Raw genomic sequence first — 67,928 nt, forward strand, 5'->3', positions numbered from 1 at the left:
CTACTTTCCTTCATGCCGATGGCAATGAAGATTTGGTCCATTAGAATCAGCTTCAGGCAGCACTTTGCAGGGGGAATCCAAAGTTTGTCTACCAGAGTCTAAGTACTGTGTTCACTCAGTTGCATGGTATAAAATTAGACTTTAGTTTGATTTGCACTGCTGAATTTATGCTGGAATGGAAATTGAGTAACACAGTGATGTTGCAGGCTAGTATTACAATGATGCAGAGATGAGAGTGTGGTTCTGCAGGCTCTGCAAAGCCCTGGAGATTGTTGAGACTCAATATTTGCCATCAGTGACTTTGTAAATAAACATCGGACCCCAGATGTGTTTTCTTTCTTCCCCTCACCAGTCAAATGCAATAGGATCAGATCTTTCTGCTGCTTTAAACTTATCAGGGCTGTAACAATTTACAATGATTCAAAACAATCCTCACCAGGCTAGGATTCGGAGATGGATATTATTCTGGAATTTGTTTAACAAAAGTTTGACCTGTAAGAGTGAGCTTTGCATGATATCTCAAGGGGCAGCCAGCAGGTTAGGTTTTTAGCTCCTACTGACATTGGCATTAAGCATCTTACTTGCTGAGATGCTTTAAAAAATTGTATTTGCAATGCAACCTAGGAAAAACTGTACTGACCTAATATTTTAATGTGTCACCATACATGGCTGCTTTATTGGTGTATGGATTTTCTAAAGGTATTTTTATTGCTTAGTTCAAATGCTTCATCATTTTTTATTGTCAAATATATTTTGTAAAAAATCCTATGATAAGCAATTGTGTGTATATCATCAATATTTAAAAACTCATTTACCTAAAAAAGGGGTGAAAGTGAGAGCATGGGAAATAGACCTCAGTGTTTCAATCCACTCTGTGGCAGGCCCACCCTATTGGCCCGCCACAGACTCCATGTAGCATAATCTTCATACTGGGTCCCAGGTTGTGTCATTTATTCATCACTTTTCTTGGTGGTTGAGAAGCAAGTATCTAAATAGATCTCTGTAATAAGAAGTAGTGACCTCTCCAAGCTGTGGCTATGTCACTGGAAAAGGAAGTGAGACAATGAAGTTATCTGGACTAGAGGAAATAAATGTCTTTTTCCACTCTGACCAGTTACCTTTAAAGAACATGTAAGGTGTTTGGTGGGTTTCTTGTTTTTTAATATATAAAAGAAACCCTTTTCTTATTTAAAAAAAATAAATGGGTTTGGCATTTCCAAAGGAACGGTGGTCTTTTTTTCAAAAAACATTCATTTCTCCTTGAAATTGTTCCATACATGTCAGCTTATCTCTGCATACACACACACCACCCTCTATTGTCTGCCTATCTCTATATGCTCCCAACAATCTGTCTCATAATACATTGTGATTTCTGTCTCGTTTTGCATCTCACTGTGGGTGGGTGTGTTTATGTATAAGCTAATGTTAGGACACTTTGTGGGTAAGTAGGTTTTGGAAACTTATGAGAAAAATCATAGTATTATAGGAAGTTAGGGTTGGAAGGAACCTCAGGAGCATGGGCAACTGGTACATCCTGAATCTGGGGGTGCACCTGCCAAAGCTGGCAGCATTGGGGATGGAGCTTGTGAGCACCCACAGACACCAACAGTGGTGGCAGGGATGGAGCCCATGTGCACCCACAGACACTGGTGGCAGCATTGGGAATGGCCCTGTCAGGAGGGACATATGCCCCCCCATTCCTCCCTTATGCATTGCCTATGCTCAGGAGGTCATCCATGCCTGCTCAACCATGACCATCCCCAACTAGATCATCCCAGCCAAGGCTTTGTCTAGGTGGGTCTTAAAAACCTTCAAGGATGGAGATTCCACCACCTTTCTGGACAGTTTGTTCCAGTTTCTGACTACCTTCCTCATGAGAGTTTTTTTTCTAATATTTTACCTAAATTTCCCTTGATGCAACTTGAGAATGAACCCAATAAAATATTGGTGTGGCAAGTGTGTGATTGTTAGTAGACGGCCTATAGTTGTGAGAGAAAATAAGCACACACCTACACCCATGCACACACAGTTATTAATCCAGTCGGCTTCCCTGATCTCTCCGTGGTAATTTAGAGATGAGATAAAATGTCTGTCTCTGTCCAAGTGAATTCTGTTCTACCTGCACTGCCACTGCTTTCCTCATAAACCCTTCCTGGAAACAACCTTGTCTTAGTGGTGATGTTGTAAGATTAATCCCTTTTGGCTTCTAAGACTGTAGATTTTTTTGATTTTTTTGATTTTTTTTACTGGAGAAGATACTCCCCATGCATCCTCATTCTCATTTGCCTCTGACTGAGATGGGCTACTCAAAAAGCTACTGGTGTGTGGGAAGTTTGGAGCTGTGGAAGGAAGTTAAACTGATGCGATAAGTTTCTGATAAATGGGATCAAAATGGAATCAAATAAATGCTTTCTACGATGCTTTTCCTGTATATTGTCCGTGCATTCAGTTTCCAGGCTTCTTTGCTACATGGGAGGAAATGTTTCTGTCTCTAGCTGGCCAGTTATGACCAGGAATCCCAGTTTTCCATTTCCTATGTAAAATGGAGTAAACTGCGGATTGTACCTTTACCCAAGGCAAAAGTGGATTTCTCATTTTACTATGGAAACCCATAGATTTTGTAGTTTTACAGTGAGCTCCCTGCAGATGGGCACAGTTCCAGCCTGCAGGGAGCTGGGAGGGAGCAGGAGGAGGGTGGTCAGGCAGTGGGCATCATGTGCATGTACATGCACGTGGCCCCAGTCAGCCTAGAGAGCGGCTCCCACACATAATTGTGGTGGGGAGTTGAGGCCCCCATAGGGAGGGAGGGACGGATGGAGTTGGGCATGGCTGGGGCTGCTGCCCAGCTGGGCAGTGCTTGGGGCTTGGAGCTGCAATGCTCAGCCACAGGGTCACGGGGGGGGAGTGGGATGGGGCCACGGCTGGCTTGTTTAGGCGGTGGGGGGCAAGGCTGGCTTCCTGCCGCTGCACACATTCCCAGGGGGCAGGAAGGACCTGTGCCCCCAAGACCTGTGCATGGGGCAGGGGCTGTCCACTGCTTGCTTGAGGCTCATTCTCCCCTACCTGCTGCCCTCCCCTGGGGCCTCTGCAGCCCAGTGTGTGTGTGACCCGGCACTTCAGGGAACAGTGAACCTACGCAGCAAGCTTTGTGCCATTGCGAGCTCCTCATTTCCCACATCCCCTATGGGCAACCCCACACTGCTGTAGCCGCGGAGGCAGGGGACCCTTCACCAGGGCAGCTGGAGCTCACAGTGGCAAGCAGCTTGCTGCGTGGCTCCACTGTTCTTTGTAGCTGTGGTCGCAAACACCAAGCTGTGGAGGTGCCAGGAAGGACAGCAGGGTGGGAACCTGCAGTGGGCAATGCACAGCCCTGCCTCACACACAGATGTCCCCTGTGCCCCCAGGAGTTCACACCAGGGCGGGGAGCAGCCCCTTCTCCCTGCCTAGGCCTGCAGTAGGCAGGCAGCAGTGGGGAGCCGGGCTCTGCCCCGCTCCAGCAGCTGCCACCTCCTGCCAGGGTCAGGGGGTTGCAGACCCGGGACCCTGGCCCCATAGCCCTAGCAACTGGGAACCCCCTCCAACTGTGCTGTGGGAGCAAGAGCCATGGGTGGGGGGGTGGAGGGGCACCAGCAGGGCCAGGGGGCTGTGGGTGGGGAGTGAGGGACACTAGCAGGGCCAGGGGAGTCGGGGGGGGGGGTGGGCTTTCATTTTAATCACAGATTTTGTGGCTTTTATAAGAGAATTTGCAATTTTTTTATCAGGGAAAACATGCCTATCTGGCATGTGTGCAGTTCTGTAGGATTTGTTATGCGGGAAGTTAGTTTAAATACTTTCTGATAGCCATGTGCATCTTCAAAATAGCAAAGGGAAATTTTGAACTGGTAAAAATTCTCCCAGTTTCATTGATCTGAAAGTGTCCATGTCAGATTAGATCAACTGGTGCTCTCCCTGTCTTTATTAATGTGTTGAATTTCTTATATAGTTGATTGACAAAATCAGTTTTTTATAAAGTTTTCCTAAGAAGATGATGGTCCTCATTTAGACTATCAGTTCATTAAAGAAAAGTTGCATTGATTATCGCACAGAATAAACTTGCTAATTTGCTCTTTAATTCTTTTGAAAGCAGTTTCATTTCTTTGGAAAATCTCTTGGAGCTGTACAATTTGATATCAAGTGAGTATTCTTTCATGACAATTAGATTTAGGTGGACCATTTATGATAACTGTATCTATTCCTTCATTAGTCCAATTATTCCTAGGCGTGATATTATGGAACAGATGACCTAGCCACATAGTTTTATGGAGACATCGGTTATGAAATCAGAAGGCACAATTGTGGCCACATACATAATTGGATGTCTTATATTACATGGATAATAGATTTTCCTTGAGTAACTGCTTTTTGAATTTAAACAGACCTATTGTGGGGTAAAAAAGGGGGAGCAACCTATTCTTGAGCTGTGCAATGATGCTCACTGCTTTCAGTTGTTCAGAAAAAGTAGCACGTGGTTGAGAATCCTATATGTTTGTCTATGTTTAACAGCATAGCCAATTAGGATTCTGCTATATCCTTGTGATTTCATTTTGTTGGTTTGGTAGGGCAAAGAGCAAAAAAGTATAATAAACTTTTGAAGGGGAAGGGATGGGTGGGGCGGGGAATCCTAATCTTTCCTTTTCTGTTATCAGCAGAGATAATTTAACATGGTCTCTTTTTAAACCACCAATAAATTCCCATTGGACATTTGCCTCAAAGTCATTAAAAGTTATAATGCCAACACTGGTCATTCCCAGAAGGAAAAGGAAAAAAAAAAAGAAAGTGATGTAAGGATGATAACAGAATTATTCAACAACTTAGTTGTCTGTAGGGCTGAGAAGAGTGGTCTGTTAAAATCAAATACAACTGGAAGACAAAAGAAGACACTTTTGAAAGATCTGAGGAAAAGAGAAACAGGACAGAGAGAGACAACCTATTTGGAAACCTCCCCTCTTTTTCAAAATTGCCTAACTGTTTTGTGATATTTAGCAGGTTAGAGGGCTCATCTGTGACTGCTGCTTGTTTGATGTGAATACCACAATTTACATTCAACGAAGGATTAGGATATTTTAGAGACAAAGTTCTCAACTTATTTTCATTTTCACAGTTTTATAAGGGGGAGAGAGGATTTTGATATTCCAGATTCTTATGAACAGAGAAACATGTAGCACATATACCCATTTAAAAATCCTCTTCTCCATACAGTTAGTTATTCTAGAATATAGAAAATAGCATTTAAGTTATCTTAGTTTTTGGATGCCACTGGTGGATGCACAGACTTTAATGCATTTGTGATCTTTGGTCCATTTTCAGAAGAAATAAAATATTTTGGAAATAATAAGTATCCAGTGACCTGTAGGTTACTGGGAACTTTTAATTGGATACTTTTGCAGAGGTCCTCCAATCCTCACACATTGAACTGATGCAAAGAGTAATTAAGCTATCAAATCATAGACAGTTTTAGGATCTTAGGTTATTCAATAGTTTAGTTTATGGAAGTGGAGCAAAAAGAATACATTTTGTTTAAATGAAGAAATACCTACAGGAACACAGGATTGGAAGGGGCAATTCACTACTGCAGGCAGTTGTTAGGTAACCCAGGTCGTATGAATTTTACTACTCTTGAAGACTCTAGAGAGCTGTGGCAATTCGCTTCTGTAAGTATTTGTGAATTGCTCTGTTTGGTGCTATGTATATCAGTTGTCTTTCTCCATTGCCTGTAGGAAATAGCTAAGGGTGAAAGTGTGATCTCACAAAAACTGGTAGTAGCATTCTGGAAATGAACAGTTGGTAGTTAACCATACTTTTCTTGCTTCTCTTTTTTTGAGATCTCTAAACATAGCATTGATCTGTTCTTGTATTTCCTAGAAGAGAATACCTGAACAAATGCAAGATGCTGGCGCTAGATTAGCATCCCAGACTGCAGGAAGGGAGTGAGGTTGGTTTATTTTGAGAAGGGAGGCAGGCAGACAGTCAGTACACCTGAGTGCTATTCTCTGCCCTGCTCCTGCCTCACTTTTTGGATGGATTTGTCCTTTACAGCTAAGACTTTCTAGTTCTGTGATGTCTTAAAGTGCCGTGTGTGCCCAAAGTGGGTATTGCTTATTTTGTGATGTAACAGAAAAGCCAGAGGGCTTTTCTCCTGGAAACTTCCCATAATGGTGGTACATATGGAAAACCACTTCCAAAGGCATAGAAATTAGTGTGGCACCTTCTGAAAGTCAACTGCAGTGCCTAGCTCTCCTATTTGCCTTTGCAAAAACTCCAAGAGGCCCATTTAAAACAACTAAAGTATACATTTGTATATACCCAGAGAGGCCTGCCTATCAACATTGAATGGGAACAGATAGATGGATGGCTGTGAATGAGAATGGAGGAATGGGTGGATGAATGGAGAAACCTGAATCTATTCAATGTGCAATGTAAGTGGGAGAAATACGGTGAGGTTACAGTGGTTTCCTCATTTCAAATAACATTTTATTTCTATTATTAGCATAGGGAATTTCTTTCTGCATAAAGAGAGTGTAAGGGACTGGTATACTGTATGGGTTAACAGCTAAAGGCATAGGCAGTCAGCTATCCAGAGACTTGGTAGATGCTGCTAAAAGAATGGTGCATATATGCAGAGTGATACATTAATAGTGGGATTGGCCTCTGCTGTTGTGTTTATTGAGCCTTAAGTAATTGAGAATTCATTTATCCTTTCTGCAGGAAAAACATGAAGGGAAAAAGGAAAATGAAACTGCTGTGGATGAATTCATCCTCCTGGGGTTCACTGGGGTCTGGGAACTCCAGGTATTTCTCTTTGCTATCCTTCTGCTGACCTACATAATGACCCTGGCTGGGAACCTCACCATCATCAGCATTATATGGACTGACCACCGCTTCCAGACCCCCATGTACTTCTTCCTCAGCAACCTGTCCTTCTTGGACATCCTGTTCACCTCAGTCATCTCCCCTAAGATGCTTATAAACTTCATGATGCATAGCAAGACTATCTCATATGGTGGCTGCATCGCTCAGTGTTATCTCTATTTCCTGCTGGGGACGGTAGAGTTCATGCTGCTGGCGGTCATGTCTGTGGACAGGTATGTAGCCATCTGCTACCCTCTGCGCTACACTACTATCATGAACAACAAGGTCTGCTTGCTCATGATGCTGGGGTGCTGGGTTGGAGCTTTCTTTTCTGTTCTCACCCCAGTCATTGAACTCTCTCGGCTGCCATTCTGCAATGTGAATGTCCTGGACCACTTCTTTTGTGACATTGCTCCCCTGATCCAAGCCTCATGTGCCAACACACACGTCTTTGAGATGCTGGCCTTCATCTCCTCCTCCATTGTAGTGCTCAGCTCCCTAATCCTCACATCAGTCTCCTACAGCTACATAATCTCCACCATTGTCAGCATCCCCTCTGCCACTGGGAGAAAGAAGGCCTTTTCCACCTGTGTGTCCCACATCATTGTGGTCACCATTGCCTATGGCAGCTCCATCTTCATGTATGTTCGTCCTGAGCAGAGCTACTCCCTGGACTTTGACAAGGTGGCAGCTGTGCTGACCACAGTGGTGACCCCTCTGCTCAACCCCTTCATATACAGCCTGAGAAATGAGAAGGTAAAAGACGTCCTGAGGGAATCCTGGGCCAATTTCAAATCTTACTTCAAATAACAATCTTTTTATCCTATCCTGCTCCAGTTTACTGTACTCTAAGCTACTCTACTTCTTTAAACTAGTCATGTCAGGAGGCCCTCATCCTAAGGAGTGTAAGCAAAGCAAAATGACAGTGTGATTTGTAGTGCCTGCTAAATAATTCTAGCTAGAACAGATAACAGGAGTATTGAAACCCAGACACTAGCAACCAGGTTATGCACTTTGGCCTGTAAAGATTTACAGTACACATTAAAACTTGCCACACCACCTGTCCAATGCTGTATTTGTCCAGAGTGTTGCTAGTTTAAATTAAGATGTGTTATGGTAGCATGCTTATTTGCTGTGTAGAAACACCCAGTTGTTCTATGGATGCTGTACTAATACAGGACTAAAAGATGTCCTGTGCCTTCACCAAAAGTATACAAATGAAGCAATTGCAGTGTTCTATTCTGGAAAGCCAGACAAGTTTATTTTTAAGTATTAAAGACTATCCAAGTCTACTTTTTGTTTCCAAGCCTAGTTCAGTCCAATTTATACTAAGGGAAGTTTAAGTTAGCAATTAGAAAAATCTGTCTCACTAGGAGGGTAGTAAAGCACTGGAACAGGTTGCCCAGAGAGGTGGTGAAAGATCCATCCTTGGAGGTTTTTTATGACTTGGCTAGACAAAGCCTTGGCTGGGTGATATAGCTGCATGTGGTCCTTGCTTTGAGCTGGGATTGGACTAGATGACCTCCTTAAGTCCCTTCCAACCCTAATTTTCTATGATTCTATGTTAATATCCAAGTTTAGGAAAGTATTTTTTAGCATGGGCTACTTCAATCTAATCTAATCTAATCATATCCCATTTGCTGTAGAATAGAGAATCCAAATTCTTCCCAGGAGAGCATCCTCAGGCCTAACACAAACTAGTCATGCCTCTCCACATCTTTATAATACGCCTATCACAAGAAATTATGACCACGTCTCAGTTTCGTTCTGAGCCTAAATCTTCTATATATGATCCCCGCTCTCTCACATATATATGGAGGAAATTCTTATGTGACTTTTTTGTGTTCATGTTGGAAAATGTCTTGGTTTTAGTCTGCTTTTATTTTACTGCTATTGCTAATATAATTCTTTTGCCTTCAGTAGGAATTAAACAAACTATACCAGAGAGTTTAACTGCATGGGTTTCAGACCCTACTCTTTTGATATGTAGCACAGTCCTCACTCAATTTATTGTGATCATTATTTTAAATAAAGACACGTGCATGTCTAAATGCTCTGCTTCTGGTTTCCAGGAGTTGGTGAATATTTGATACTGTCTAAGAGAACAAGAGATCAAGTGCTCAAATGCAGACACAATGGTGGAAGGGGCGATTTTTCAGGAAGTGTTGAGCACCTGTTACCTTAAATTAAGCTCCTGTATGAATTTCACTATCCCAAAATTCAGACATGGTGTGGATAATTTTATCCTTAAATTGCACATCTGTGTTGTTGTTAGTCTAATAAAGAACCTTTGTTCTATATAGTCTATATAGACTATATAGACTTTGTCTATATCTTTTGGGCGTTGCACCTTGGATGAGAGGTTGGGAAGAGATGAGAGGCCCTTGTCCCATTCATTACCCATTCTAAATCCCTGGGCCTGCAGTTCCCCAAAATGTTGGCCCCATGAACATTTTTCAACCACTTACCTTCATCATCAGACTTCATAACTGAAATTAGTATCTGTGGACCACTTGCTATGACCTCATAGGCCACCAGTGGCCCATCTCCCACACTCCAGGAACTAAGTCCCTAAGGAAGTCTAAACATCTCAGCATTAACTCACTGATCCTTCATTCCCTGCTGCAGAAAATAATGAGCCTTTATTTGTCCTAATTCATTTTAGATGCCCAGCTCTGGAACCAACTTCCAAGGGAAGTGGTGCTGGCTCCTACCCTGGGGGTCTTTCATAGAATCATAGAATCATAGAAGTAGGGGCAGAAGGGACCTTGTAGATCTTCAAGTCTGACCCCCTGCCTGGGCAAGAGAAAAAACTGGGCTCAAATGATCCCAGCTGGGTAGGTATCAAGCCTCCTCTTAAATAACCGGGAATTTTCAGGCAGGGGGTCGGATCTACCCCTACTTCTATGATTCTATGAAAGACCCCCAGGGTAGGAGCCAGCACCACTTCCCTTGGATGTTGGTTCCAGATCCTAGCCACCCTGACCGTGAAGTAGTTCTTACGGATGTCTAATCTAAACCTAGTCTCCAACAACTTATGGCCTTTATTCCTTGTTATGCCAGGGGGCGCTAGGGGAAACAAGGTCTCCCCCAAACCCTTCTGGTCCCCCCTAGTGAGTTTATAGACTGTCACTAGGTCCCCCCTCAGCCTTTTCTTGTGAAGGCTGAACAGGTTCAGGTCATAGATTCATAGATTCATAGATGCTAGGGTCGGAAGGGACCTCAATAGATCATCGAGTCCGACCCCCTGCATAAGCAGGAAAGAGTGCTGGGCCTACATTACCCCAGCTAGATACACATCCAACCTTCTCTTGAATACCCCCAGGGTAGGGGAGAGCACCACCTCCCTTGGGAGCCCGTTCCAGACCTTGGCCACTCGAACTGTGAAGAAGTTCCTCCTAATATCTAATCTAAATCTGCTCTCCTCCAGCTTGTGGCCATTATTTCTTGTAACCCCCGGGGGCGCCTTGGTGAATAAATACTCACCAATTCCCTTCTGTGCCCCCCTGACGAACTTATAGGCAGCCACCAGGTCGCCTCTCAACCTTCTCTTGCGGAGGCTGAAAAGGTCCAGTTTCTCTAATCTCTCCTCATAGGGCTTGGCCTGCAGGCCCTTAACCATACGAGTGGCCCTTCTCTGGACCCCCTCCAGGTTATCCGCATCTTTCTTGAAGTGCGGCGCCCAGAATTGCACGCAGTACTCCAGCTGCGGTCTGACCAGTGTCCGATAAAGGGGAAGTATCACCTCCTTGGACCTATTTGTCATGCATCTGCTGATGCACGATAAAGTGCCATTGGCTTTTCTGATGGTTTCGTCACACTGCCGACTCATGTTCATCTTGGAGTCCACTAGGACTCCAAGATCCCTTTCCACTTCCGTGCCACCCAGCAGGTCATTTCCTAGGCTGTAGGTGTGCTGGACATTTTTCCTCCCTAGATGCAGCACTTTGCATTTCTCCTTGTTGAACTGCATTCTGTTGTTTTCTGCCCACTTGTCTAACCTGTCCAGGTCTGCTTGCAGCTGCTCCCTGCCCTCCGGCGTGTCCACTTCGCCCCATAGCTTAGTGTCATCTGCAAACTTGGACAGAGTACATTTCACCCCCTCGTCCAAGTCGCTGATGAAGACATTAAAGAGTATCGGCCCAAGCACCGAGCCCTGCGGGACCCCACTGCCCACACTCTTCCAGGTCGAAACCGACCCATCCACCACAACTCTCTGGGTGCGACCCTCCAGCCAATTCTCCACCCACCGGACTGTGCAGTCATCCAAGTCACAGCCCCTTAACTTGTTCACCAGTATGGGGTGGGATACCGTGTCAAAGGCCTTCCTGAAGTCCAAGTATACGACATCCACCCCTCCTCCTGCGTCGAGGCGTTTTGTGACCTGGTCATAAAAAGAGACTAGATTGGTCAGGCACGATCTACCTGCCACGAACCCGTGCTGGTTTCCCCTCAGCATAATTTGTCCTGCCGGGCTCTCACAAATGTGAGCCTTGATGATTTTCTCAAAGATTTTGCCAAGGATGGAGGTGAGACTGACTGGCCTATAGTTACCCGGGTCCTCCTTCCTCCCCTTCTTGAAAATGGGAACCACATTGGCCCTTTTCCAGTCCTCCGGGACTTGACCCACAGTCTCTCATTGTAGGGTCTGCCCTGTTGTCCCCGGATCATACGGGTGGCCCTCCTCTGGACCCTCTCAATGTTGTCCACATCCCTTCTGAAGTGGGGCGCACAGAACTGGATGCAGTACTCCAGCTGTGGCCTGACCAGTGTTGCACAGAGGGGGAGGATCACCTCCGTGTCCCTGCTAGAGATGCACCTGTGGATGCACGACAAGGTGTGGTTAGCCCTTCCAACCGTGACCTCGCATTGTCGGCCCATGTTCATCTTGGAGTCAATAATGATTCCAAGATCCCTTTCTGCCTCCATGCTCTCAAGAAGGGTGTTTCCCATCTTATAAGTGTGCCGCTGGTTACTACTGCCCACGTGCAGCACCCTGCACTTGTCAATATTAAAGCGTATCCTGTTTTTGCTAGCCCACCCCTGTAACCTATCCAAGTCCTGCTGCAGTCTTTCCCTCCCTACTAGCGTGCTCACCTCACCTCAGATTTTGGTATCATCAGCGAATTTAAACAGGGTGCTTTTCACCCTGTTGTCCAAATCGCTGATAAAGAGATTGAACAGCACAGGCCCAAAGACCTAGCCCTGGGGGACTCCGCTGCCCACTTCTCCCCAGGTTGAATATGACCCATCCACCACCATCCTCTGAGTGCGACCCTTCAGCCAATCTGCAATCCATCTAACTGTGTAGGCATCAATGCCACAGTCACCCAATTTTTTAATGAGGATGGGATGGGAGATGGTGTCAAAGGCCTTGCCGAAGTCCAGAAAGACTACATCTACGGCAACACCTGCATCCAAGGCTTTTGTGACCTGATCATAAAAGGCAATCAGGTTGGTCTGACATGACTTGCCTCTAATGAAACTGTGCTGGTTGCCCTTGAGCATCATCTCTGAGGCCAGCCCATCGCAGATGTGCTCCATGATGATCTTCTCAAAGAGTTTCCCTAGGACTGAGGTAAGACTGACGGGCCTATCGCTGCCCGGGTCCTCCCTCCTCCTTTTTTTAAAGATGGGGACCACGTTGGCTATCTTCCAATCATCCAGCACCTGGCCCGAGCACCACGAGCGCTCGTAAAGCCATGCCAAGGGCCCTGCAATAACTCCTGCTAGCTCCCTCAACGCCCTGGAGTGAAGAGCATCTGGACCCACTGATTTGAACACATCCAGCCCCTCCAGAAGTTCTCTAACGCGGTCCTCCCCAACCTGAGGTCTGGAGGCGTTCCCCTCAAGTCCGTCTTGCATCACGGTGGGGAAGTCCCGGCCCCTGCCCAAGAAAACAGAGGTGAAGAATTGGTTAAAGAAGTCTGCTTTCTCCTCTGGCACAACCACCAGATTGCCCAGAGGATCTTGCAGGGGCCCCACATTTCCCGGTGCTTTCTTCATCCTCCCCATATATTTGAAAAAGGACTTTTTGTTATCTTTGATTTTGGATGCAAGTCCTAGCTCTATGTCCACCTTAGCTTTCCTGACAGCCCCCCTACAGGCCCGAGCAGAGGAGGTATACTCCTCTTTGGAGATAGCACCCACCTTCCACTGGGTGTACGCTGCCTTTTAAACAATCAGGCATTTCCATACACCTTTGGTGAGCCAGGGGGGCTTTTGGGCACTCCTGGCCCCCTTGCTTTTTGTTGGGATGGTCACCCCTTGGGCTCTGAGTATTGTCTCCTTAAGGAACGACCACTCATCTTGGGCACTGAGTTTCCTGCTCTCAAGAACCCCAGCGCCTCTCCAACTAATGTCCTCAACTTGTTGAAGTTGGCCCTCTTGAAGTCTAGGGCTACCACCTTGCTGCTGGCCCTTGAGACCCTGTGCTGGATGGTGAATTCCAGCAAGTGATGATCGCTATCACCCAGGTGGTCAAGGACCTGGAGGCCCCTTACCAGGTCGTCGCCTGTGGCCAGGACCAGTTCCAACAGGGTGTTTCCTTTGGTGGGACTGCTCACCTCCTGAATTAAGTGGAGGTCTTGTATCTCAACCAGAAACCTCCTGGAACGGTCCAACCTGGCTAACTGTTCCTCCCAGCAGATGTCCGTGTAATTTAAATCACCCATGACAACTACATCCCTTGCCTTAAGTGCCTCTGCAAGCTGGCCTGAAAATTCCCGGTTCTTTAAGAGGAGGCTTGATACCTACCCAGCTGGGATCATTTGAGCCCAGTTTTTTCTCCTGCCCAGGCAGGGGGTCAGACTTGAAGATCTACAAGGTCCCTTCTGTCCTGACTTCTATGCTTCTATGAAAAAACCCAGGACTGTCTCCTTCTAACAGCAAACACAATACCTGGCTTAATAAAGCCCTGGATTCCTCAATGAAAGTGGTAGCAAAGATGGCATAAGAAGTACCTCTTTCTTGTCCAAGATCTTGGAGTGTCCTGCCAAGCAAATGCCACTCCCTGGTCCTTGCCCTTCTTCAGATGGATCATTCAGGGGTTGGGCTGCTTCACCTCACATGTGTGAAGAGTAGGAGAGAAAAGACCAGAATTAATTGTCCAAGATAACAGAACAAATCCAAAGCAGAGCTGGGAACAGAAAATGGATCGCTTGATCCCTAGTCCATTGGACCATGCTATCATACTATATTTATGGAAATAGAAGAAGTGTCCATTTTTCTCCAGTGATCTACCTTGGATTTGTGTGTGTGTGTAAGAGGTGGAATTGAGAATATATTTATATCTCCATATACTTATCTTTATATTTATATATCTCTCAGTACACTGGTTTATGTATGTATATGCCTAAATTCAGAGAAATATGGTGTAGTGGCAAGAGATTACAATTGTATAGCTGAGAAAGAAAGTGGCTTGGGTTTCTGATTCCAAGAATCAGAGTGGAGTCAAAACATCCCAAAGATTTTGATACCACTTATGCAAAACTTGATACTATTGAAATTAAAGGGAGAAGGGAGGTCCCAATGTTCTGATTTTATCCAGAGAAGCAGGTGATGTGTAGGTCAGAACTGAGAAGCACTGGCATGGATTTTTATTTGGGACAAGACTGGCACAGAATACACGGGTCAGAACTGAAGGACACATGCTGACATATGCATGTGCATGCTTGTGCAAGCATACATGCCCTGGATTTAATAGTAGACAGTGGGATGCCAAGGGAGAGAGCAGCCAGGGTGAGCATTGTGGTTCAAGGATGGAATAATTAGGAATCTATAGGTCAGGAGAGAGGGTCTCCAACAGATCTCTGTGAGCCTGGGAATATGGATCATGATGGAAGGACTTCGGCATGCCTGGAAGTGGTAGGAATTTCTTAGCTGATATGAACAGAATAAGTGAAAGGATGGCATCTCATGACTGAGGGGCATTGACTGAGCTCTATGTGGGGAGGAAATCCTTATGCCATGTCAAAGGGATACACAGGGAAAATTCAGACCAGGAGAAACACAAACATGTAGAAACACAAGGTGAAGAGAAGGTTTTTTTGTTGTTGTTGTTTTTATTAAGTCAGCCTTGGATATTGCCAACTTTAAAGTTCCTGTAAGTTAATCCCAGGTGAAATGTTTAAGCCACTTACAGTCTGACTCCATAGGGAAAGGAATTAACAGAACCAACCAGTGAAGCAATTATACTTTGCAAAGATAGACAGGAGTGACAGAGAAATTAAAGCAAGAGAGCAGTCTGGAAATCAATAGCAGGGGGAAGGGAAAGCAGGCTAGATTTGACAGCAAAATCAACTGAGCTGTAATTTTCACTGTTCCATCATGCGCAGGTGAGCAGGGATGGAGCACTGCCACCCACCCCACCACGCTGCTGCCTCCCAGGACCAGGGCTGGGGTGGGGGGCGAAGGCAGCTGTGACACTCTGTGGGTTGTACAGGTGCTGCCTGGCCAGCTGGACGCCGGGGGGGGAGGGAAGGGGGGAGGGGAACGACAGCTCACACGTGGTAGCTGCCACTGCCACCCAGCACCCTGCACTGTTGCCACCCAGGAGCAGGGTCAGGAGGTGGGCAAGGGCAGTGGCACTTGTCTGCAGGCTGCACAGGTGGCACCTGGTCAGCTGGACATGGTGGGAGGGGGGAGCTCACATGCAACAGACATCCCTGCCTCCCACCAACCATGCGCTGCCGCCATGCTGCATCCACCCACGTGCCACTACCCCACTCTGTTCCATGTCTGACTGCCGTGTACACTTATTTAAAAAGGTTGAAACCCCCTGATATAATGCATAAGTACATTTGTAATACAGTACCAAGAGCTACTCACTATAAGACTATGGGAAACTTTACTTGCCTTTTCTTTGGTGGAACTGATGCAATGTGGTTTCTCTTCAGAGAAGACAGGGTAGATATGCACCTTTATAGACTAAGTAAATAAGATATATGAGAGAGCACAAGCTTTCACTTCACAGACCACAGTTACTGTGATAAAAATGCACTACTTCAGTGTAAAGTCTGCTTATTTTCACGTATAAGAGTTTAAAACCTGTTATTTTTTTTTTTTGGCAGTCAGTACAAACATGGCCAAGGATCACAGTCTGACTTTTATACAGGGATTATGCTGCTCTGGATGACAGATGACTTACTCCTTTTGTCTGATTATGGGTCCTGTCAGATCTTGTCATCTTACTCCCTGCCTGTGCGGCTCTTCATGTGGGGGTGAAAAGCACACTGACAAATTCACCAATAATACTAAGCTGTGGGGAAGTGCAGCCACTCAGCAGGGTAGGCTGAGAATCCAGACAGACCTAGACAGATAAGTTAGATGGGCAGACCAGAACCAGACGCTGTTCAACACTGCGGAGTGTAAAGTGCTTCATATGGGGAGGAACAATCTGCAACAAACTTAGACTCAGTGGTGCTATGCTAGCTAGCGCCACATCCAGAAGGGGGTCATAATTGACCATTAAATGAATATGAGCTACCAGCGTGATACTACTGTTAGCAGAGCAAACAATAAGCTGGCGTGCATCAACCAATGCATCTCAAGCCAAACTAAGGAAGTTATTCTTCCCCTCTACTCAGCATTGATGAGGCTGCAGCTAGAGTACTACATCCAGTTCTGGGCACCACACTTCAAGAACGATGTGGAGAAGCTTGAGAGAGTCCAGACAAGAGCCACTCATATGATTTAAAGCCTGAAGAACAAGCCACATGAGGAAAGGCTGACAGATATGGGACTGTTCAGCCTAGAAAAGAGAAGACTTTGGGGACATTTGGTGGCAGCTGACAAATATATCAGGGGAGAGCATCAGGGGCTTGGTGAACAATTATTCACCAAAGTGCCTCAGGGGACAACCAGGAGCAATGGTCATAAACTCCGAGAAGAAAGTTTCAGACTGGATATAAGGTAAAACTTCTTCATGGTTCATGTAACCAGACTCTGGAATAGACTCCCAACTGGAGTGGAGCAGGCATCTATCCTGGAGATCTTCCAAAGGAGACAGGGTGCACACCTTGCTGGGGTTATTTGACCCCAGCAGTCTTTCCTGCCCAGATCAGGGGGGCTGGATACTATGCTCTCATGAGGTCCCTTTCAGCCCTAAACATCTGTGAATCTGGGTGAATCTGCTCAAACACTATTGATGACAAAAGGAATTCAGATCAGGCCTCTGTGACTCTGCCAGACTCTTTTCTCTGTGTATTTCTCACTCCCCTCTGTCTTCATCCTGGTCCCTTTCTTCGTCTCTCTCAATTCTGTTAAAAAATTCTGTAGTGTTCAGGAGAAGGTAAGAAGTGCTTATATGACCCGTTACCCATTATAAATTAATTGCAAACAGGCATATGAGCTTTTCAAAGCACCAGATCTTTATTTCTATGACAGTAAAATAATGCATGAATGCAGAATGCCAGAAATCATATCAGCCTCTAAGGAGCTTTGAATTTGAACATCAGATTTAGTCTTCAGTTCTCTGCACAGCCCTCAAGAAAATGCACATTACCAGGTCTGGATAAAGTAGTGGTGTTGGCACTGCAGGTCCTTGTTGATATGAGTATGTTTGAACAGTCATCATCCTTTTTCAAATCTGTAGATGTTCTGCAAGCAACTTTATTTTATTTTAAATTTATGTAAGTTAAAATTTAGTCCTGCAGGATCCTAAAGCCAACCTTGAACAAGTTATATTGTGAACACAGTGATCCCCCACCTCTCCCCAGCGCTAGCAGAGACTTAGACTGTCCTAGGGTATGAGCACAAAATATTGTTTACTGAAAGGTAAACTAAGATGGGGCTCATTCATGGCCACCCACTCTCCTTTTACTGCCAGGGTGCATGGAAAAGTGACAGAGTTTAACCTGGAAAGCAACATCACATGCTTAAAAGCCAGCATATGCTATTTGGCACAGCAAATGTTGAGCCCAGACTTTCTCTTCTAAAAAAAATTCTGCATATTTTTCTCAGGTGAAACTTTTTAGGCCCTTTTTTTGAAACCATAGGGAAAGGAAAGGGAGGGGAAATGGAAAGGTTCTGGAGGTGAGTGATTCAACTCATAGCGAGAATGGAAAGCAAGTTGTATGGGGCAAGGTTGAAGGAACTATGTGTTTTAGTCTAGTCGAAAAGACATCTTTATTTGGTGACGGGAGCACAATAATGCTTTTCTGAATATATGAAAGACTTCCCCAAAGCCTGAAGTTCTTTCTTGTCACAGATAACAGGATGCATGGCAATAGGTTTAAACTGCAGTGAAAAAGAGTTAGATGAAATCTCAGGAAACACTTTCTAATTGGAAGGGAACAAGGTACCCAGGGAATCTCCTTCACCAGAAGTTTTTCAAGAGTAGGCTGGATGGGCATTTTTCTGGGATGATTTAGAAATAGTGAATTCTCTATTTGTTCTGGGTGTTGGAATAGATCATCCATTCTCACATTGCAATTCTGTGAATGGGTTTGAAGAAAAAATGGAAAAATGTTATAAGTATGCTACAGAATAAAATGAAACATGGAAAAATGTTATATGTATGCTACAGAATAAAATGAAACAAACATGCACACGTAAGAGATGCAGGTTTCAAGCTGAGGGAGAAGTCTGGGAACAAAGACTGAAATGAATGGTGGGGAGTAATTTAGAATCAGTGGAAAGAAAATCCCAAACAGAAGTGTTCTGCAAATGGTCTTACAAGCAAAAATCAAGGAAGTTCAGGTGAGGAGTCTGTATATCTGTCTGCTTCTGTATATCTCACTCCCTTCATTCTCTTTCTCTTTTCCACGCCTGTGTCTCTCTTCCTCTCTCTCTCCCTGTGTTCACAAAACTCTGTGCTTTCTTCTAAACTATAGGAAGTTCTTGTATTTGTAATCATTGACCGTAAATTACTTGAATATGTAGGACAATGAATACTCTAACCCTTATATTTTTACATTTCTGATGGCAGAAATCATGTCAGTACCAAGTTAGCTTTAAACCTCAAATTCTTCACCACAAGTTTCCCTGGAAAATTGAATGCATCGGGTCTTCACAAAGAGGATAGACTGATGTTAGGTCGACATTGCATCATTGGCATTAGTGAATTTAAACTATCGTGAATTAATCTGAAAACTTCTAACAATCGTCACTCTTTATCAATAATGCAGTTGGTCTAATTGATGAGAATACATTTAAGCCAAGGTAAGGTAGTTTATTTTCAGTTATGCTGCTAGTCTCTGTATGGTTTTATTGGCAACCATCCTGATTTATTTTTCAGATCTTTTGATGGTATTCCCTGTATTTCTATTAATTTTATGTCTGTTTAGTTAGTTATTTTATGTTTCTTTACAATTAGGAACTCAAGCAAGCAATGAAGCAAATGCTGTTCTAAAGCACATAAAGCATATGACAAATTTTGATTCAAAATTATGTAGTTAGCCGAACAGTGATACAGTTTTGATTCTCTGGTATCTAGAAACTTAGGAAAAGGACACTAAAAACAGTGGTTGCCTCTCTGTTGATTCTGATGGGTGTTGTATCATGCCATTTATGTACTACCCACATAGTCACAGTTCTATAGTGAATTAATCAGTCTGATGCCATGCTGTGCTGCTTTAGCTTTACACCAGAGTAACACAACTGAGATCTCTAGTAAACCAATATACATGCAGCATGATTTGTTAGAGATTTTTTTACTACATTACTTTATATTCATTCTCATCTGAAATAATTGAAATAGGGCAAGTGGAGATATTGAATTAACTGGAATTAGTAAATTCAAGGAAAACTAAGGATTTGCACTGTTTGAAGGAAAAACAAACACTGGATGTGAATCTGGGATATTATGCAATTTTTAATGCCACAGGCATTTTATGAGCAGCAATATTGTTATGAGTTATGTATAAATTGCCTTTATTCCTCAGTCTTTTTTATCAACGGTTGCATAAAACTGGGTGTGTGTTTTAAAGAGAGAAACGGAAATTTATGAGCTAGAGTATAAATAATATTAAAATCATGCCATTGCTTCAAATGGCATTTTTAATTAGGACAGCTGAACTCTTACCATGCAAAATTATGGAAAAGGGAATTGTTTGGTTGTTTTTATTTTTTAATGGTTTACACCATTAGATAGATAGATAGATAGATAGATAGCCTGTGGAAAGGATTTGCTTTGGATTCAGATTTGGCAGTTTGGAAGGACAGTCATTCAATTTGGTAATTCGAATCACTATCCCAATTTGATTCAGCCAAATCCATAGATGATTCATAGATGATAGTCAGAAGGGACCTCAATAGATTTTTGAGTCCAACCCTCTGCCTAGGCAGGAAAGAGTACTGGGGTCACATGACCCCAATGCCTATCCAGCCTTCTCTTAAAGATCCCCAAGGCAGGAGAGAGCACCACCTCCCTTGGAAGCCCATTCCAAATTTTGGCCACCCTTAAAATGAAGATGTTTTTCCTGAGATCTAGCCTAAATCTGCTCTCTGTGAGTTTGTGCCTGCTGAATTGGGCCAAATCTCTGAACTAGATCAGTTACCAAAGCGTTGCACAGCTTCAGTTTAAATTTAATACCATGCAAATCAATGGCTTGCATATTTAAAAGACAACAGGCACTTCAAGGGATGGAGGGGTGCCATGAAATAGGAGCAAAGGGAAGATAGCAGAAGAAGTTTCAAAGCAAGAGAAGTGCAGTTGAAGAAAGAAACTAATAAAAAACAAGACCATTAGGAAGGGCAAAGGATGGTGTCAAGTGGAGTGGCTCAGGGGTCAGTCCTAAGGCCAGTTTTGTTCAGTACCTTCATTAATGATCTGCAAGATGGGATTGAGTGGACCCTCAGCAAGTCTGTGGATGACCCTAAGCTGTGGGGTGTAGTAGATCTGCTAGAGGGTAGGGCTAGAATACAGAGTGTCCTAGATAAATTATAGCATTGGGCCAAAAGAAGTTTCATGGGTTTAACAAGGACAAGTGCAAAGTCCTGTATGTTGAATGAAAGAATCGCATGCACTGGTACAGACCTGGGCTCAGGAACAGCTCTGCAGAAAAGGACCTAAGGGTTACAGTGAACAATAACATAGATATGAGCGAGCAGTGTGCTCTTGTTGCAAAGAAGACTAATGGCATACTGGCCTGCATTAGTAGGAGCATTGCCAGCAGATCAAAGAACATGATGATTGCCCTCTATTCAGCACTGGTGAGGCCACATCCGGAATACTGTGTTCAGTTTTGGGCCCCCCACTACAGAAAGGATATGGACAAGTTGGAGACAGTCCAGAGGAGGGCAATAAAATGATTCAGGGTACATGTCTTATGAGGAGAGACTAAGGGAAATGGGCTTATTTAGTCTGCAGTAGAGAAGACTGAGGGGGGATTTGATATTAGCCTTCAACTGAAGGGTAGCTCCAAAAAAGACGGAGCTAGACTGTTCTCAGTGATGGTAGATGACGGAACAATGAGTGATGGTCTCAAGTTGCAGCAAAGGAAGTTTAGATTTGGTATTTCAAAAAAATTTTCTCACTAGAAGGATAATGAAGCACTGGAGGTGTTGAACTCTCTATCCTTGGAGGTTTTTAAGACCTGGCTTGACAAAGCCCTGGCTTGAATGATCTATTTGGGGCTGGTCCTCCTTTTAACAAGGGGTTGAACTAGATGACCTCCTGAGATCCTTTCCAACTCTAATTTGCTATGATTCCATAATGACATGTGGAGAACTGAGGAGTTAGTGCTAAATGGTGACAGACACCTGTGTACTAAGATCTCAGTGAATAGCAGCACTATGACTCCAAACTTCCATCCATGACAGTGATGCATTGGTTAAAATGTGTTTTAAAAGCCCTGGGAGTAGGGTCCAGAGACCAGGACCCTCCTTCAGGGAAGCACCCATCTTCCATGCCCACAAAGTCAGGCTCCCTCCTGCTTGTTCTCTTTCTGGTGCTATGAATCTTTCCCTGTCAGATGCCAAATGGCCCAGCTTCAACAGGACGGGGAATAGAAGGTGCTCCCAGCCATATCTGCTCCATAGTGTATAGTTAGGAAATCCTGTACTTGGGCATGAGAGGTCTGAATTCAACCCCCTGCCCCTCCTGACACTGAAAGTCAACCTGTCCCCAGCACTCCATAGCATGTGGAAATTGCCCTACTTCTAGAGATGTGCCCTGCAGATCCCTGGGTTTATACCCTGGAAGCAGGGTGCTGCTGAGGCTTGAGGAACCTGATCCTGTGCAGGAGCTCCCAGGGCAGACAGGACCACGTCACTTAAGGGAGTGCTCATTTAAGGAGGTTGGAGAGTGAGGGGAGCTTCAGGCTGCCCACATTCACCTGCCATAATGCAGCATAAATTATTACTACCTTTTTGAAGACCACGTTGTGATGTGACAAAGGGTAGGGCCCTCTTTATTTTTGCTTTGTGCAGCCATAAACATTTTAATGAAGCCACAAAGGTGATGAAATCTGTTTCCACTCATAGTCTTAACTAACTGTATTTACAAAGATGTGTGTGCACGCATGCACACCCCCCCACACCCCCCCGACACACACAGAGTCTATTAAGAGAGATTTAATTCCAAAATTCGTAGTCCACCAGAAATATGATATCTAAGCCCCATTAAAACTTTTCTCTAATTGTCTTGCTTTCTCTGTCATGTTCCCACAGACCGTGAACGATGACTGTGGGCCATCTGAACCAAACTGTGGTCACAGAGTTCATTCTCATGGCTTTTCCAGCCTCTCAGCAGATGCAGATCTTCCTCTTTCTGGTCCTGCTCTCAATTTACCTGCTCACCCTTGCAGGTAACACAGTCATCATCTCAATCATATGGCTTGATCATCGCCTCCAAACTCCTATGTACTTCTTCCTTAGCAACCTGTCCTTCTTGGATATCCTCTTCACCTCAGTCATTTCCCCTAAGATGCTAGTCAGCCTCCTATTGGAGAGGAAGACAGTGTCAGTCACCGCATGCCTAGCCCAGACTTTCTTCTCCATCTTCTTGGGCACCACTGAGTTCATCCTGTTGGCTGTCATGTCATTCGATCGTTATGTGGCCATTTGCAATCCGCTACGCTACACAATCATAATGAATGGCAGGGTGTGCTTCTTGCTTGTCCTAAGCTGTTGGTTGGCAGCATCTATTTCTATGCTTGGTCCCACCATTGTGTACACCAGGCTACCTTTCTGTGGCCAAGAACTGGATCATTTCTTCTGTGACATCACCCCTCTCCTAAAAGCTGCCTGTGTGGACACAAGCTACCTGGAAATGCTCGACTTTGTTCTCTCCTCCCTCGTGTTGCTGAGTTCCTTGACATTTACTATTGTGTCTTACACGTACATCATATCTACCATCCTGAGGATACCCTCTGTCCAAAGGCGTCACAAGGCCTTTTCCACCTGCGCCTCTCACATCACTGTGGTTACTATTGCCTATGGAAGCTCCATCTTCGTGTATGTCAGGCCAAAACACAGCAACACCTTAGCATATGACAAGGCCGCTTCTTTGCTTACAACTGTGGTGACTCCCCTTTTGAATCCCTTCATCTACAGCCTCAGAAATGACAAAGTGAAGGAGGTCTTGATTGATGTGGGAGCAAAGTTAATGGGTTCTTCCAAGAAGGTCCATTCTGAAAAGGACTGATTTAGAAAAGGAGCAATTTGGAAAAAGTAAATGGCTGCGGAGGGCAGACTTACAATGTTATGTGTTGCCTTGAGGCAGTTGGTCTGTTTTGGACTGTGCCCTTTATTTTGTCTGTGCACCTGAAAAGCATGTGTGACATTACTTTATAACCCCAATGGGGTTATGAACCCTCTGCCCATGTCCCCTGTGGAAGGGCCCATATATATCCCCCAGCATGCATTAAAAACACATATCAACAAGGCATGACTAAGAATCCTTAAAAGGCAAAGACCAGTGAAGGAAATCAGACTCTTCATTAAAAGCAAGTTGTTCAGCATTTGCACAGCCAGTCTGTTTTGGTCATTCAGAACAATGTTTCTCACCATTCAAACACTTTCATGAGGACAGTAGACTGGGACCTTCAGAAGAGTTGATGGAATCTGGGTGCCTAAGTCTCTTACCTTTGAAAATCCTTGAAATGCTTATGTATACACTTTGGGCAGTAGGTGTGGGATGCGGGGTGTTTTATGTGGCTAAAGTGCATTATCAGAGTTACCTGGCATTGGCAGAGGGTAGCTCGGGGAGGAGGGATGACATCTTGATGTTCACGTGTCTGGGTGATTACAAGGAAGGTCTGCAATAACGGCATACCTAGTCGTCTTTTACCACTTTTTTCCATGAAGTTATTTGCCTATTTGTTTGTTTTTTTATTAGTCTTAAATATCAAATGACCAGAACAAACTCTTCAAACATGTCTTCATTTTATTCTGCTTCTCCTGTCTCTTCATGGTATTCATTTCTAATGCCTGGACTTATTATTAAGTGAGTTAATGCCTACTAAGATAGGGTGTATATTTTGCAAAGCAGTCCTTGTTCTATACTAACTACCCATGAGGATGCATTTGTTCTAGATCAAGTAAGATCTAGATTAGTGCACTTTCAAAGCGGAATAAGGGTATAGACAGATATAATAATTATATCCTTATCAAAGGATACTAATAAAACCCATTGTGATGCACCTGTTACATATGTATGCTTCTCTTACATGGCAGTGCTCAGCCTAAGGCTCGCATGCTGGATTCAACAGGGAAGCCCATGTGAACAGCCTACTATATAAAACCATATCCCTGTCTCTGCTGACATCCTGGTGAGATCAGGCTCTGGCCAGGGCCTGCATCGCTAAGCTGGTGAGTTCAGCACATACGAAGTTCCAACAATGGTGCTCAGTCTATTCCTGATTTTAAATGTTTTGCAAAAGGGTTGTGCACTGCTGCTCTAGCAATAGAAATACCACAAGACTGAAGCCACCGTTATCACTACTTCATTCAGGGTCAAAGTTACGGCAATTTAGCTCACTGGCATTCCTACAGTATCAGACAGCTATAACAGTTACAGTGTTAACAGTGGAGGCTTCACACCAGAGCTGAAGCTCCATTCTCATTTTAAAGGAGTTCTAAACTACATGTAAGCATCCAGATGACCATGCATGTGTAGTATACAGCATTACAGACCCATCTGCAGTGCCTCACACAACAGATGCTACACATGAAGGCATTCCCTGTACTGCTGATTTGCAGTGTGGGGTGGGTTTTTTTGACATCATGAGATGCAAAAGCAGACAGCACACAAGATGGCAGTGTGGCAGGCCAGTAGGGGGCGCTCCTGGGTTGAGCCACCCACCTCCCTGCGCCCGACCACCTTCCAGACTCCGAATGCCTCCCTAGGGGCGCCTTATGCTTGGCCGACCCCTCTCCTGGAGCACACTCGCTAGTCTGGGGGTAACATCGCCCCTACCACCCCGAGAAGGGACTGTCTCGGCCCTGTGTCCTCGGGGAAACACAGGCCTAATAGTCCAATGGGTACTCGACCCAGTACAGGCACTTGGGGCACTTCCCCAAGTCAAGGGGGCAAAAAGTAAAGTCTCCCCTAGTCCGCAGACCTAAGGGGTCTCTTAGGCATAATTTAGACCCACCCCTCAATAAGTCTCCCACACCAGTCAAAAAGGAGAACTTTATTGATTACAAGGGGTAGGGTAAACTAGGGTAAAGGGTTGAGCAATTTCTTAGAAATCCTAAAGAGCAAACAGTGTGGCTGAGGTAGCCTTTTGATTACGCATCTGTGTTACTGCCAGCTAAATATCTAATCCGATTGAGTAGCTTACTCACAAGCATCTTCCAGAGTTCCCCAGTTTCCCTTCTGGAGTCTGGGGGTGAGAGAGAGAGCTAGGTCCCGATGGTAAGGCTGCTCTGTCTCCCCTGCTTTGTTGCTGCTTCACCTCATGGCTGAAGAGAGACAGCCTCCTCCCCCGCAACCTATATAGCCCCTGTGACCTCATTCACCTGGGCCAGTGGAAGTCAGCCCCAGTTGGCTGTCAGCCAACCAATTTGTAATACATCACCTGTTACCGGGCAGTTTCCAGCTCCCCACGTAGAAACCCCCCACCCAGGTAATTGATGCAAGTCAGGTAGGCAGAGGGAGCAGGTTTCCCCCCTCCCTCAGGAATGCAGCCAGCTCAGGTTACCTAAATAGACAGGCGGAGGGTGCGGTCCCCCATGTGCTGGGCCCATCCTAATCAAATGGTTGCAGCTCAGAGATTTTAGTCACAGTGTCACAGGGCAGAGATTTTGGGGAGAAACAAAGTGGCTTTATGCCACAGGCAGCATGTAGCATGAAAAACTGGACACTGCACAACTAGAGCCATGCTCCTGCTGCTGAGCAGGCTCCCTGCTGTCGGATCGCCACTGCTGGAACCCCAGAAGGCTCCCAGGACACTAGACAAGGCTGCTGGGGCCAGCCCAAGTGTTGGCCCCAGCCCCTGCTAGCCCATCCCAGGGTAATACGCTGCACAGCAGACCATGCGTGCATGGACATTCCCTGAGGACAAGTAGCAGCAGCACAATTGTGCCACTGCTCTTTGTCCCTGAAGAAATGCATGCTCCTGCATATCTGTATCTGGCTCATTTGTCTAAACACAAGCTTTCTAGTATAAAGGCAACACTAGAGTTCAGGGGTCAGAAAATGCATTGTACAGATACAATTGACTCAGTCTAGCCAACTATTTATATGGGTGATGTTGTTCTTGTTTACTATAGCCGTTCTCAGGTAGTACAGAGCAGGCATGGCTTTTGCCAGCAACAACCAGACCGCAGTGACAGAATTCATAGATTCATAGATGTTAGGGTCAGAAGAGACCTCAATAGATCATTGAGTCCGACCCCCTGCATAGGCAGGAAAGAGTGCTGGTTCAGATGACCCCAACCAGATGCCTATCTAACCCCCATTTGAAGACCCCCAGAGTAGGGGACAGCACCACCTCCCTTGGGAGCCATTCCAGATTTTGACCACTCTAACTGTGAAGACGTTCCTCCTAATGTCCAGTCTAAATCTGCTCTCTGTTAGATTATGATCATTATTTCTTGTGACCCCCAGGGGTGCCTTGGTGAGTAGAGCCTCACCAATTCCCTTCTGTGCCCCCATGATGAATTTATAGGCAGCCACAAGGTCACCTCTCAACCTTCTCTTGGGGAGGCTGAAGAGGTCCAGGTGCCCTAGTCTCTCCTCATAGGGCTTGGCCTGCAAGCCCTTAACCATACGAGTGGCCCTTCTCTGGACCCTCTCCAGGTTATCCACATCCCTCTTGACATGTGGCACCCAAAACTGGATGCAGTATCCCAACTGTGGTCTGACCAGCACCCGATAGAGGGGAAGTATCACCTCCTTGGTTCTGTTTGTCATGCATCTACTGATACATGATAAAGTGCAGTTAGCTTTTCTGATGACTTCATCACACTGACGACTCATGGTTATCTTGGAGTCCACTAGGACTCCAAGACCCCTTTCTGCTTCTGTGCTACTGAGCAGGTCATTTCCTAGGCAGTAGGTGTGCTGGACATTTTTCCTTCCTAGGTGCAGCACTTTGCATTTCTCCTTGTTAAATTCCATTCTATTGTTTTTGGCCCATTTGTCTAACCTGTCCAGGTGTGCCTGCAGTTGTTCCCTGCCCTCCAGTGTGTCCACTTCTCCCCACAGTTTTGTATCATCCACGAACTTGGACAGAATACACTTCACTCCCTTGTCCAAGTCACTGATGAAGACATTGAAGAGTATCGGTCCAAGGACTGAGCCCTGTGGGACCCCACTGCCCACTCCCTTCCAGGTCGATACCGACCCATCCACTACCACTCTCTGGGTACAGCCCTCTAGCCAATTTGCCACCCACCAGACTGTGTAATCATCCAAGTCACAGCCTCTTAACTTGTTCACCAGTATGGAGTGGGATACTATATTGAAGGTCTTCCTGAAGTCTAAGTAAACAATATCAACCCCTACTCCTGTATCGAGGTGTTTTGTAACCTGGTCATAAAAAGAAACTAGATTAGTCAGGCATGATCTACTCGCTACGAACCCGTGCTGGTTTCCCCTCACCATAATTTTTCCTGCTGGGCTCTCACATATGTAAGCCTTAATAATCTTTTCAAAGACTTTATCAAGCATGGAGGTGAGACTGACTGGCCTATAGTTGCCTGGATCCTCCTTCCTTCCCTTCTTGAAAACAGGGACCACAATGGACCTTTTCCAGTCCTCCAGGACCTGTCCTGTGCACCACAAGTGCTCAAATATTCTTGCCAGTGGCTGTACAATGACATCAGCCAGTGACTTCAGTACTCTCAGATGGAGCTCATCTAGGCCTGCCGACTTAAATACATCCAGTCCTTCCAATTGACTCTGCAACATCTCAGGGTCAACGCTTGGTAGTCCGGTGCCCAGATGTTGCTCTACAATCTCCTTGTGAGACTTGTTTTGCCCCTCATTTAGGAACACTGAGGCAAAGAACTCATTGAGGAGTACAGCCTTGTCCTCCCTGTCTGTCACCAATTGCCCATACAGTAGTGGTCTTATTCTACCCTGGGCCTTCCTTTTACTCCCTATATATCTGAAAAATAATTTTTTGTTATCCTTAACGTGGGGTGCCATCCTCAGCTCCATGGTAGCTTTGGCCTTTCTAATTGCTTCCCTACAACTGCAAGCTGAGGAGGTATACTCCTCTTTATTAAGCTTTCCTTGTTTCCACTGCTTATATGCCCCCCTTTTTGCCTTTAGGCTGCTCTGGATTTCTCTGGTCAGCCAAGGAAGCCTCTTGGCCCCTTTCCCCATTTTCCCCTGCATCGGGATCGTCTCCCTCTGTGCCTGAAGGATCATTTCCTTAAAGCACAACCACCCTTCCTGGCCTCCCATCTCGCCAAATCTCTTACTCTGCAGTGCTTCACTGACTAAACACCTGAGTTTGCTGAAGTTAGCCTTCCTAAAGTCTAGCACTTCCACCCTACTCGTTACCTTCCCCACTCTGCACCTTATGATGATTTCTATTATGTGGTGGTCACTGTCGCCCAGGTGACCACTGATCTGTAGGTCCCCTACCATGTCATTCCCTGTTGCCTAATACCAGGTCCAGTAAGGCATTCCCCCTAGTAGGACCATGTACCTCTTGCATCAGGTGGAGGTCCTGTACACAGGATAGGAACCTGCGTGAACGGTGGGAATTTGCTGTCTCCATCTCCCAGGAGATGTCAGGGTAGTTTAGGTCCCCCATGACCACTGCCTCCCTAGTCTTTATGGTTTCCAAGAGCTGCCTCAGGAGTTCCAAATCTAGTTCTTCCCCTTGGTGTGGGGGTCTGTAGCAGGCACCTACCACCAAATCCCTTTCTTCTTGATCTCCATGTATCCTAACCCACAATCCTTCTACTTTGTCCTCCTGATTCCATTGTGATAAGGGTCGATGTATAACACTCTTTGACATAGACCGCAACCCCTCCCCTCTCTTCTCCACTCTATCCTTTCTGTACAGCTTATAGTCCTCAATGTGTACCACCCAGTCGTGGGTAGAGTCCCACCAGGTTTCTGTTAACCCCACTAAGTCATAAGTGTTTTCTGCAAGCAGGAGTGCTAGTTTATCCTGCTTGCTCCCCATGCTCCTAGCATTAGTGTATAGGCACTTGAGCCCTGTGACTGGTGCCTTTGTTGCCCCCAGTTCTGATGCCCTCCTATTCATCCTCCTATTTTTCCCTGTCCTCAGAAGAAAGCAGATTTTCTTCTTTGTGGTCCTTCTGCTCATTTACTTGATCACACTTACAGGCAACATCAGCATCATCTCTATCATATGGACTGACCATTGCCTCCATACCCCCATGTATTTCCTCCTCAGCAACTTGTCCTTCTTGGACATCCTTTTCACAATGGTAATTGTGCCCTAGGGCGTGTGTAGACAAAACAAGGGCTGTAAATTGAAGCTGTGGGTTTTTAAACCACTGATGTAATTTAGGATCTAGTAAAGCCCCATGTTGTGCACACACCCCACACTTACCTGCCTCTCCAGTGACAGAGAGGTGAGAGCAAGCTGCCAGTAAGTGGAGCGGTCCCTGGGCTGCAGGGTTGGGGGCTCGTGCTTCCCTTGATGACAGCATCAGGGCCCCCAGGTGGTACCCACCTGCAGGCACCCAGTTTAGGTGGTCCCATGGTACACCACAGACATAGAGGGAAGCACCAGGCTCCCGCACAGCTCAGGCAGGCAGGTAGGCTCTGGAGGAGGAAATTAAAAAACAGGCTCACTGTTTTTCTTGAGCAGAGCCTGCCTTCCTGGGCTGCTGCCAGGCTGCCTGCAGGGCTTCCTGCAGAGCTGCAGAGTTACACGGAGCCTGGTGCTGCGCTCCATGGCTGTGGGGGCAGCAAACAAAAACTCCCCAAGTCATTTATGGTGCATTATTCTGCCAAATTTCCTACAGTGGCTGAAATTAATGCACAACACACCACTAAGGCATGCAAACACCAACACCATTAAAGTGGTGCAAAAGCATTTAACCCACTTCTAAGTGTCGTGCACACATGCCCCTCGTTTCATCTACACACAGTCCAAGATGTTGTCTAATCTTTTGGCACAGAAGAAAAGCATCTCCTTTTCTGGATTCATCACCCAGACCTACTTCTATTTCTTCCTGGGGACTCTGGAGTTTATCCTCCTGGCAGTCATGTCCTTTGACTGGTACATAGCCATCTGCAACCCAATCCAATGCACTGTCATCATGGACAGCCATGTCTGCTTCCTTATGGTGCTGGGTTGCTGGGCGAGCACCTTCCTCTCTGTCCTCTTCCCCACCATTGTGGTGTCCAAGCTGCCCTACTTTGGCTATGCCATCAACCATTTCTTCTGCAACATTGCCCCCTTGTTGCAAGTGGCCTGCATTGACACCAGCTTGATTGAGCACATCAATTTCCTCCTGTCCTCCCTTGTGGTGCTCAGCTCCTTGATGCTCACAGCAGTGTCTTACAGCTACATTATCTCCACCATCATGAAAATCCTTTCTGGGCAGGGGCAGCAGAAAGCCTTCTCCACTTGTGCTTCTCACATCACTGTGGTCACCGTTGCCTATGGGAGCTCCATCTTCATGTATGTCCAGCTCAATCAAAGCTACTCCCTTGTCTGTGACAAGGTGGAAGCTGTCTTGACCACAATAGCGACACCTCTCCTCAACCCCTTCATATACAGCCTGAGGAATGAGAAGGTCAAAAAAGTCCTGAAGAAGGCTCTGATTAGGATATTTTCAAATTCCTGATTTTGTTTGCTTCTTAAGAGAAGGAAGATGGAAACAAACACAGGGCAGTTTTTCTCTGTCCAAGGACATTTTGGCTCTTAACCATTGTCATGTCTTTTTCAATAATAAAGGCAAATTAAGTAAATGCTGGTTGCTGGTGCATTATTACGATCTCAAACAAGTATTCTTGCAGCAGAAACCATGCTTCTGATTTAAACTGAATGGAACTTAGGGAAGGTGCATGTTTTTTATTCTCCTTTTGAAATGAAAATTGGGAGGCATGAATGCCTTGTGCTTCCCGAGGCTGTGGGGGGCATGGCGATTGCCCACAGGCAGCGGTGGTGTTGTCAGCAATGGGGGCATGGTAGTGGCTAGTGAGTTCCACCTGCAGGCGGCCACAGTGGTGTCAGTGGTAGGGAGGAGAGGGGATAAGTGGTAACCACCTGCATGTGCCTCTGGCTCTGGTGGCAGTGGCCAGTCCCAAGGGGGCGCACCGCCATTTTCTGGGAGTGCATGTGCACCCACTTGCACCCCCTATGTATCGTCAATGTTCGAAGGCATAAATTAACCCACTGTCTCAGAGCTGGCAATCATTTCATCTTGCACTCATGACCCACCACATTTAAAAGGATCAAGGCATTTCTCACAGTAACAGCATTTTGGAGGATCTGGGCACTGTGTTAGAAAATCTGAGAGCATCAAGCTGTCCCTGCAGGTCTTCTGTTTTTATTACCATGTTAAGGTCTTTCCTTTCCATGTTCTTTGTAATCCCAGTCTTAAGATTTGATATTTAGAGGACTTTTCCTCTTCTTTTTCTGCCACGAACAAGATACATTTTTAATGCTGATTTTTGGACAGAGTAATAATAATAGTATTCCTAGTTTAAAGTAGAGATACTCTGACACATGGAGATATTGTCAATAACCATAGGGTAGAGATTCCCAGAGACAAATATGGAGATAGCTGCATGGAGGAAAATAAGATGTGATTGCGGTTTTGGTACTGAAAAAAACTTGGTATTTCTGCATTTATTTTTTTTCAATGTCACAAGCTTTATCTATGTTCTTGAGCTATTCACTAGTCCATGTTCATGCCTTAGTTCTCCATTTTTTAAAATGGAAATAGCCATATTTCCCTGCCTCAGAAGGGAACATGTTTCACTGTTTGCTTGTTATGGTAATGAGGTGGTGAGGCAAGGGTGACTTTCGGACCAGATGTTAGCTCCAGCACACCCATCTCTGAGCAAACTGCCTGCCTTGCTTGCCTGTCACACCTTGTTGTTAATTGATTAGGATATTAAAAAGGTGGGAGGCTGCCCTTTGAATGCCCCAGTTATAATGAGACAATGTTTACACACTCCAACCACCCCTTAGATGTCCCATGCTTCGCAGATGTTATGCTCTTATAGTAAACCTCCCCAGCTCACAGCTGGGCTGAATCCAAACCATCGTAAGGTCTCTAGCATACCACCCCCTCTCACAGGAGCCTCCTTCACTCAGCCCTCTAGGCCACATACACACTGCTGTACTTCCATGGAGATCATTAGGCTTGTCTTCTCATACTTCAAGCAGCCCTAGTCCAGCCTGTTGGGCCTCTCCCATGGCCTTCATCTGAGTGGCAACTGCCTGATTCACCTAACTCTGGGCTAACTCTGCCCTGGCCCCTTGCCAGGCCTCTATGCCCCTTCGTGGGCCAACACTCCACCCCTTCCTTTGGGGCCTGGGGCCAAATTCCCCCTTGGACTCAGCCACTTCCTCAGAAGCTTAGCTGGCTCTACAACTCTGCCCTTTCCCTTGCAAGGCTCGGGGTTCCCCTCCTTACAGGCTCAGGGACTTTCTAAAGACTGCCTGGCCCAACTCACCAGTCATCCATCCCTAGAGGCTCAGGCACTTCAAGAAGCTTACGTGGCATAATTGCTACCACACAATCTCTCAACCCACCAGATGGTGGGGGCTGGTGTTTAGGCACCCCAACCTGCCTTACACTTTATGTAGAGGTTGCCACGCCACCAGCAGTCCCACCAGGCCTCCCTATGCTATCAGGGTGCAGTTTTAGGTCTTGCCCAGCATGAGGAGCCACCAGGGCTTCCCCATAGCTCCTTCCCTTACTGCCAGGTGTTCTGGGAGCAACTCAGCCTGATGTTCCCTCCTTGGCTGCTCAACCCAGATTGCTGCCTCTCTGGCTGATGTTGGAAAATGGCTGCCACAATTAGCCACCTGGTGGCAGCCTGATCCAGCCCTTAAAATGACCAAGCACTAAAGCTGCTCTGTCACAGGTGGCACATCATTACTATGGATAAAGAGAACTCTTGTTGACACTAATATGGAGTATTGTAAGTTCCCTTTCTACATTTAAAAATGTGTTTATATGCTCCAAACATATCCCAGGTCTAAACAATGCTGTCATGGTATGTATATGCATACATACAAGCACAACAAGTATGCCTGGGAGATCCAAAGGTTTGTACATAAATTAGGTTCACAGACTTCATTGACTTAGGACTAGATCCCTTTTTCCATCCAGTATGCATCTGAAGGGTTATCTAATTCAACCATACTCAAGTCTCTAAAAATAATACATGAATGTCTTGCTTCTGCAACATGACATTATCTTAACTTTAAGATTAGCTTCTTCTTGTTTGCTCTATGGTTTTTAGTTGTACTTTGTTTTTCTAACTCTCTTAGGTCCAATAGGAAATTAAAATGTAATTGTGCTATAAATGGGAGCTATTTATTTCCTAAAATAGCATGGTGATATTGAGGACCTCAGATAGAGAAAGCACAAATAAAGAAGTCTTAACAGGATCTGATTTTTCTGGGGGGAAAAAGTGTTTTCCCTGGCCTTTGCAAGTTGGGGGGGGGGGGGCAGACAAACAGACAGACATAGATTAGATAGATTTTGAGATCTTCAAAGATACCAAACCGATTTGAATACTATCACCCCAACAAAAATAGGGCAAATTGGGACTTCAAAAGCACTTCAAGGCTTTGAAAATCCTCCATCTTTTATACCTCATGTAAGACAGACCATGTAAATACAGCAGGGGTGAGCAATGGCGAATCCAGCCCACAGCCAGACTCCATTTCCCAGCAGACCCTGACCCCATGGCCCCTAGCCAGTCTCCATGGAGACCATGGGATTATGTCTGGGTGACAGCGTGGGGCTGAGTTACTCTGACCAGCACAGGAGTTACATAGAACATAGTTCTTATATAGTGAAGCTCACTTGTAGGACTTGTTGCCCCAGGAAGTTGGAGATCTCATAGATTTCATAGACATTAGTGCTGGAAGGGACCTCAGATCATCGAGTTCAGCCCCCCACCAAAAGGGCAGGAAGTCAGCTGGGGTCATAGGATCCCAGCAAGATAAGCATCCAATTTACTCTTGGAGGTGTTCAATGTAGGTGCTTCAACCACCTCTAATGGCAGGCTGTTCCAGACCTTGGAGGCTCGGACAGTAAATGCATTCTTCCTTAAGTCCAGCCTGAAATGATCTTGCAGTAGTTTATAACCGTTTGACCTCATCTTCCCTTGGGGCGTTCTGGTGAACAAACATTCCCCCTGATACTGACTGTCACCCCTCATAAACTTATAGATGGCCATCATTTCACCCCTGAGCCTGCACTTTTCCCGGCTAAAGAGCTCCATGGCTCTCAGCCTGTCATCGTAAGGTCTGTTTTCCAGACGTCTGATCACGTGCATGGCTCTTCTCTGGACTCTCTCAAGCTTCTCCACATCCTTTTTGAATTGTGGAGCCCAAAACTGGACGCAGTACTCCAGCTGCAGCCTCCCCTATGCCGAGTACAAGGGGAGAATGACGTCCCGGGATTTGCTTGAGAAGCATCTATGAAGGCAAGCCAGTGTTTTGATCACTTTACTAGCTGCAGCATCACATTTAAGGCTCATGTTCATCTTGTGGTTAATGATGACCCCCATGTCTCTTTCTTCCGTAGTGCTAGCCAGTGTAGCACTGCCAAGCCTATAAGGATGGTGCAGGTTTTTCCTCCCAAGGTGGAGAACCTTGCATTATTCAGTGTTAAACACCATCAGGTTCTCATCCACTCATTTGCTGAGCCTGTCCAGGTCAGCTTGGATTGCCTGCCTGTCTTCAGGTGTGGATGCTTTGCCCCAAAGTTTGGTGTCATCGGTGAACTTGGCCAGTCTACTTCTGACTCCAATGTCCACATCATTAATGAAGTTGTTGTACAATCTGGGTCCAAGGACAGAGCCTTGGGGGACACCACTGGTCACAGGGCACCATGACGATTGACTTCCATCAATTACCACCCTCTGGGTCCAACCGCGGAGCCAATTTCCCAGCCAGTGGATCATGGTGGACCCAAGGCCACAATTGGCCAGTTTTGCCAAGAGGTGATCATGGGATACCATATCAAAGGCTTTTTTGAAGTCAAGATATATGACATCAATCTCTTCTCCTTTGTCCAGGTGATAGGTCACCTGGTTGTAGAAGGAAATGATATTGGTCAAGCAAGACCTACCCACAACAAACCTATGCTGGCTACCCCTCAGGATGGTGGCATCAGCCAGTCCATTAAGGATGGCCTCTTTAATAAACTTTTCTAAGATATTACTTGGGATAGAGGTCAGGCTGATGGGCCTGTTGTTAGCTGGATCCACCTTCCTCCCTTTCTTGAAGATAGGCACCACATTGGCCTTCTTCCAGTCTTCGGGCACTTCACCAGAGCACCAGGAGGTCTCAAAGATCTGTGCCAGAGGCTGGGTTATGATGCTCATCAGCTCCTTGAGTACCCTGGACTGTAGATTGTCAGGCCCGCCTGACTTGAAGGTGTCCAGCCTCTCAAGGTGTTCCTTTACGAGGACAGCATTAATGGAGGGCAAGGAATCTCCCTCACCCAGGCCTTCCTCTCCCGTAATGGCCAGGGGCACCCTGTGGGACTGATGAAAAACCTATGCAAAGTACCCATTTGGTAGGTTGGCTTTTTCCGGGGCATCAGTTGTCAGTTGGCCAATCTGGTTCACCAGGGGTCCAATGTTGCCCTTGCTTTTCCTTCGGCTCTCCACATAACTGAAAAAGGACTTTTTATTGTCCTTGATGCTCACAGGTAATTGGAGTTCAGTTGCAACCTTGGCTTTCCTGGTTTGCTCCCTGGGGGGTCTCTGGGGGGCTTTGGGGGAGCGGGTGCACAGCAGGCTTTCACCCGCGTGTCTCTTGCCATTCCCAGAGAGGCAGACAGTAAAACCAGGTATAAAAAAGGACACGTGCATGGGGAATAGGGCCATCGGGAACTATTAAATAAAGTTAGGGCTGTTTTCTCTTGCATCCCTAAACCCAAAGATGTGTGATGCTGAGGATGTATGGCCAGGGAATGGTCACACTAGACATGCCCTGTTCATTTATTCATCCGCTGAAGCATCCAAGGTATGCCATGTTCAGGGGCAGTGTATGGAAAACTGATCTGACCCAGGATGGCATGGCTTATGTTCCCAAGACTGAACTAGGATGTGATCTTTATTTTAAGTTTGCAGGTAGAATGTCTTAAAAGAAGAAGATTTTTTTTCATGTTTGTTTTCAACCAGAACCTTATTATAATCTGTAAGATTTTTCTAGGTATTTTAATCTGTCAAGGTGGCACCAGCTGTTGGCCAAAGTAGGTACACCTTGCCATCATAAAAGACAGAGTGAGTGAAGAGAAGACATTTTTTTTCCTGAGGACAGTGAGACAGTTAGACTGGAGTGAAGCCATGCTTTTGTGCCATTCTTTTCAGGATGACAGTGCTCAACAATTAATTGAAGGAAAAGGTAACTTCATAAGCTACAGATAAAGTGTGAAATCGTGTATGTCAGGGGAGGGTGGGGGGACAGCATGGGTAGGGGCAGGGGAAGTATTTTCTATAGAAGAGAAAGAAATGAAGAAATATAGTGAGAAAAATGCAGTTATTGCTGGGGGAAAAAACTGGCTCACATTTTGTTCAAACAAACCTGCTTTTGCACAACCACATTATGCTGACAGTCTGGTAACAACTACCTCATTGAGGATGCGCAGTGCAAATGGGTCAGGATTGCAGAATGGGGGTGGTTCTATCTCAAATTCCTTTACCTGAAGTCTGAACTTCCCATTCAATTTCCTCATGCACATATGAGAGATCTCATCTGTGAATCATAACTGGGATGTCTTTGATCCTGGGACTATTCCTAAGCTGTTTATACTTACGTTATTTGCAAAGACCCATTTATGCTTCTTGCTGTGAAATATGCACTGATTACAACTCCCTTTTCACAAATCCTTAAACCCTTAGGCTGAGATTTTCAGAGAAACCTAAGAAATGTGAATGACCAAATCAATGAACATTAAGGAAACAATTTCTCCAGATACCCATGAAAATTCTCCCATTTTCTGGTCTCCCGTCTCAGTGTCTTTCACTTCCCATACTAGGACTTTTTCCTGTATCCTGAGACCATCACTGGACACATCTCCAATCAAATGTGGGGTTATCTAAGAAATAATTCTCACATTGCTGTCATCACCACTGCCTCTGAGTCACTTCCAGTCTCACACAGGTACTCTGCAGTAATGGAAGAGTGATGTTGTAGCTGTGATGGTCTACAAATAATGTGAGAGTCAAGGGTTTCTTAGGATGGTGTCTTTTATTGAACCAACTATGTAGATGGGATAAAATCAGACAAGCTTTTGAATGAAAGACATTCTTCGCAGGTCTCAGATTACCTCCATTGTTAAGTGGTGGATTTTGATCTCTTCCGTGTTACTGTAGTATAAGAGTGATGTTGTAGCCATATCTATTGTAGAGAAGAGAAAGGATCCAAATTTCCCAAATCCTTAAATAATGTCCTAGCCACTTCCTTCCTTCTTTGAAAGGGCAAGGTCTTGTACTGCAAATATACGAAAGGTTGGGGAGGAGGGAAGATATTGTATTAAGATTTGAGCAATCAAGGTTCAACTCCTCTTTTATACATTCCCTGCACAACTTGGTTCAAATTGCTTAGTTTGCCTGTGCCTGAGTTACCACCTATACAGTCACAGTTGATGTCTCCTGTTATTCTGGAAGATGTTTGTTATAGATATCAATATTTTTTTTTAATCTATAGACAATCACAGATCTTATTAAAGCTTGTTGGTGTGTGAAACAACTCTATCCGAACAAATAAGTCCTTTAATAGAGCGGGACGGACTGGGCTGAGGGGTTTGATGGTGTGCAATTGTGTGCATGTCTTTGTGACAGAGTAACAAGAGCGGAGGGAGAAAGAAGGAGCTGTAGGCACAGACTTGAGAAGGACTGAGCCTCTTGAAGCAGAAGTGTTGTGGGAAAGTCTGGATTGGAAATGATGTCCAATGAACCCTCTTACAGCTGTCTTGTCCCTACTGTAATTGTGAAAGCAGAGCTCTGTGTGCAGCCTGAAAATAGATGGGATTGTACCTGATAAATGCCTGACTTGTGTAATTGATTCATCTTCCTGTTAAAAACAGCCCATCAAACTCACACAATTTAGCTAACAACTCAGGCCAGGGGTTCAAACTTTATTTGGCTTCTCTGGGAACCTTCACTGCTGCCAAGTTCTCTCTGTTATGTCACAGGCCAGATCTATGGAAGTGCCTTTTCTTGCAGGAACGCAGCAGTACCCCTCAAATAGTTGGAGGGCACTCTAGTGATCCTCAGGATATTTTGTCATTCAAAATTCAGTGAGATCAGCAGCAGGTAAATATCAAGCCTTTATGCTTGGTGATTATAAGAGAAAGAGAGGGTGAAAGAAAACAGTTTTATTTAGGAATCTGCTGTGCCCTTCATCCTTACTGTTGTTCTATAGAGAACAATAGACATGAAAACCCAAAGAACAACAAAACAGCACGAAAAGGAATCCATCAACTACTATATACTGCACCAGCCTCTTTATTTCTGTCTATTTATGGTGCTTGTACACGTGATGAAGATTTAGTTCTCCCTAAATTGAAACGTTGGGTTTTTAATTGGTGGTTTTTTAATCATGCCATTTAAAAACCCACCATGTTTATTTAGGGACTTCTGTGATGTCACATGATGTCACATTGTGTCTTGGCCCCCTGTCAGCTCACCCACTTCTCTCAGCACCCCACAGTCTCCATCATAATAAAGAAGAAGAGGTGAGTGGCCCGATCATTTCCACCATCCCCAGAAGCTACCTGCCCCCAGTAAGCTACTGGCAGGCCAAGCATTCCCTGAGCTTTGGGGGACTCCAGTCTTTCCTCCACAGTGGGGGAGCTGTCCCGATGTAACCTGCCTCCAAGACCCAGCTTGGGCAGTCCTGGGGAGTGCCACCACCATGGTAGTACCAATGGGCCCCTTGCTGCTCAGGGGTTGTGTACAGGCAGGATTGACTGGGGAAAAAAAAGAAAAAAGCGGTGAGGAGCCTGATCTGTTTTCTTTTTTTCCTCCCAGACTTTGCCTGCCTGCCTGAGCTGCACAGGGCCCTGTGCTTCTGTCCACAGCAGCAGTGCCCCCCAGGCACAACTCACGCTCTAGCACCATGCATGGGCAGTCCTGGGTGGCACTGCGGCCGCGGAGGGAAGCACCGGTCCCGGTGCAGGTCAGGCAGGCAGGCATGCTCCACGATATAAAAACAAAAAAAGATCAGGCTCCTTGCCACTTCTGCACAGTGGAGCCTGCATGCATGAGCTGCCACTGGGTGGCACAGCCCCTTACCTTCGCAGGTCCCAGTGCTTCCCTCAATGGTAGTTGCACCCTCCCACGATCACCCAGGTGGGGTGTTAGACGGCAGGTGCCACCTGGGAAGTTCAGGGGTCCTCCACAACATAGGGACCGTTCAGCCCACCAGCAGCTGCCCCCCCATCCCACCTTGGGAAAGAGACAGATAGGCTCCAGAGCCCCATTCACCTTCCCTGCTGACTTCCCACCACCTGGGAAGGGGCTGGCTTGCCGTAAGGCAGAGCAGCAAAGCAGCAGGAGGGTGGCTGGGTGTGCTGGCAGCGGGGCTGGTGTAGGGCATGCTGGAAACCTGCCGAGCCTGAGCTTCCCAAAACACATCTGAGCTTCCAGCACCCCGTACACCATTCCACTTTTTTATGTAGCAAACTAAAACACCTCAGATGAGTTTTACCTTGCTCTGTAACAAAGTCATTTAAAGCAAACTACGATTCCAAATGTGTACATCGTCATGAAATTACAGCAGAATATGCCACCAAACTTGAAAACAGCAATGCAATGAAAGTAGTGCAAAAGGGCATTTAAGCCACTTTAAAGGCCAATTTTGTTGCATGCACAAGCACCATTAGCCTCAAATGGGGAATAAAGCATGATTTCAATGGTACCTAATTCTGTCTCACAAGGGTTCACAACATTAAATTGGAACCTAGCAAAAACAGTGGTCAAAAGATACCTGTTATGGTCACCTCACATGATCTCCTGCAGAATATGGACACTTATTTAAAGTGACAGGGACTGTGGTGAAGACTCTCTTATTTTCATTGTTTTTCTTTCTACAGGGAAAACTGAACTCATCAATGGAGGGAACAAATGAAACTGTTGTGTCTGAGTTCATTCTGCTGGGGCTTTTCACCATTGAAGACCACCTGCAGGCGTTCATCTTTCTCCTTTTTATCATGTACTTGGTTACACTCCTGGGCAACACACTGGTCATTTTCATAGTGTGGGTGGATCACAGGCTTCATACACCCATGTATTTCTTCATCAGTAACTTCTCCTTCCTGGAGATCTTGTTCACCTCCGTTACGAATCCCAAGATGCTGCTGAACTTCATTACAGACAGAAAAACCATCAGTTTCCCCATGTGCATGGCCCAGTCCTACTTCTACTTTGCTGTTGGGGCAATAGAGTTTGCCATCCTTGCGGTCATGTCCTTTGATCGCTATGTTGCCATCTGCTGCCCCTTGCAATATGCCACCATCATGAGGCCAAGACTCTGTGTCCAGCTTGTCCTTGGCTCCTGGGTGGGAGGTTTCTCAGTGATCAGCCTGCATATGGTCATGATATCAAAGTTGAGGTTCTGTGGGCCCAATGTAATAAACCATTTCTTTTGTGACAGCACACCACTTTTCCAGCTCTCATGTGTGGACATCCACCTTATTCAGAAGATGGATGCTACGTTGCTGTCCACCATTATGTTTAGCTCATTATGCTTAACTATGGTCTCATATTCTTGTATTCTTTTCTCCATACTGAGGATCCCATCAATTGTGGGGAGGAAGAAGGCCTTTGCCACTTGCACTTCCCACCTCACAGTGGTCTCATTAGCCTATGGCAGCTGTATTTTCATGTATGCCAGGCCAGTCACTGGTTATGCCTTGGATCTCAACAAAGGGGTGGCAGTGCTGAACACCATATTGACCCCTTTCTTGAACCCTTTCATCTATACCTTCCAGAACAGGGCTGTCAAGCTTGCCCTCAAAAATGCCTTTAGTGGCAGAATTGCAAATCTGTCCCCCAAATCATGACTTTCATGGTCTTTTATGCAGAGACAACAAAAAGTAAAGAGTAGACTATCAAAGAGTCTTGGTCAAGCTGTTAACATGTAGCTCATGCACTGTTTGGTAAATCTGCTTTTAGGAAAAAGATTAAAGATTCAGCTTAAATCTAAAATAATAAAATAAACATAATTAATTTTCTCTCCTTTTTTTTTTTTATTCAAAGACCTGCAGGGAGTAAATATTTTATTTACTTTGGGAAAATATTTTTATGGCTGCATATTGGGGAGCAGAAATGTCTAAAAATTGCAAATAGTGACTATAATATGTGAAATAACACCTTTCTAGTAAATGCACTATTACAAATAAATAAACTTTGTTTCGGAGGAAAAAAGTTCTAAGCTACTTCTTAATGCAGTGACACACATTATCTGCTAAAACAGAGAAGTCTTAATAAGTTATCACCTGGAAATTAACTGGAGAAACTCAAGAGATACCTGCCCCGGAAGTGTTGAGAAACCTCTCTCTCTCTCTTAATAACTAGTATTTTGAAAGGAGAAATCAGGTTTGAAATAGAGCAGCCAAAATATCATAATTCACATGCTCTACTTTGGTTCTGAGGCACTAAAGCAGTAACATATAGGAACACCTGCTCTAACCCGTCAGGCAGCCATCTTGGCTGCCATCTTGGGACTTGAAATCTCACCCCATCACGTGTTTTTTGATGTCACAAACCCCTCCCCCCCTATATTGTGTGTGACATTACAAACCCTGCCCCCCATCCTGGTGACATGACATGTGGCATTTCATAGATTTCATAGGTATCATAGACATTAGGGGCTGGAAGGGACCTTAAGTGATCTTCGGGTCCAGTTCCCCCACCACAGATGGGAAGTCAACTGGGATCAAGTGACCCCAGCAAGAAATAAATCCAGCTGTTTTTTTAAGGAGTCCAGAGGAGGTGCTTGCACCTCTGGGGGGAGTTTGTTCCAGACCCTGGACACATGCACCATAAAGAACTTTTTTCTAAATTGGCCTTCCTGGAGTTTATGGCCCTTAGACCTTGCTATCCCTTCAGGAGCTCTCATAAACAGGTGTTCTCCCAGGTCTCATGTACCCCTCTTATGAAGTTGTAGGCTGCCACCAAGTCCCCCCCCACCAGCCTTCACTTCTTGAGGCTGAAGAGTCCCAAGTCCCTCAGCCGCTTCTCATGAGGCCTTCCCTCCAGGCCTTGGATCATACGAGTAGCTGTCCTCTGGACTCTCTCAAGCTTCTCCACGTCCTTCCTGAAATGGAGGGCCCAATACTGGTTGCAGTACTCCAGCTGCAGTCTCACCAGGGCTGAGTAAAGCGGGAGAATGACTTCCCTAGTTTTGCTTGAGATGCATCAGTGGATGCACGCCAGAGTTTGGTTAGCTTTGCCTGCCACTGCATCACATTGGTGGCTCATATTCATCTGGTGGTCAATCAAGACCCCCAAGTCCCTTTCAGTCATGATGCTAGCAAGTGTAGCACTGCTGAGCCTGTAAGTGTGCTGAGGGTTCAAATATATGGGGGGAGAGGGGTTAATGAAAATGGGGTAAAAATGAAAACACACACACACATTTTTAAACAGCAACAGCTTTATTTTCACAGAATAAGCTGGGTGTTTTATGTAGACAAAGTGTTCATTAGATTTATAGCAAGAAATACATGCCTGGGTATGTTGAAATATGTTTTGAGCCTGCCCAGGCATCTGGAAAGTGTTATATTTACTTTTAACAAACTGCATCACCATCCTATCATAGTGTACTAATTGTTGGAATAATACAATTTTAAAATCTGTTCAAATGAAAGTCTCTTGCTATGGTGGTGCAGGAAAAACACACAGTGGTATCTGCAGGCAACAGACCAGGGATCTTGTAACTGTTTAATCTGAAAAGCAATGTTCTTGTTTAAAAAGAACATAATACTTCAAGGAAAGAGAGCGCTGTCTGTGGGGGTCGCCATGTGAGTCAGAAACCTCCCTACAGTTCTGATCCATCAAGTAAACTGCCAGCCAGTGTTCTTTGAGTTGATTATGTGGGTATGTGTTGACCACCAAGTTCAGGGGTCTTTGAGACAGCCAGGTCTTAGGAAGACAGTCACAGTGGAATACATCTAATAATGTTTTTGGTGTAAGGGTCTGAGGATAAAATCCTGGTGATCTGTGTCCATCTTCAGATGTAGTCAAACAGGATTTGTCTCCTTTGATTTATTTCTATGACAGTGTCAAAGACCCCATACACAATCATGTTAACTGTGGTGAGCAAAGCCCTGACAAAGCATATTTCTGCTCTCAGGTTCCCAGTTTTAATCAGTGAATAATGATCAATACATTCCTGGTCAGGAGACAGGTCAAAGGTAAGTAAGGTGAACCCCAGCGCAGACTCCTCATGGTTGATTAGCAGGGACCGGTCTTTCATATGTTTACCAGCTCTCTGTACCAGCTGCATGTATTCTCTCACACTGTTACCATTCTCAAAATCTGGTTGTAGGAGTTTTGTCGGGGTTTCTTCTCCATTTATGTAACAGGCCACAGAATTAATATTGTAATCTTTAAAGTGAAAGAGATTCTTAGTATTAATCCCACTACAGGGTTACCATATTTCCAGCATGAAAAAAAGAGGACACCTGGGAGGGGGAGGAGAGAGGGGCATATGATTAGGAGGGGCAGTGATATGCCCATGCCTTGCCTCTGACCCTCACTGCTAAGCCCCTGCCCCCCCCGAGCCCTGTCAGCCCCTGTCACTCCTGACCTGCAGCCCCTGGCCTGCCCCTCAGCCCTGCTGGTGCCCATCACTTTGAACCCACAGCCTCTGGCTGCCAGCCCTGCTTGTGCCCCTCAATCCTGACCCACAGAACCCTGCCCCCCAGCTCTGCTGCCCAAATAGCTCCCACATCACGTGTGCATGAGCCCCCCCTTGCACGCATGCACGCACGCACGTGCACATGCGCACACACGCGCGCACACACAAAGTCTCTTTAAACGGCTTGCCCGGGCCACACAAGGAGCATGTGACTCCTGACAGCCAATCACCTTGCTCGCTACTCCCATCCCCAAGCAGCCAGCCAGGGAGAGCATAAAAGCCAGACATTTGCTCTTATTTTAAAAATTCACAGGGGGCCAAAAAAGAGGACAGGCCCAGGAAAATCCAGAACTATGGTAACCCTACACTAAAGGCATTGTTATCCTTGAACTTGATGATGACAAATTTGGGCAGCTGTCTGAAAACTAGATTCTCATGATTACTGACTCGTCTGCAAGTAGGACTACTAAATCCTTTCATACCCACATGGTCTATGGGATATTTAGCATTGGCCATAAGCAAGGCCTCCACATGGTGCAGCTGGACACCTGGAGCTACCCTCACTTTTTTCACAAAAAGTGAGGTAGCTGTGATTTGTAGTTTACACTGGCCAGCTGCTGAGGCACCCATCAAGATAAAGGCATCTTTATTGTATGTCAGTTTAATTTTCATGTCCATGCCATTCAGCAAAACTTTTTATCTTGAAAAACAAATCGCTATGGAGATGGCTGAACAACTCTGCTTTTTTGCTTTTGTCTGTCAGGTTTGCCCATCTCCTAAATCTGTGATTATTGCAATCCCATGTGACCACTTTGTGATGTCCAAGATTATCTTTGTAAAACTGGCCAGCAGAAAATTGGGTGCTGAGGGTGTCATCACTATAGTTGTGGTGATGAAGGCTCAGTAAGACTAACAGTTATTGCTCTGGCTTATGAGATGATCTCCTAGAGTGATATCCAGCTGGCTTTAGACAGAGGCCAGCAGGTAATTCACCAGACCCACAGCTGCCCCAGCATCAAGATCATCTCTGCTATCTTTTACAATCTTGCAGCAAAGGTACAGAAGCGTGTAATCTTTGCCATTCCCTGCAATGAAAAAGTCTAGTGGGGCAGACTCGGTAATAGCTGATAGTGGGGGGTTGTCAACATACAGGCTTTTTTCAATGCTGCTCTGTATAGGGGCTATTTGAAACAAATCCAGTACTTTCTTCAGGCCCTCAGTGAACAAAGGCCATGGCGATTAAAATATACTTCTGTTTCTCCAGGAGAGAGCCCCTTCTTTCTCCCAGGCTGCTTCTTGGTCTTTAGTATATGGCTGGCCCATTGACTTAACCTCTCTGTTTTAAGGGATTGGGGAGTGTCCTGTATGGCAGAAGCATGGTGTATCTCTCTTTTTTTTAAGGATCCTTCTCTGAATATACATGAGGCCAGACCCCTCCTGCTCCGTCACCTTTCCCACCTTATCAGAACAGTGCAGAAGATGTGATCGATCACATCTTTGGAAATGTTTTGAGCCACATTTTAAACCCACTCCCATTTTCAAAAGTGTAATTGCTTTCCTAAAGAGGCTGCGAAATATGCCCCTACGCTAACCCTGTACATCACAGGCACCCCCTGACGTCTGGGAAGACCATGCCTGGCCTGGGCTTTATAATAATTTATGTACAAGTTAGGGTTCCCATAGGTTTTTATCATCACTGTTGTGCTTTTACTTATTCCAAAATCCCAAAGTCTTCCAGGGGCATAGCTAAAATTTAACAATCACCTTACCAAAGCAAAATGAGATGTTCTTGTTCTAATCCATCTTTATTTCTATGTGGATTGTGTTGATGTGGTGCTACCTCATGGGGACCTAATGCAGTTGTCATATGTAATGGTGACAAACTCATTTTTGCTCTCACAGACAAAGACCTCAGCAAAGCCCCTTGAGACAGGATTGGCTATGTGTTCCATAGGTAGGTCTGATATGGACTTCTCGAGTTTCATCATGGTCCCTGGTCCTGTTTTAGGGGTCTTGGAATCCATCTCACACTCCTAAATCTCATTCATCTGCCCCGATTGCCTTAGCACGTCTCAGACAAACAGAAGGCCCACTTGGGAAAGCAGATAGACTGCTGGATGGGCTTGCAGCCTAGGCCCCACCCCTCTACTCACTCCAGTTGGTCCAGCACCATTCTTAGGGAGGTCTGAGGCCTCTGAAACCCCACTCACTGACTGAGGGGGGTGGATTGTTAGAGGAGTCACAACCCCATACTACCTGATAAGCCACACCTGTCCCTGGTAGACTTAGGGGGTCTAGAAGCATGTGGAATGGGGGCAGGGTTTGGGACTGTTGGGCAACCCCTCTGATGTCATGCATTATGTGATGGGGTGGGGAATTCTGGAGCCAGTGTTGTGGTCTGGGGCCTGATAGGTCATGACTGTACCATGTGGTCTAAGGCAAGTCTTGCAGCATGAGGGGTGGGCTTTGGGCCCTGAATGGGCTGTCCTTTTGATGTCATGGACCATGTGATGGTGGTGTCAGATAACATGTGACAGGGTCAGGGTGGGTTTTTTTGGTGTCATGTATCACATGACAAGGGGCAGGGGTGAGGTTTTGATGTCACATGCCATGTGACTGGGAGCCTGGGTGAAGTTTCTGATGCCATGCATCATTTGACTGAGGGCAGGGGCAAGGTTTCTGATGTTATGCATCATGTGACTCAGAGCTGGGCCAAGTTTTGGACATCATGCATCATGTGACTGGGGGCAGGAGGTGGTGTTTGTGATATCGTGAACCATGTGACCAGGGGCAGGGTTGGGGGAGGGGTTTGTGATGTCACTCACCATATAAGGGTAAGGGCATGGGGTTTTTGATGTTAAAAATCATGTAGTAGGGCAGGATTTCTGATCCCAAGATGGCTGCCAAAATGGCCAAAGTGCGCGCTTAGTTAACCTGTCTGAAGCTGCCAGAGCCAAAGCTGGATCAAATACCTGCCTACTCACACAGGCCTACAAGAAAGGTATAATTTCACATATTATATTCAGTATTTGCAATTCTTAGACCGGGGCGGGCAAAATATGGCCCACAGGCCAGACATGGCCAGCCAGGCCATTCTATCTGGCCTACAGAACACTTTAAACACTTAGTAAATTAATATTTATTTGCTCCCAGCTGCCTGTCAAAGCTGACAGAAGGCAAGGGCAGTATGACTCAGAGGGAGCCCTCAGCAGGCTTGCAGGCTTGAGCAACCCTGCCCCACCCACCCCCAGCTAGTTCCCTGCTTTCCTGCTCCTGCTCTGCTCCAGCAATGTGCGTCTGTGGCTCCTGGATGCGTTACCTGACCGGGAGCACAGGACCATGCTGGTACAGAGTGTGTGTGTGTAGGTAGGGAGGAACTACGTGTGTGTGCAGGCTCAGGGGCAGAATGTGTGCAGGCAAGCTCAGGGGTAGTGTGTGTGTGTGTGTGTGTGTGTATGGGGGTTCAGGGGCAGAGTGTGTGTGTGTTCATAGGGTGAGTCCCACACTCCCCCCACCATAGACATGCACCCATACACACCCTCACACTTCCATACAAAAACCCCAGCCATGCTACCCCCACACATTTCCCCCCCACAAACTCCATGCCCACCCACACACCCACATGCTCCCTCACCCTACATACCCACACACCCAAAGAACCCCCCCCAAAAAACCTATACTCACCCCTACAGGGCCCGTAACTATGGTTACAGTTGCAGTGGGGTGCAGCCACCAGTAACCCCCCTTCCCCTTCCTGCTCCCCTTCCTCTCCTGTTCCCTGCCACCTGCCCTCCCTGCCAGCTGTTGTTGGGTGGGGGCTGATGTCCCCTGGCTCCAAGGAGAAGACATGGGGGGAGCAGACCACTCCATCACTTCTGTTATGGCAGCACTCCAGTCCCCATTGTCCCCCTCTGCCTCCAAGAATCAGGAGAGGGAGCCCCTTAGTCCCCACTGTCTTGGCAGTGCTCTTCTGTCTGTCCTTGTCTGTCTCAGGCACTCTGCCATGACAGCCAATTGGAGTGTGAATACAGTGTTATGGACAGACAGACTTAGGATTTTATAAGATTTGAATTTTAGATTTAAGCTGAATCACTAATCCTTTTCTGAAAAACAGATTTATGGAACACTGCACGAGCTACATGTTGACAACTTGACTCAGGCTCTTTGACAATCAATTTGACCCATGCTGTTTATCTCTGCATACAAAACAATGTAAGTCATAACTTGGGGGACAGGTTTGCAATTCTGCCACTAATGGCATCTTTGAGGGCGAGCTTGACAGTTTTGTTCCTGAAGGTATAGATGAAAGGATTCAAGAAAGGAGTCAATATGGTGTTCAGCACAGCCACCCCTTTGTTGAGATCCAAGGCATAACCAGGGACTGGCCTGGCATACATGAAAATGCAGCTGCCATAGGTTAGTGAGACCACTGTGAGATGGGATGTGCAGGTGGCAAAGGCCTTCTTCCTCCCCACGATTGATGGGATCCTCAGTATGGAAAAGAGAATGCAAGAATACGAGACCATGGTTACACACAATGAGCTAAACACAATGGTGGACATCAGCATGGAATCTAGCTTCTCAATAAGGTGGGTGCCCACACATGAGATCTGGAAGAGTGGTGTGCTGTCACAAAAGAAATGGTTGATCACACTGGGTCCACAGAACCTCAGCTTGGAGATCAGGACCATGTGCAGGCTGATCACTGAGAAACCTCCCACCCAGGAGCCAAGGACAAGCTGGACACAGAGTCTTGGCCTCATGATGGTGGCATATTGCAACGGGCAGCAGATGGCAACATAACGATCAAAGGACATGACCACAAGGGCAGCAAACTCTGTTGCTCCAACAGCAAAGTAGAAGTAGGATTGAGCCATGCATGTGGGGAAAGAGATATTTTTTCTGCCTGTGATGAAGTTCAACAGCATCTTGGGATTTGTAACAGAGGTAAACAAGATCTCCAGGAAGGAGAAGTTACTGATGAAGAAATACATGGGTGTGTGAAGCCTGTGATCCACCCACACTATGAAAATGACCAGTGTGTTGCCCAGGAGTGTAACCAAGTACATGATAAAAAGGAGGAGAAAGATGAACGCCTGCAGGTGGCCTTCAATAGTGAAAAGCCCCAGCAGAATGAACTCAGACACAACAGTTTCATTTGTTCCCTCCATTGATGAGTTCAGTTTTCCCTGTAGAAAGAAAAACAATGAAAATAAGAGAGTCTTCACCACAGTCCCTGTCACTTTAAACAAATGTCCACATTCTGCAGGAGATCATGAGTGGTGACCATAACAGGTGTCTTTTGACCACTGTTTTTGCTAGGTTCCAGTTTACTGTTGTGGACCCTTGTGAAATAGAATTAGGTACCATTGGAATCATGCTTTATTCCCCATTTGAGGCTAATGGTGCTTGTGCATGTAACAAAATTGGCCTTTAAAGTGGCTTACATACCCTTTTGCACTACTTTAATAGCGTTGCTCTTTACAAGTTTGGTGGTATATTCCACTTTAATTTCATGATGATGTACACATTTGGAAGTATGTTTTTCTTTAAGTGACATTGTTACCGTAGCAAAGGTGGGGCTTCCCACCTAACTATGGTGCTAGGGTACCCAATTGCCTTTGGGCACACCCCCCACCTGACTTACCTGCTATGCCTTATTATTAATTAATTAATGATCTTACTTAGGCGAGAAGCCACCCATTTACTGCCCTGATGCCAGGGGGCGCTATCTGTGGCTCCGTACCTCCCCTACACCGCAGCCTGTGCCTTTCAGATGACATCCAGATGTTACAGTGCTTCCAGCCTACAGCTGGAGCATGCTTAGGCTGTGCTATCAGGCCTCAGTCACATGCACATTCATACCACCTGCCTCTCACTTGGGCCTCACACACTCCACCCTCTCACAGGGTCTCTTTCATGCATCACCAACTTACGCTGCCTTGCTGCCTCTTGGTGCAGGCTGCCTTTGGCCATAGGCTTAGCTAGTACAGTCCTTGGGTGGCAGATGTACCATCTGTTGGGCCTCTCCCATGACCCTCACCAGGGTAGTGGCCAACCAATTACTCGACCAAGTCTAAGCTTATTCTGGCCCCTTCTGTGGGCAACACTACGTGTATATAAAGTGTACTGGGTCCTCAGCCCTCGGGTTCTTCTCCCCCTTCACTGGGGCTCCCCATCTCCACCCCCTCTCTGGGGCTCCACACCACCCCCTTCATTTAGGGCCATGGGGCTTTCATCCCATGGGCTCAGCTGGCCATAGCCATTCCTGGCCCCCCATTCTCCCTCCTCAGGGAACTGTCTCCGGTGTTACCGGACCCACCCTAAGGTGGGAGCTGGGGTTAAGGCACTCTGACCTGCCTTACACCAGGCTGGTAACTGGCCTGGCATTTCCTAGGGGCTCCCGCACCACTGAGAGCCCCACCAGGCCATCCACTCCAGGCAGAATGCAGTTTGAAGTCATGCCCAGGACCAGGAGCCTCCTAAACCATCCTGTACAGTTCCTCCCTTACCTCCACAGTGTTTCAGGAAACCTCACAACCAGGCAGTGTTGTTTCCTGGCCTGCCAGCAGCAAAATGCCCTGCTTATATAGGCTTCCCTGAATCTAAAATGGCTACCATAATCAGGCACTTGCTGGCTGCTTGGCTCAGGCCCTTAAAGTGGCAGGCACAAATGGTGCCCTGCCACAGTTACATAGCAAGGTAAAACCCATCCAAGGTATTTTAGTTTGCTATGCAACAAAGTGGAATGGTGAACAGGGCATGGGAAACCCAGGTGTGCTCAGGGAAGCTCAAGCTTGGCAGGCTTCCAGAGCCCTATGCCCCATCCATGCCACCTTATCCCAGTGCCAGAGCACCCAGCCACCCTCCTGCTGCCCCAGGTGGTCCCAGGAGGTGGGAAGGCATCAGGGTCAAGAGGGACAGCTGCCAGTAGGCCAAGTGGTCCCTGAGCTTCGGCAGACCCCAGACCTTCTCTCCATGGGGTTGGCACCTCCAGGTGGCACCTGCCCACTAGCATCTGGTTCAGGTGGTTGCAGGGGCAGCACCACTGCAGAGGGAAGCACCGGGCCCCACGCAGCTCAGGGGCTGTGCAACCCAGCAGCAACTCATACAGGTAGGCTCGACTGAGGAAAAAAAAGAAAAAAGCAGCAAAGAGCCTGATGTTTTATTTATTTATTTTCCCCCCTCAGAGCATGCCTACCTGCCTGAGCTGTGCAGGGACCAGTGCTTCCCTCCATGGCTACGTAACTCCCTGGGACCATCTGGACAAGGTGCTTGCAAGTGGGTGCTCCCACCATGGAGGGAAGCACCAGACTCTGGACAGCTCAGGCAGGCAGGCAGGCAGAGGGAGAGAGTCGGGGAAAAAAAGATTAAGCTTCTCACCATTTTGTTTTTTGTTTTTTGTTGTTTGTTTTTTTCCCTGTTGAGCCTCCCCACATGAACTGCTGTAGGGGTCTCACAGCCCCTGAGCTATGTGGGGCCTAGTGCTTCTCTCCATGGTGACTGTGGCCCCCAGGACTACCTGGGCAGCATGCTAGTGGGAGGGTGCTGCCTGGGAGGCACGGGGGCTGCTACCATGGAGGGTAAGACCAGGTCCCCTGCAGCTCAGGGAGCACTCAGCTTGCTGACAGCTTGCCCCAGCCCCTCCCCCCCATCCTCCATGGGAGCAGAGAGGCTGCTAGGCTCGGGGGACAGGGGGAGTACTAGGACCCTTACCATTTTGTTTCTTTATTTTCTGATGGGGCCTATGGGGGGGGGCGGGAGTCTGAGTGAGCTGACAGGGGGCCATGACACGAAGTTTGCACCTGAGTTGCTAGCTAAATTGTGTGAGTTTGATGGGCTGTTTCTAATAGGAGGATAAATCAATTACATAAATCGGGTATTTCTCAGGCACAATAATATCTCTTTTCAGCCTGCACACAAAGCTCTGCTTTCCCATTGCAGTAGGGAGATGAGAGCTGTAAGAGGGTTTAATGGACGCCATTTCCAATCCAAACTTTCCCACAACACTTCTGCTTCAAGGGGCTCAGTCCTTCTCAAGTTTGCTCATACAGCTCCTTCTTTCTCTGTCTGCCCTTGTCACTCTTTCACACAGACATACATACATCTGCACACCAGCAAACCCTTCACCCCAGTCTTTTCAGCAATACTGGTGAAAATCTTTCAGACACCACAGTGTAACTTCCCTCAGATTCGCCAATGAAATTCATTATTTTGGACAGTGGTCTCATTAATCTCCATCTCTTCTGCCCTGTGAAAGGGCTTACTTGATAGAGTTGTTTCACACACCAATCAGCTCTAACAAGGTCTGTGTTGTCTACAGATCAAAAAACTCTTCATGACAACTACAAACATCTTCTAGCATAACAGGAGATATCAGTTGCAATTGCATAGGTGGTAACCTATTAAATAGGTACTTTGCGTCAGTCTTTCATCAGTCACACAGAATGCCCATGCCTGCTATGGGACAGGGAAATCTGGGTGAGGGGAATCCCCTACCCTCCATCAATGCTGACCTCGTGAAGGAACACCTTGAGAAGCTGGATACCTTCAAGTCAGCTGGCCCTGACAACCTGCACCCCAGGATACTCAAGGAGCTGGCGAGCGTCATAGCCCAGCCCCTGGCATGGATCTTTGAAAACTCCTGGCGCTCTGGTGTAGTGCCCGAAGACTGGAAGAAGACCAATGTGGTGCCGATCTTCAAGAAAGGGAGGAGAGTGAATCTGGCTAACTACAGGCCCATTAGCCTGACTTCTATCCTGGGGAAGATCTTAGAAAAGTTTATTAAGGAAGCCATCCTTGAGGGACTGGCCCAGGCTAACATCCTAAGGGACAGCCAGCACGGGTTTGCGGGTAGGTCTTGTTTGACCAATCTTATTTCCTTCTATGACCAGGTGACCTATCACCTGGACAAGGGAGAAGAGATTGATGTCATATATCTTGACTTCAAAAAAGCTTTTGATCTGGTATCCCATGATCACCTCTTGGCCAAACTGGCCAGTTGTGGCCTTGGCTCCACCACGATGTACTGGCTGGGAAATTGGCTTCGTGATCGGACCCAGAGGGTTGTGATTGATGGCAGTCACTCATCATGGTGCCCTGTGACCAGTGGGGTCCTTCAAGACTCTGTCCTGGGACCCATCCTGTTCAACATCTTCATTAACGATGTGGACATTGGAGTCAGGAGTGGACTGGCCAAGTTCGCCGATGACACCAAACTTTGGGGCAAAGCATCCACGCCAGAAGATAAGCGGGTGATCCAGGCTGACCTGGACAAGCTCAGCAAATGGGCAGATGAGAACCTGAATGGTGTTTAACACCGAAAAATGCAAGGTTCTCCACCTTGGGAGGAAAAACCTGCAGCACCTGTATAGGCTCGGCAGTGCTACGTTGGTTAGCACTACAGAAGAAAAAGACTTGGGGGTCATCATTGACCACAAGATGAACATGAGCCTGCAATGCGATGCTGCGGCTAGTAAAGCGACCAAAATGCTGGCGTGCATCCATAGATGCTTCTCGAGCAAATCCCGGGACGTCATTCTCCCCTTGTACTCGGCCTTGGTGAGGCCGCAGCTGGAGTACAATGACAGGCTGAGAGCCATGGGACTCTTTAGCCTGGAAAAGCGTAGGCTCAGGGGTGATCTGATGGCCACCTATAAGTTTATCAGGGGTGAACACCAGGATCTGGGGGAACGTCTGTTCACCAGAGTGCCCCGAAGGATGACGAGGTCGAACGGTCACAAACTCCTACAAGACCGTTTCAGGCTGGACATAAGGAAGAATTTCTTTACTGTCCGAGCCCCTAAGGTCTGGAACAGTCTGCCAGCGGAGGTGGTTCAAGCACCTACATTGAACACCTTCAAGAGTAAATTGGATGCTTATCTTGCTGGGATCCTATGACCCCAGCTGACTTCCTGCCCTTTGGGCAGGGGGCTGGACTCGATGATCTCCCGAGCTCCCTTCCAGCCCTAATGTCTATGAAATCTATGAAAACTCAGGCACAGGCAAACTAAGCAATTTGAACCAAGTCATGCAGGGAATGTATGATGGAGGAGTTGAACCTTGATTGCTCATCTTAATAAAATATCTTCCCTCCTCCCCAGTCTTTCCTATATTTGCAGTAAGATGACCTTACCCTTCCAGAGAAGGAAGGAAGTGGCCAGGATATTATTTAAGGATTTGGGAAATTTGGATCCTTTCTCTTCTCTACAATAAATATGGCTACAACATCACTCGTACACTACAGTTACATAGAAGATATGAAAATCCATCACTTACAATGTAGATAAATCAGAGACCTGTGAAGAATGTCTTTCATTCAAAAGCTTGTTGAATTTTATCCCAGCTGCACAGTTGGTCCGATAAATGATACCACACTAAGAAATCCTTGACTCTCTCGTAATTTGTAGACCATCACAGCTACAACATCACTCTTCCATTACTGCAGAGTACCTGTGTGAGAGTGCAAGTGACTCAGGGGCAGTGGTGATGACAGTCATTTCAGAGATATTTCTTAGCTACCTCTACACTTGATTGGTGATGTGTCCAGTGCTGCTTTCAGGAAAACGTCCTAGTCTAGAAATACAAAGACATTCAGAAATATTGTTCTACGAGAGACAGGAAAATAGCACGATTTTCATGCATACCTGATTAAATTGTTTCCCTAATGCTCTTTGATTTGGGTATTCACATTTCTTTGGTGTCTCTCAAAATCCCAGCCAAGGGTTTCAAGGATTTGTGAAAAGCGAGCTGTGATCAGCACATTTTTCACAGCAGAAAAGCATAAATGGGTCTTTGCAACTGACTTAAATATGAACAGCTTAGGAATAGAGTCAGGATCAAAGATATCTCAGTTATGGTTAGTGGATAAGATCTCTGATATGTGCATGAGGAACTTAAATGGGAAGTTCAGCCCCAAAATAAAACAATTTAAAATAGAACCACCCCCGTCCTTCAATCCTGAGCCATTTGCACTGTGCATCCTCAATGAGGTAATTGTTACCTGATTGTCTGTATGTTGTAGCAAGGCAAAATCAGAAGGTTTGTTCAAACAAAATGCGTGCCATTTTTCACCCAGAAATAACAGTCTTTGTTCCTTTTTCCTCTAAAGAAAATAATCCCCCTGCCACTATCTGTCACCCCCCACCTCCCACTCCCACCACCTGCTCCTAGCATACACAATTTCACACTTTATCTGTAACTTATGAATTTCCCTGTCAGATAAGTACCTTTCCCTTCCCTTTGAGAATTGTCATCCTGAAAAGAATGGCACAAAAGCATGATTTCACATCAGCCAGACTGTCTCCCTGCCCTCAGGAGAGAAGGGCCTTTTCTTCCCTCACTCTGTCTTTTATGATGGCAAGGTGTACCTACTTTGACCAACAGCTGGTGCTACCTCAGGAGATTAAAATACCTAGAAATATATCAAAGGATATTATAGGTGCTGGTGAAAACCAAACATGTAAAAAGTATCTTCTTTCTTTGAAGGCATTCTACCTGCACACTTAAAATAAAGATCACAGCCTAGTTCACTCTAGGGAACATAAACCACGCCATCCTGGGTCAGATCAGTGTTCCATACGCTGCCTCTGAACATGGCAAGCATCCGATGCTTCAGAGGAAAATAGATGAACAGAACACGACTAGTATTACTACTCCCTGGCCATACCTCCCCAGCATCAAATATGATTGGGGTTAGGGATGGCAGAAAATACATCCCTAACTGTATTTAATAGCTCCCAATGGCCCTCTCCCCCATGAACCTGTCCTTTTTGTACCTGATTTTACTCTCTGTCTCTCCAACCTCCTGGGGCAACAAGTTCTACAAGTGAACTGCACTATGTAGGAACTATGTTCTATGTAACTCCTGTGTGGTTAGAGTAACTCAATAGGGGAGGCTGCCTGTTGTGATTGTGCTATTATTGTCCCAATAGGTGGTTGGAGACACTGGAAGCTAAAGAGAAGGCTGGGGCCTCAAGAGAAAGTGTTATATTTTTTATGAATGAGTGATTCCTACACTTGGATAAATAATACTTTTTTTTTTTCATTAATTGCCTGATAAAAACCAAAATAAAACAACCAAATAAACAAAACAAACAGAAAGAAATAACTGGTCCAGTTTTAACTGAAACATTTTTCCCTTCTGTAACACCTTTTTAACTAACCTAATTTTTCTTTCAACTCAAATATAAAAGTTTAAAAAGGCAGGGAAAAAAATAGGCACATATTTTTGGGGCCTTATAGGTGAATTATGGATGTACCAAATCCTTGCACATAGCCACCCCCACATTGTCTTCCTTGCAATACCAGTTTCATATTTCACTTCTTGTGAAGCCAACCTAATGTTATTATTAATAGTGAGGCAACTGGTGAGTTGAGGTCTATCAAAAGGCCAGTATTGTCTCATTTTCTCTCATGTGCTGCCCTTTCTATTGGCATGGACTATTCTTCTCACCCCTTAGATTGGCAGCTTTTTGGTGGAAAGGCCATATATTTTGTTCTTTGCTGTTCAGTGCCTTGGCCCACAGCTGACATCTATGGCCAACTAAAAATAACAAATGGAAAATATTAATTATATATATATATTTTAAACAAGTTTGTTCTTGAGTCTATCTTACAGATTACATAAATTAAGTCTATACATAAATTTGGTTGGCTATACCCTGTTGAATTTCAGCTGAAGTCAGGTATCTAATTCTTTGGATATAGTGCTGTTTGTCTCTATGGCAATAATAGCAGTGTAGTGTACATGTAACCAAACTAACTGTACTCAGTCTAGTTTGGATACCAGCATTATGTAAGTGGCAGCAAAGAGTTAAGTTATTTGGATAACTTATTCTGCTTCTCAGGTTTGTTTTACAGACCATGCTGCTTTGCTTAGACTGCTACAATTTACAGTTATGCCTGCAATGACTGCACTCTAGACTACGGGTAGGCAAAATCTGACCCACAGGCTGTATTGGCCCATGGTGTCATCATTTCCCAGTAGCCCCTGCCATTGTGGCTCCCGGCCAGTCTCTGTGGACATGCTGGGTTTGTGGAGCTGGGGCTGGCCTTGAGCCCCAGTTTTGTGGCCCCCCAGTATCATGGCTCTGTGATCCCATGATCTCCCTGGAAACAAGCCAGGGGTCACGCAGGCGGAGCTGCTGGGAAATGGAGTCTGACCACAGGCTGAATCCACCATTTTGCTCACCCCTGCATTAGACACATGGTCTGTCTTATATGAGGTATAAACTGGGGAGCATTTTCAATAACTTTTGGGCTCCCAATTCCCCCTAATTTTGTTGGGGAAGGGATATTCAAATCCCTTTGGTATCTTTGAAGTTATCAAAATCTATCTAATTTATGTCTGTTTGTCTGTCTTCCCCACTCTCAACCTCATAGCCATGGAATAACCCATGAATTTCACTCCCACATCAGTCAAGACCTTCTTCACTTATTCCTGAGGCTGTAGATGAAGGGAGAAGTCACCACAGTCATGAGCAAAGAATCCGACTTGTTATATGCTAAGGAGTTGCTGTGTTTTGGTCTGATGTACACAAAGATGGAGCTTTTACAGGCAAGTGTAACCACAGTGATGTAAGAGGAGCAGATGGAAAAGGTCTTATGATGCCCTTGGACAAAGGGTATCCTTAGAATAGTGGTTATGATGCAAGTGTAAGACACACGAGTCAATGTCAAGAAACTCAGCAAGATGAGGGAGGAGAGAACAAAGTCGAGCATTTCCAGGTAGCTTGTGTCCACATAGACAGCTTTCAGAAGAGAGGTGATGTTACAGAAGAAATGGTCCAGTTCTTGGCCACAGAAAGGTATCTGGTGTACACAATGGTGGGACCAAGCATAGAAACAGATGCTGCCAACCAACAGCTTAGGACAAGCAAAAAGCACACGCTGCCATTCATAATGACTGTGTAGGATAGCCGGTTGCAAATGGCCACATAGTGATCAAATAACATCACAGCCAACAGGATGAACTCAATGGTGCCCAGAAAGATGGAGATGAAAGTCTGGGATAAGCATGTGATGACTGACACTGTCTTCCTCTCCAATAGGAGGCTGACTAGCATTTTAGGAGAAATAACAAAGGTGAAGAAGATATCCAAGAAAGACTTGTTGCTAAGGAGGAAGTACATAGTGGTCTGGAGGCAATGATCAAGCCATATGATTGATCTGATGACTACATTGCCTGCAACGGTGAGCAGGTAAATTGAGAGAAGGACCAGAAAGAGGAAGATTTGAATCTGCTGAGAGACTGGAAAGACCATGAAAGTGACCACAGTTTGGTTCAAATGGCCCATAGTCATTGTGCACAGTCTGTGGGCAGATGGACAGAGAAAGCAAGACAATTAGAGGGAAGTTTTAGTGGGCATGAGATAACTAACTGTATTTACAAAGATGTGTGTGCATACATACACACACCTCCCCACACACAGAAATGTGCTAAGACTATGGGTGGAAGCAGTTTTCCCTTTTTATCACATCTGTGCTTTCATTAAAAAGTTTATGGCTGGACAAAGCGAAATCAAAGAGTGCCCTACCACTTGTCATGGCATAATGTTGTCATGAAAAAAGTAGTAATAATTTATGCTGCTTTATGGCAAATAAATGTGGGCAGCCTGGAGCTTCTTCCACTCTCAACCTCCTTAAATAGACACTCCCTTGAGTGACTTGATTCTGTAGGCCCTGGGAGCTCCTATAGAAGATTGGGTCCCTCAAGCCTCAGTAGCACCAGCCTGGCTTTTCCTGCTTCTCAGGTGTGCCCCCAGGAATCTTCAGGGCAAATTTCTGGAAGTGGGGCAATCTCCATGTCCCAGGGAGTGCTGAGGATATGGTTGTCTTTCAGTCTCAGGAGGAGCAGTGGGGTTGAACACAGACCTCCCATGCTCCAGTGGAGAATCCCAAGTGGAGCAGATATGATATGACTGGGAGCACTGTCTATTCCCCATCCTGTTGAAGCTGGGCCATTTGGCATCTGACAGGGAAAGATTCATAGCACCAGAAAGAGAACAAGCAGGAGGGAGCCTAACTTCGTGGACCTGGAAGATGGGTACTTCCCTGAAGGGAGGTTCTAGCCTCTGGACCTTACTCCTAGGGCTTTTTAAACACGTTACCCAATGCATCACTAGCATGGATGGGAGTTTGGAGTCACTGTGCTGTTACTCACCAAAATCTTAGTACACATGTGTCTGTCTCTATTTAGCACTTACTTTACAAGTCTCCACATGTCATCATAGAATCATAGAAAATTAGGATTGGAAAGGACCTCAGAAGGACATCTAGATAAGGCCATTTTACCCTGCCCATGCTCCCCCCCAATTTAGAAAAATAATATTTATTTTTATGAATATAATAATATTTAATATTATAAATATAATGCTCCTGGCTGCCTGTCAAAGATGACCTGAGGCAGGGCAGTAGGACCCAGGGGAAGCCAGCAGCAGGACCCAGCAGCCACAGCAGCAAGGCTGGCCTGATCCCATTCCTGCCCCCCAGCCGGAATCTTCTTTATACAGAAAGAAATCTCCTTGTTTTAATTATAGAAATAAAGTGTTATTTGAAATGAGGAAGCTGCTATAACATCACTTTATTTCTCCCACTTACATTGAACACTGAATCTGTTCAGCTTTTCTCCATCCATCCTCATTCACATCCATCTGTCTGACCCCATTCAATGTTGTCTAGGCAGGCCTCTCTGGGTATAAACAAATGCATACTTTAGTCACTTTAAATGGGCCTCTCAAAGTTTTTTGAAAGGCAGAAAGGAGAGTTAGGCACTGCATTTGACTTTCAGAAGGTGCCCCAATAACTTTCATGGCTCTCATGCCTTTGAAAGTGGTTTTCCATATGTACCACCATTATGTGAAGTCTCCAGGAGAAAAGCCCTGTGACATATCCAAAGGCCTGTTACATCACATAGGTAAATGATACCCACTTTGGGCACACATGGCACTTTGAGTCAGCACTGGACTAGGAGGAATATGGAGTTTTAGCTGTAAAGAACAAATCCATGCAAAGATTGAGGCAGGAGCAGGGAAGAGAATAGGCCTCAGAGGTAATGACTTCTATCTAGCCTGCCCTCCTAACCAGCTTCTCAATATTAACCAATCTCACTCCCCTCCTACAGGCTGGGACATTCATCTAGGGGCAGCATCTTGCATTTGTTCAGGTATTCTCCTCTAAGAAATACAAACATAGATCAATGCTAGGTTTAGAGATCTCAAGGACAGAGAAGTAAGAAAAGTATGTTTTACTACCAGGTGTTCATCTCCATAAAGCTACTGTCAGTTTCTGTGAGATCACATTTTTACCCTTAGCAGCAGCAGGCACATGGCATTGTGCAGCTGTCAGGGAAGTTATAGTGGTGCACAAAGTGTTGCATGCAGTGGCAGCTGCTTCCACCCCACTCACAGATCAGGGGAGCATGTGCCCCTCGGGCCTCTGCCAAGGTGTGTGCAGTGGTGGGAGCCTCCCAGCCCCTTGCCACACCCCTGGATGATCACCTGCACCCTGATCATCCCATCATCCAGCCTAGGTGGGGCCCCATTCACCCTGCCCCTACCGCACTCCCTCACCATGGGGGCCTTGATCTGCCCCCCCGGTCCACAGCCCCTTCCCTGTCACAGAATCAACAGGTATTTGCCTTCTGTGCTGAGCAGCCAGTGATCCACATACTGGGCTGCAATCCAGGCTGCGTGTGTGCCCTGCCTCTCTTCCGACCCCTCGCTACAGGTGCCCAGAGCCAGCGGCTGGGCTGCCTTGTGGCCCTACTGCTGCCCCAGGGGAGGAGGGAGGCTAAGCCCCATTAGCTCCGGTCTTCTGCTGCCTATGATTGAGACTTCTGTTCTCTCCCTCTCCTTTCCCCTTTTGTTTTCTGGGTTTTGAGTGGGATGATGCTGTGTGTGAGGAGGTCATCAATTCCTGCTGCAAACTGGCCGAGGTTAGAGCCTGGCAGTTTTGCTGGTGTGCTCTGGGCCAGGGCTGAGATCCTGGCATGTTTTAGTTGCGGCTGCAACTTCATTTGGATTCAGCATACCTGTGTCACTGAACCCCAGCTACATTTCTTGCTGGTTGTCTTGGCCACACAGGCCTTGAATGGGAGGATGCCATAAATGTATCTTTTCTGAGCAGAGACTAACCAGGAAATAGGGTCCTGGCAGTCATTGTGTTGGAGACTCTAGTGTCTCAACATGGTGGTATAGCTGAGACTACATGTCCAGGCTGCATCCACAAGCCTGGGCCTTTTCGGCTGTTTTACAACTGTTGCATTTCAGCAATAGAAATACCACAAGATCACACCAACATTATCCCTGCTTCATTCAGGGGCAAAGTTAGGGCAGTTTATTTAGCTCACTGGTATTCCTACAGAATCAGACAGCTGTAACAGTCCCAGTGTTAAAAGCTGGGTTCCAATCCAAGTCAGAATCTCCATTCCTATGTTAAAGGAGTTCTAAACTACATGTAAGCATCCAGATATGCACACATGTGCAGTATGCAGCATTGCAGATCCATTTGCAGTGCTTCACATCTTGCACACTGTACATGCAGGCATTCTCCGCACTGCTAATTTGCAGTGTGTGTGTGTGTGTGTGTGTGTGTGTGTGTGTGTGTGTTGTGTGTGTGTTTTGACACTGGGAGATGCATAAGCAGGGCAGTACGCATGATGGCAGCATGCACCACCCAAAACTGGACCCTGGCCAGGTACAGCCATGTTCCTGCTTCTGGCCAGGCTCTCTGCTATCAGATCATCATTGCTGGAGCCCCAGAAGGCCTGCAGGACACTAGGCAAGGCTGCTGGGACCAGCCCAGGTGCTGACATCAGCCTTCCCTACCTGACCTGAGCATAATGTGCTGTGCACCACCCTTGGGGACTAGTAGCAGCAGCACATATTGTGCCATTGCTCTTTATCCCTGGGAAATGCCTTGTATAAAGTCATCCCTAGAGTAATGTTTTGAGAATTGAAATGTCTTTATTCTTCAACAGCAGTGAAGCTAGATAGAGTGAAGGCCACTTAAATTCTGATTAAAATGTTCACACTGTGGTTTCACTAATCCACTTTCAATTCACACCTTTAGATAATTCAGTGTAACATTCCTGAGCGCTACCATGTGGATAAGGTCTTAGGGTGTATTAAGAATCTCCACACAAGAAGTATACAAGGAATAGGAGAGCACACTGGAAATGCACACACAATTTTACTCTCTACTCATTCAACTCTGTATACAAATCCTTCATTCATAAGCTCCTTAGGACAGGGAAAGCTTTATATTGTGTCTGTGTAGCTCCTAACACAAGGGGATCCATATCTTTAAATGGGTTCCTTATATGTAATGTGTAATAAATACTACAAAGTAATATACAGAAAATGCTGCAGACCTTGTTTGATTAAAATTTCAAGCCCGAATGTGAACAGATTGTCTGGTGATCAAAGTCAAAGTCACTGTCTTGGGACCTGCTGGGAGCTATATGTCTCTTAGGCACCTTTATACCTTTTAAACAGCTGACCCATGTGCTTCAGTTTACCACCTGCAGAATGGGGATAATAGCACCCTTCAATAGGCTTAAACATTGCATGATACTTAGATACTCTGGTAACAGAAAACAGATACATCACTAGGATGGAAAGTGATGAATAGACAGATAACTCATGCATGCAGAGTCTGATTAGCTGAATGCTTGTCTTGTAAAGCTGTAGCAAACTCTTCCTAAGAGGCTTAGGAAGGTTTGTAGAGAGCCAAGTCCCCAAGAGCAATGAGGCATTGAAATTACCATGCTGTGTCATGGTGAACCAAACAGAGCTACCAAAAGGCAAAAGCATGTCTCAATAGTTAGAGATTGATCAGTTCCGGTAGGTAGGCCTTATAAATAAATATTCAGTACCAAGAACTAGGTGTGTCCTTTTCTAGAGTCCTTTTAGAGGCTGAAACCAGATTTGTTTTCAACCTTCAAGCGAAATAGGAAATCTCTCCTCCAGTTGAGAATGGATTGTACAGCTGTCTTGAAAGAAGGCTAGTGATCCAGGGAACAGGGCAGTGAAGGACTAAGAAGTGTGTTGCAGGGAGATAGTTACTCATGGGATATTCAGAATCTGCGTCAGGTGAGTGGATCCCATGCTGGAATCCAAAGTGGAAAACTCTAATGTGCAATAAATAGCATCATGCAGGAAAAGAAGCTAGTACAGATCACATACCACCTCAAAAAACATCAGTGGTGTTAGTGGCTTTGCCAATGATGTGTTTTATTGTCTGAGGATAGATCAGAAGTCAAGGGGGCTGTCTGATGCATACCAGAGAAAGCAAGCATGCTCAGTGTTCAATGCTGAGAGAATGTTCTAAAACTGGATAAGCAAATTTATCCCAAAGTGGTTGAAGAGATGTAATTATCAGAATCTCTACACTTATTTTTTTTGTCTGAAACATTAGTGGAGGAAATTCTGCATGGGTTCACACTTCATGTTCAGAGACAAAAAATGTAGTCTAAACTGAGGCAACTTTGTTAACTTACAGGGATCTGAAGTTCTGCACCTGACCTGAGGGTCTGGACTGTAGATATCAGAGGCAGAAGGGACCACGGTCATCACATTTGCCCATGGTCTTGCACAACATGGTCTGAAAAACTTCAGCAGCGATTCCTCAAAGGAAGAGAGGCTCCCCACTACGTCACCTCTGGGGCTTTGTAAGGAACACAGTTGAGCCCAACAGTGAAGACTATCTTTCTGACAGTCTCTTAGGGCCAGATTTTTAAAGGATCCTGTACTTTTCTCCTTTGAAAAAAACGAAAATCTTGTCCTGCATGTTGCCTGGAGGACTCCAGCTGATGAATGCCAGTGCTGCTTCAGTTTTGAAAAGGTTTGTGTGCAGAATGGGATGAGGGAGGAGGAAATGGGAAATTTTGGGAAGAGAAGCATTTGTTTATATTTTCATTAGTGTAGAGATCGGGGTAAAGATGAAGAGCCAGATTCTGGGCTGATGCAAAAAGGTTAAAGCCCAAACTCTCCCACGATTTATTTCAGAGGGGAAGCTAACTCACTGGGTTTGTTTTTAGACATTGTGCAAGATGTGATACTTTAAAGCATTCCATTGGTAATTTTCTTGCTTCTGTGATTAATACTTACATCCCCTGAAGATCAAAAAATATGAAAATCTGCAATTCTGTAATTGCAACTCTACAATAAATACTTGGCCACTTTTCCTGTTATCATAACTTCAGGGAACTCAAAGTCTGTCTGTATTTTGGTATGTTTGGTTTCCAGATACTGAATCACATCAATACTTTGAGTGTAAATGGAATAGAAAAAGTTACATGTTTAATGGATATTTTGTTCAAAAGACCTTTTCATATTAAATTTATGTTTCAATATTTCTCATGGGAGGAAAAAAATAAAGAACTGAAAACTTCTGTCTGTGTTCAGGAGTGGGGAAGGAGGAGGATTGGTTTAAATGCAAACGGGCTTTTCAGTCAGAAAAACGCATTGCACAAACATATTTGACCCAGTCTACCCAACTATTTATATCGGTGATGTTGTTCTTGTTTACTCTAGCAGTTCTCAGGTAGTACAGAGCAGCATGGCTTTTGCCAGCAACAACCAGACTGCAGTGACAGAATTCATTCTCCTATCTTTCCCTGTCCTCAGAGGAAGGCAGATTTTCTTCTTTGTGGTCCTTCTGCTGATTTACCTGCTCACACTTACAGGGAATATTGTCATAATTTCCATCATATGGACTGACCATCGCCTCCACACCCCAATGTATTTCTTCCTCAGCAACTTGTCCTTCTTGGACATTCTTTTCACAACAGTAATTGCACCCAAAATGCTATCTAGTCTTCTGGCACAGAAGAAAAGCATCTCCTTTACTGGATGCATCACCCAGACCTACTTCTATTTCTTCCTGGGGACCGTGGAGTTTATCCTCCTGGCAGTCATGTCCTTTGACCGGTATGTGGCCATCTGCAACCCACTGAGGTACACTGTCATCATGAACAGCCGCATTTACTTCCTCATGGTGCTGGGTTGCTGGGTGGGCGCCTTCCTCTCTGTCCTCTGCCCCACCATTGTGGTGTCCAGGCTGCCCTACTGTGGCTATGCCATCAACCATTTCTTCTGCGACATTGCCCCCTTGTTGCAAGTGGCCTGCATAGACACCGGCTTGATTGAGCACATCAATTTCCTCCTGTCCTCCCTTGTGGTGCTCAGCTCCTTGATGCTCACAGCAGTGTCTTACAGCTACATTATCTCCACCATCATGAAAATCCCTTCTGGGCAGGGGCAGCAGAAAGCCTTCTCTACTTGTGCTTCTCACATCACTGTGGTCACCATTGCCTATGGGAGCTCTATCTTCATGTATGTCCGGCCCAATCAAAGCTACTCCCTTGACTTTGACAAGGTGGCAGCTGTCTTAACCACAGTGGTGACACCTCTCCTCAACCCCTTCATATACAGCCTGAGAAATGAGAAGGTCAAAGAAGTCTTGAAGGAGGCTCTTATTAGGATATTTTCAAATTCCTGATTTTGTTTGCTTCTTACGAGAAGGAAGGTAGAAACAAACACAGGGCAGTTTGTTTCTCTGTCCAAGGTCATCTTGGCTCTTGACCATTGTCATGTCTTTTTCAATAATAAAGGCAAATTAAGTAAATGCTAGTTGTTGGTGCATTATTACTATGATTCTTATTAGTATCTCAAAGAAGTATTCCTGCAGATGAAAGCATGCTTCTGGTTTACACCGAAAGCAACTTTGAGAAGGTGCACATATTTTTATTCTCCTTTTGAAATGAAAATTGGAAGGCATAAATAAACCTACTGTCTCAGAGCTGGCAATGTTTCATCTTGCATTCATGACTTGCCACATTCAAAAAGATAGAGGCATTTCTCACAGTAATAGCATTTCGGGGGCTATGGGGACTGTGATAGAAAAGTTCAAAGCATCAAGGTATCCCTGCAGGTCTTCAGTTTTTGGTCCCATGTTAAGGTCTTTCCTTTCCGTGTTCTTTCTAATCCCAATCTTAAGGTTTGATATTTAAAAAAAAGTTTCCTCTTCTTTTTCTGCCACACACATGAAACTTTTGTAATGCTGATTTTTGGTCGGAGTAATAATACTAGTATTCCTAGTTGAAAGCAGAGATACTCAATGAACACAGGACAGAGATTCCTAGAGACAAAAAATGGAGTTAGGTGCATAGAGGGAAATAAGATGTGATTGCAGTTTTGGTACTGCAAAAATCGTGGTATTTCTGGATTTAATTTTTTTCAGTGTCCCAAGCTTTATCTATGTTCTTGAACTACTCATTGGTCCACGTTCACGCCTCTGTTCTCCGTTTTCAAAATGGAGATAGCCACACTTCCCTGTTCACTATTTGCTTATTATGGTAATGAAGTGGCACATCATTACCATGGATAGAAAACAACTCTTGGTGACTCTAATATGGGGTATTGCAGGTCCCCATTCTACATTTAAAAATGTGTTTATATTCTTCCAACATGCCCCATATCTAAACACTGCTGTTATGATTTGTATATGCATACAAACAAGCACAACAATTAGGTCTGGGAGATTCACATGAATTAGGCTCACAGTTTTTATTGACATACTTTTTTTTTCATCTAGTAGGCATCTCAAGTGTTATCTTACTCCACCATACTCAAGCCCCTGAAAATAAAACATTAATGCCCTCCTTCTGCAACATGCCACCATCTTAACTTTAAGATTAGGTTCTTCTTGTTTACTCTATGGCTTTTAGTTGCATTTTGGTTTCCTAACTCTCTCAAGTCCCCTAGGAAATTAAATAGTAATTGTGCTGGAAATAGAGGCTATTTATTTCCTAAAATAGCATGGTGATATTGAAGGCCTCAGATGGAGAAATCAAGAATAGAGAAGTCTTAACAGGACCCCCCATTTTTTTCTTGGAAAAGAGTGCTCACCATGGCCTTTGGGAATGGGGGAGACAGACACACAGGCAGAAATAGATTAGAGAGATTTTGAGATCTTCAAAGGTACCAAAAGTATTTTAATACTGAGCCCCCAACAAAAGTAGGGGCAATTGGGAGCCCAAAAGCTCTCCAAGGTTCTGAAAATCTTCCATCCTTGTGTAAGACAGACCAGGTGTCAATAGCAGGGGTGAGCAAAATGGTGGACTCAACCTGCGGTCAGATTCCATTTCCCAGCAGCCCCTGCCAGCATGGCCCCTGGTTGGTTTCCAGGGAGACCACAGACTCACAGGGCTGTGGCAGTGCAGGGGGCACAAAACCAGGGCTCAACCCAAGCCCCAGGCCCGGCCCACACCATCCCAGGGTTTCCATGGACACTGACCGGGAGCCACAAGGGCAAGGTCTACTGGGAAATGGAGACACCATGAGCCAATACAGCCAATGGAGCCACCATAAGCCGATCATTACAGGCATAACTGTAAATTATAGCAGTCTGAGCAAAGCATTATGGTCTGTAAAACTGAACTAAGAAGCAGAATAAATTACCCATACAACTTAACTCTTTGCTGCCACTCACACAATGCTGATATTCAAACTAGATTGAGTAGTGTTAGCTTGCATATATGCACACTACACTGAAATCATTGCCATAGAGACACACGGCATTATGCTAAAAGAATTAGGTACCTGACTTCAGCTGAAATTCAACAGGGTATGGCCAACCAAG

General features: G+C 45.6%; 6 protein-coding genes and 1 long non-coding RNA gene across 7 annotated transcripts; 5 read left to right on the top strand and 2 right to left on the bottom strand.

Moving 5' to 3' along the window:
• Positions 1-1,516: 1,516 nt before the first annotated feature.
• Positions 1,517-7,698, top strand: LOC149862476 (olfactory receptor 6M1-like). Its single transcript, XM_090053930.1, has 2 exons — positions 1,517-1,585; positions 6,745-7,698. Exons 1-2 carry the CDS (start codon positions 1,517-1,519, stop codon positions 7,696-7,698), a joined length of 1,023 nt encoding a protein of 340 aa, XP_089910056.1.
• Positions 7,699-11,200: 3,502 nt separating this feature from the next.
• Positions 11,201-25,724, bottom strand: LOC149862477 (uncharacterized). The gene is made up of 4 exons (XR_016443068.1): positions 25,621-25,724; positions 13,851-13,951; positions 12,715-12,775; positions 11,201-11,272 (listed from the first exon to the last, which is right to left on the bottom strand). It is a non-coding gene; the product is annotated as an uncharacterized LOC149862477 (long non-coding RNA).
• Positions 22,484-23,476, top strand: LOC149862478 (olfactory receptor 6M1-like). Its single transcript, XM_090051200.1, has one exon. The coding sequence runs from the start codon at positions 22,511-22,513 to the stop codon at positions 23,474-23,476; it is 966 nt and encodes a 321-aa protein (XP_089907326.1). The 5' UTR covers positions 22,484-22,510.
• A 3,207-nt stretch (positions 25,725-28,931) lies between the features above and the next one.
• On the top strand, positions 28,932-31,062 carry LOC149862479 (olfactory receptor 6M1-like). The gene is made up of 3 exons (XM_090053931.1): positions 28,932-28,960; positions 29,529-29,697; positions 30,361-31,062. Exons 1-3 carry the CDS (start codon positions 28,932-28,934, stop codon positions 31,060-31,062), a joined length of 900 nt encoding a protein of 299 aa, XP_089910057.1.
• Positions 31,063-40,533: 9,471 nt separating this feature from the next.
• Positions 40,534-41,484, top strand: LOC149862480 (olfactory receptor 6E1-like). The gene has a single exon (XM_090052792.1). It carries the CDS (start codon positions 40,534-40,536, stop codon positions 41,482-41,484), a length of 951 nt encoding a protein of 316 aa, XP_089908918.1.
• Positions 41,485-48,499: 7,015 nt separating this feature from the next.
• On the bottom strand, positions 48,500-49,453 carry LOC149862481 (olfactory receptor 6E1-like). The gene has a single exon (XM_090053933.1). The coding sequence runs from the start codon at positions 49,451-49,453 to the stop codon at positions 48,500-48,502; it is 954 nt and encodes a 317-aa protein (XP_089910059.1).
• Positions 49,454-64,844: 15,391 nt separating this feature from the next.
• LOC149862482 (olfactory receptor 6M1-like) lies at positions 64,845-65,786 on the top strand. Its single transcript, XM_090053934.1, has one exon. The coding sequence runs from the start codon at positions 64,845-64,847 to the stop codon at positions 65,784-65,786; it is 942 nt and encodes a 313-aa protein (XP_089910060.1).
• The last annotated feature ends 2,142 nt before the right edge of the window (positions 65,787-67,928 follow it).

This window comes from Crocodylus siamensis, chromosome 6, assembly GCF_052110815.1.
Source record: "Crocodylus siamensis isolate JL-2025a chromosome 6, ASM5211081v1, whole genome shotgun sequence".
Classification (NCBI taxonomy): Eukaryota; Metazoa; Chordata; order Crocodylia; family Crocodylidae; genus Crocodylus; species Crocodylus siamensis.

What these genes read in the sequence shown, in the direction of transcription:
- LOC149862476 (XM_090053930.1), top strand. Translation starts at nt 1,517, where the DNA reads ATGGGCAACTGGTACATCCTGAATCTGGGGGTGCACCTGCCAAAGCTG. An exon ending in CAGCATTGGGGATGGAGCTT is followed by an intron (nt 1,586 to 6,744) that starts GTGAGCACCCAC and finishes TCCTTTCTGCAG; the next exon opens with GAAAAACATGAAGGGAAAAA.
- LOC149862478 (XM_090051200.1), top strand. Translation starts at nt 22,511, where the DNA reads ATGACTGTGGGCCATCTGAACCAAACTGTGGTCACAGAGTTCATTCTC.
- LOC149862479 (XM_090053931.1), top strand. Translation starts at nt 28,932, where the DNA reads ATGTACCTCTTGCATCAGGTGGAGGTCCT. An exon ending in TTGCATCAGGTGGAGGTCCT is followed by an intron (nt 28,961 to 29,528) that starts GTACACAGGATA and finishes CCCTGTCCTCAG; the next exon opens with AAGAAAGCAGATTTTCTTCT. An exon ending in TCCTTTTCACAATGGTAATT is followed by an intron (nt 29,698 to 30,360) that starts GTGCCCTAGGGC and finishes ATCTACACACAG; the next exon opens with TCCAAGATGTTGTCTAATCT.
- LOC149862480 (XM_090052792.1), top strand. Translation starts at nt 40,534, where the DNA reads ATGGAGGGAACAAATGAAACTGTTGTGTCTGAGTTCATTCTGCTGGGG.
- LOC149862481 (XM_090053933.1), bottom strand. Translation starts at nt 49,453, where the DNA reads ATGGAGGGAACAAATGAAACTGTTGTGTCTGAGTTCATTCTGCTGGGG.
- LOC149862482 (XM_090053934.1), top strand. Translation starts at nt 64,845, where the DNA reads ATGGCTTTTGCCAGCAACAACCAGACTGCAGTGACAGAATTCATTCTC.